The 72089-nt window shown below is 37.5% G+C and overlaps 2 pseudogenes, besides 1 other annotated feature; both read left to right on the forward strand.

Moving 5' to 3' along the window:
• Positions 1520-2021: an enhancer, noted in NCBI's record as "NANOG hESC enhancer chrX:83968054-83968555 (GRCh37/hg19 assembly coordinates)". NCBI's record gives its function as "activates a minimal SCP1, AML or CMV promoter by ChIP-STARR-seq in naive H9 embryonic stem cells {active_cell/tissue: H9 hESC(naive)}" and the evidence as "EXISTENCE:reporter gene assay evidence [ECO:0000049][PMID:30033119]".
• On the forward strand, positions 6221-50782 carry TEX16P (testis expressed 16, pseudogene; annotated as a pseudogene).
• On the forward strand, positions 43543-45151 carry SETP4 (SET pseudogene 4; annotated as a pseudogene).

The raw sequence follows: 72089 nt of genomic DNA on the forward strand, positions 1-72089 counted from the left end.
CCCTCGGGCGTGAGCCTTCCAAGACATTTTTTCTTTTTTTCTACTAGGAGTTTCCCCTCCTGTTCATATCTAGCTATCTACATGCTCTAACACTTTGATATGAATTTTTAATTAATGCTTTTTACTTTAATAGATTTCACACATATTAAAATTTTTATTAGGATACAGCTCTTTAAGTTTTATATATTAAGCAAGAGTCGATTTCAATTCATGATTTTGCATTTTAATCAAGAATGCAACAAAAAAGTTCCATAATTGAACATAAACCTTGCTTGTAGACTATTTGGCAACTATAAATTCATTAACATTCATTTTTCTCTGAAGCGTCCTTTCCAGTATTTTTGTTAATACTGTAATATGACTCATTAACTATGAAAGGTTGAAAACATTGTATTACTGATAGACACGCTGAGAATCACTAGTTCAAATGGTTGTTTGCTTAAAAGACTATATGGCCATAGATACCTAGGTAAATAGAAAAAAGTAAGGAAATAATCATATATATTCATATTCATATATGTATATATGGAAAAGGAATAAATAAATAAGTTTAAGAGAAAGTAATATCATAATAGCATTTATTCTTTGGAGTATAGCTAGAAATACTTTCTTACATTTTCAGATCTTTGGTCATTTTAAGTAGGACTAATCTTCCATATATTATAGTTCAGTTTGACAAAATATATATGAATAAAAGAGATTTTGATAAAGAGTGATGATGACATTAAATGAAGAAGTGTTTAATTTACATCATGTCCAGTCCTCCAACTTACAGGGTTCAAGTTGTTCGGTAAAGCATGTAAACCCAAAAAGGAAAGTTTTAGTTGGTAAGAAACAGGAATGATTTTTATTATTGACTGACTTTGTAGCCTCCTCTCTTTAGATGTGAGCTACACATTTCTACTCTTCTGGAACCAGGGAATCCATCCTTAAGTTGTTCCCTCATTCTCTTGGCATCTCTTAAAAGCAGCTTTTAGGTGTAAGAGGAAAACATCTTAGATGGCTCAGCATTCACAATGTCTTTTAATGTGAAAAGGCTCCTCCATGTGTAGCATTTACAGGTTAATTGGATTATTATTGTTTTCAGTCCAAATGAGAAGATTCACAGAGCATCTTTTTTTATGCAACTTACAAATTCCTTTTTCAGCTAAATCACAATTTTCCATAGGGGAAAACTACCTTTTGACTTTGATAATGTTAAAAATACAAAGAGAAGCCTCTAAAGTCTCAGCAATTCATGCAGACCAATTATTTATCTACATTGAAAAGCCATCTTAAAGTACTAGGAGGGCTTTTTATCTTGCATAAAGGCACAGATTCATGAACTCTGAGTCACAAAAGGCTTTGGAGCTCGTCTAGTTCAGAGGTTGGCAAACTTTTTCCATAAAGGACCAGATTGTAAATATTGTAGGCTTTGCAGGCCAAGAGGCAATGTCCTCAATTCTTGAAGCAACTGTTCTCATTCGTGGACTAATAGGCTTTTTTACATTTTAGTAATAAAAATGTAAAATACATTCTATGCTCTTGGGTCATACAAAAATAGGTGGTGAAATGGATTTGGCCCATTGGGCGTAGTTTGCCAGCCCCTCAAACTAACCCACTCTTTCTTAAACTGGGCTGTATTTACTTGTGCTTGTTAAAAATACCTAGATAATCTGGCTTCTTTACTTGGCATTAAATCGCAGACAAACATTATTATTCTGAAGCTTTCTCAAAGCAAACCTGTAGGGAAATATACAATGTACAATGATGGAGATAGTTTACAGACAAAGGAGGACCATTGAGGATTCAAGTTCCCTAAGTAGTGAGCTTTATTTCCTTTAGAAGGTAAATGGCTCCTTGCCATTTTCTCCTTCCCTCTCCTGTATCTCCCTATTTAAGCCTTAAATTCCTTAAAATTTTGCAAATTGCATGGTATAACTTTCTTTGCATGGAATTGCATCACAGATTAACATTAGTTAGATACATTTTTCCAATAAAAATTACGAGAAAAAACTCTTTATAAATTCTAATATAGGGCATTAATAGAAGCTTTTTTTTAAATTTTTACATTCCACATGAACCTTGGAGTACACTTATTGTCATCTATTGAGCTCTGAGGCCTAAATGCCCCATGAGTCAATTTATTTCAAGACAATGGATAGTTAGAATGCAGCTGTATATTATAGGCATGTGGTCATTGCTCTGATGTCACTTCATCAGGAAATGTTCTGTGTAATGAATTTCATCTAAGTGGCTGCAATAATTTGTTAAGATTATAGAACAACACACACACACACACACACACAGCCCACCACCCCAAAATGACAACTTAACAGTACTATATAAGATGCAGTAAAATGGCAGATACAAAGGAGAGATCAGGATATTAACCTTTGGACAGAGCTTTGCAGCCTTCACTGAAAATCAGTTTAATGTAAAATGCGAACCTGTAAATCAGTTCTTTGAAGAAAAAAATGAGCAACTGCCTAGAAAAAGGGCACACTTTATTATAAATTCATTAGGTGGAGACATTTATTTAAAACTTTATTTGAGTTTAGGTTTCACAGCAATTTTCTCTCTCAATAAGAACTTAGCACTGCACAGAATTCCAGTTCTCAGGAAAATAGTCTTAGAGCTAAAGAGAGATTAGATTTTATAGAGTTTTAATTAATAAATTTATAAATATTGTTTCTCTTTTGATGTTAACTGAAGTTAAATGTTTAGAAAAAAGAATAGTTTATTTCAAAAGTGCAACTTCTGGAAAGTGGTGTTACTAGGAATTTTCTGGTACTTACAGTCTCTGGTACTTTATATCATCTTTGAAATTATTCTAGCTAAAGAAAATATTTATTTTTGTGTTCCAAAAGGCAGACATAAAGCTTTAATATAGCCAAGAGTCCCCAAAGCTTCAGGCAGTATGGCAATCTAAATGACCAGTGTGAATTCCATATTCACTGTATTTTCTGTTATATTTTTCCCCATGGAGTGTTAAAATGCACAGCTGCTGTAGGTTATTCTGTAAAGAGTAGAAACATCTGTATAGTTCCTGAAGAGGCCAAGTGTCCTGATAAATCAAACACATAAAAGAATATTAATTACCAATTTATGAAGGAAGATATTATTTGATTAAGCATAAATTGTGTCCAGTTAAATAAAATTTGCTTGCGTTTTTCCTTGTCCCTTACTTTTTGTCTTGACTTCTAAAATAATGAAAACTAGTGATAGAGAAGTCATGATTGAATAGCTATTTCTATGATTTTGGAATAGTAGTCAGATACCTTCTTAGTATGTACACTTTATAATTTTTTTTTAGGTTCAAGGGTACATATGTAGGTTTGTTATATAGGTAAACTGCATGTCATGAGGGTTTGCTGTACAGAAGACTTCCTCACCCAAGTAATAAGCATAGTACCAGATAGGTAGTTTTTTGATTCTCTCCCTCCTCCCACCCTTCACCCTCAAATAGGCCTCAATGTCTGTTGTTCTCTTTGTGTCCACGTGTTCCTATTGTTAAGCTCCCACATATAAGTGAGAACATGTGGTATTTGGTTTTCTGTTCCTGTTAGTTTGCTAAGCATGATGGCCTCCAGCTTCATCCATGTTGCTTCAAAGGACATAATCTCATTCTTTTTTGACTGTGTAGTTTTTCATAATGTACATATACCACATTTTCTTTATCTACTCTACTTCTGATGGACATTTAAGTTGATACCACATCTTTGCTATTGTGAATAGTGCTAAAATAAACATACACATGCATAGGTCTTTATAGTAGAACAATTTATGTTCCCTTGAATATATACCCAATAATGGGATTGCTGGGTTGAATGGTAATTATTTTAAGTTTTTTGAGGAATTGCCACACTGCTTTTCACAATGGCTGAACTAATTTACATTCCCACCCCCAGTGCATAAGCATTCTCTTTTCTCTGCAACCTTGCCAGTATCTGTTACTTTTTGTAATAATAACCATTTTGTAATAAGAGCCAATGGTATCTCATTGTGGTTTTGATTTTCACTTCCCTAATGTGAGATGGTATCTCATTGTGGTTTTGATTTGCACTTCTCTAACGATTAGTGATGTTGAGCATTTTTTTATATGCTTGTTGGCTGCATGTATGTCTTCTTTTGAAACGTGTCTGTTCGTATCCTTTGTCCACTTTTTAATGGGATTGTTTGTTTTACACGTATTAATTTTTTAAGTGCTATATAGATTCTTTATGTTAGACCTTTGTCAAAGGCATATTTTGCAAAAATTTTCTCCCATTCTGTCAGTTGTCTGTTTACTCTGTTGATAGTTTCTTTTGCTGTGCAGAAACTCTTTAATTAGATCTCATTTATCAATTTTTGTTTTTGTTGCAATTGCTTTTGCTTTTGGCATCTTTGTCATGAAATCTTTGCCAGTATTTATGTCCAGAAAGATATTTCCTAGGTTATCTTCCATGGTTTTTATTGTTTTGTGTTTTGCATTTAAGTCTTTAATCCATCTTGAGTTAACTTTTGTATAAGGTGTAAGGAAGGGGTCCAGTTCCAATCTTCTGCATATGGCTATCCAGTTATCCCAGCACCATTTATTGAATGGGGACTCCTTTCCTCATTGCTTTTCTTTTTTTTTTTTTTTGGGACTTGCAAATGTCATATGATTATAGGTGTGTGGCTTTTATTGCCTGAGTTTTCTATTCTGTTTCATTGGTCTATGCACCTGTTTTTGTACCAGTACAATGCTGTTTTGGTTACTATAGCCTTATAGTGTAGTTTAAAGTCAGGTAATGTGATGCCTCTGGCTTTGTTCTTTTTGCTTAGAACTGCTTTGGCTATTCAGGCTCTTTTTGATTCCATATGAATGTTAGAATAGTTTTTTTTCTAACTCTGTGAAAAATATCGGTACCAAATAAGTGTCTACTATGCCTCCTCTTACATTTGAATATTAATTCTGAAATTTTAGTTTAGAAAAGGTTTTCACTATGACTTTCTATTAAGCACAGGTGCTACTAGTAAAGCAATACTGTCCTCTAAGTGCCTAAGTATACTGTGTTTCATTTTAAATGCAACTGAGAAATTACAACTTTATGATTTGTTTTGCTTTGCAGCCAATAACTATAACTAGTTCAATAACTACAACTAGTTCATCAAGTGAATGTAGATTTCCTCTTCAAGTTGTGTCTCTTCAAAATGAAAGAGTACCTGACAGTTTTGAATATTTTTCTCCAGGAAAGCTCAACACTCCAAGGTAAGCCTCATTGATAATTGAGTCTACAAATCTTATCATGGAGTAAAATATACACATAGTTTACTTTTATTTTATACTACATTTTAACATGATATTCAGCCTCCAGAATAATGATGTATTGATTGGATAAGGACAAGAAAATGGTATATTTGCAAGGAAGTAGCCTAGTCAGGCAATTACTTTCAGATGTGCTGTAAAACAGTTAATGTGAGGCAAGATGTAAGTGAGTGTAAAATCTGTGTACACTGATAGTCTTCCAATTTGTTCACAGGAAGTTTAGTGTTTTATCTTGCTTTCTACAGCCTGAAATATAAAAATATGTACTATATAATGCTTTCCTAAAATAGGATTTTCAACAAAAAAAAGTGTTTGCTAACATTTGATGAATATTTAAACAAGTATTCATTCATGTTTGTCTTTTCTTTAAGTAATGAAGAAGCTGTTACTACGCAACAGGATGAAGGAAATGAATCTGAAACAGAAGTTTCTCACACAAAAGGTTCTGAAATTTTATCTGGTTCTTTGGACTATAAAAGTCTCCAACATCTGACAATAATTAAAAGTCATAGTCCCCTTATGGACTCTGACTCTGAAGGATGTGATTGATTCTGACTCTGATAGAGGCATTGGTTTGGACTCTGACTTAGAACAACACTTGAAAGACTCTGACTCGGTAATATGGGGAATGGACTCAGAAAAACATACTAGAGACTCAGACTGTGAAACACCTGCTAGAAGCAGAAAACTACCAAATAGCTTCAGGCTATGCAGAAAACCCGATGAGAGTTGAACAGTGCCAGGTGGACTCTGACTCTCTGCAACACTGGATGGACTTTGGTTCAGTAAAAATGCTTGGTAGATTCTGACTCTGAAAAATATCTGTATTCTGACAATGAAAGACTGGGGATAGACTCAGACTCTGAAAAATGCCCCATGGCCTCTGCATCTGTGAAACACTTGCTGAAGACAGAGAAATGCCAAATGGCCTCAGATTCTGTAAAACACCTGATGGACTCTGAAAAAATATTGACTGAGACTGAAAAACTCTGGATGGTCTCTGCTTCTTAGAGGTATCTGATGGACTCAGACACAGAGATGGGTGAAACGGTCTCAGCCTCTTTACCTGGGGTACATCTGATGGAGGAAGAAAAATACCAGGAGAAGGCTAGATCTAAAAGATATATGATGGACTTTAGCTCTGAACCATGTGGGATGGACTTAGATTCAGGAAGATATGGGCTAGGCTTAGCAGCTTTCAAATTTCTCATGAATGCTAATACATTCCATTTGAGGACTGACACTGAAGGGCTCTGGATGAATTATGGGTCTGAAAGACGTACAATGGACTCACACTCTGAAAGCCTGGGGATGAGCTCTGATTCTGGAAAACACATGATAAAGTCTGAAAATTGCCAAAGAACCTCTGAATTGGAAAGATGCTGGACAAGACTCAAGTCTGAATCTGAAAGATATCAGATGGACTCTAATAAAATACAGTCAGATTTTGACTATGGTAGATTCTGGGATTGTTCTATAACATAGCAGCATAGGTCTGCAAGACTTTTGAATAGCTCTGGAAGATATCAGGATGGCCCTCTAAAATATTTGGAAAACTTTGAAAGACATCATGTAGACTCTAATTCTAAAAACACACAAATTCTAAAAAATTAAAGACAACAACATTGAGTTTGAAAGTGAAAGACACCTGATGAGGATGCAGAGGGAACAGTGTCTGACACAATTTGCAAATGAGAGACGTCAAATGGATGAAGAGAAGGAAAATCATCTTATGGAGTCTGACAGTGAAAATGAACACAGAATTGCATTTGACTCTGAACCAGGGGAAAGATATCACCTTGACTCAGAATATGAAGGAAAATGCCTTGGTGTTCATAGAAAGGATAATCATCCTCAAGGTAAGCTTACATGTGTGGTCTTTGAAAGCAGTTTGATTTACAAGTTTAATTAGAAATATTATGACACTTCCAAAATGTCAGTAGCTTTGACAAATTTGGGCCTAAGATCATTTTATCAGAAATTCAGAGAATGGGCATCTTAATCCCAGATTTCCAATTTACCTTTAAAAATTAGGAAATTATCTTGCTTTAGTTAAATTTTATCTCCTCAAAAGGGGGAAAATTAATTCTTAGCAAAGATGGTTATTCTGGCCTAAGAAACACAATGATGAATTTAGCTCTCATCATTCTGGAATGGGTGAATACAGATTGCCCATAAACTTTTTCTCATTATTAGTTACTGTGGAAACAGGTAAATATCCAAGCCTAACTCTAAAAAGTTTCAAATTATCTTGCTTCTCTCAAAAAGTTACTATCCAAGCTCCATAATTTTTGATAAATAGTTGGCATTTACCTTGCTGGTCATTTTTATTTTATTACACACAGACTACATTTTCTAATTGAGAATGTTGCTATAACTCAAAGCACCAAAAGAAAACCAAGAACTTTAACCCAAACATTCCTAAGAAATCTTCCCTCTGAAATTATAACAATGAATTCTGTGCCTCAATAAACCCCTGTGATTCATTTCAAAAACAGAACATTTAAAATAAAATATATTTAATGTATGATCAATGTTCTCTGTTTTAATACACTATTTCCACATAATGAGCCTTGAAATTTGTTTTAAGTAACACTGACTCATCCATGAGATCATATATCTTAAATATGGTGGGCTATTGAATCCTATGAAAATAAAATATACTATATGTGTTCGGGCATTTACCCATACAAAGTGTTATCCAGAGGTTGCACTGGTTGTTAGACAAGTTATTTTCTCCTGAGCTGAATACCTGTGAAATATTTTAGTTTAACAGTCAGAGGAAAACAGTCATCTGATTTTTCATATTCTCTGAGAATAACTCTCTGACCTCTAGTTAGAAATAAAATTATATTTGAAAGGATTAGTAATGTGAGAAAATAATTTCTGAGATCCTCTTATGAGGCAGCTTATTGGTGGAGTAGTGATAAAGGTCTGTTGTCTTTTATGAGGAGAAAGAAAATAATATTAAAACAAGTTTTCATTGGATTTGGACTTAGTAACACTAAATTAATTCTCCCCAATCCAATATTATTCTACATGAAGGGTATAAAGATTGGGTATATAAAACAATATATATATAACAATATATATAAAAGGGTATATAAAAACAAGCATCCAGCTTGTTTTTAATATTTTTAAACACCATCTGATAAATATTCAGTGAAATGGAATAACTACTGCTCAGGGCTAGAAAGACTCATGGGACCCAATGGCATTGCTGTTGATGTGCTTTATAAAATGTTGTCAATTGAATGCCTACTATGTGCTCAACATATAATAAATACATAAAAGAAAAATACCTTAAATTTATTTAGCATCTTTCAACCTTTCAAAATCCATTATTTAAAATTAATCTGCTTGCTCTAGCTAGGACTTCTAGTATTATGTTGAATAGTAGTGGTGACAATGGGCATCCTTGTGATGTTCCAGATCTTAGGAAAAGGCTTTCAGTTTTTTCCCATTCAGTATGATACCTGCTTCAGGACTGTTGTATATGACTTTTATTAGTTTGAGGTATGTTCCTTCTATACCCAGTTCTTTGAAGATTTTTATCATGAATGGATGTTGAATTTTATCAAATTTTTTTTTGGCATCAATTGAAATGATCGTTTTTAAATTTTTATTCTGTTGATATGGTGTATCATTGATTTTAATGTATTGTCACATTCAGTTTGCTAGTATTTTGTTGAGAATTTTGCAAAAAATATTCATCAAAGATATTGGCCTGTCATTCTCTTTTATTTTGATGTGTCTTTTTCTGTTTTTGGTATCAGGGTAATAATGGTCTTGTAAAATGAGTTTGGAAGTATTTCCTCCTCCTCTATTTTTTGGAATAGTTTTTGTGGGATTGTTATTAGTTCTTTAAATGTTTGACAAAAATGAGCAGTGAAGCCATTAGGTCCTGAGCTTTTCTTTACTGAGAGAGGTTTATTACAGCTTCAACCTTGTTACTTGTTATTGGTCTGTTTAGGTTTTGGATTTCTTCCTGGTTAAATTTTGATAGGCTGTATCTAGAAATGCGTTCATTTCTTCTAGATTTTTCAATATTGGCATATAGTTAGTTGCTCACAGTAGCCACTAATGATTATTTGAATTTCTATATTATCAGATGTAATGTCTCCTTTTGCATTTCTAATTTTATTTATTTGTATCTTCTCTCTTTTTTCTTAGTCTGGCTAAAGGTTTGTCAATTTTGTTTAACTTTTTTTAAAAAACAACTTTTTGTTTTCTTGATCTTTTGTATTTTTTTCATTTCAATTTTATCCATTGATGCTCTGATCTATATTTTTTTTCTTCCACTAATGTTAGGTTTGGTTTTCTCTTGCCTTCTAAATCTTTAAGATGCATCATTAGATTGTTTCTTTGGAGTTTTTCTCTTTTTTTATATATAGGCATATATAGCTATAAACTTTCATCTTAGTACTGCTTTTTCTGTATCTCATAGGTTTTGGTATCTCATGTTTTCATTATGATTTATTATCAGAAATTTTTCAATTTCCTTTTTGTTTTCTTCATTGGTCATTCAGGAGAATAGTGTTTTCTTGTTTCTTATTTTATTTTTTTCATTCCTTTATTTATTTATTTTTTATTTTTGTGGGTAGATAGTAGGTGTATATGTTTAATTGCCATGTGTCTGTGTAGTTTCCAAAATTCCTCCTGTTACTGATTTCTACTTTTATTCTATTGTGGCTTGGAAAGATGCCTAGTATTATTTCCAATTTTTGTGAATGTCATAACACTTCTTTGGTGACCTGACCTAACATATGTTCCATCCTTGAGAATAGTCCATGTGCTGAGGAAAAGAATGTTTATTCGGCAGCTGTTGGATGAAATGGCCTATAAATATCTATTAGATCCGCTTGGTCTATGGTGCAGATTAAGTCCAATGTTTCTTTGTTGATTTTGTGTCTGGAAGATCTGTCCAATGTTGAAAGTGTGATGTTAAAATATGCAGCTATTATTGTATTGGGGCCTGTCTCTCTCTTTAGCTCTAATATTTCCTTTACATATCTGGGTGCTCCATTATTGGGTGCATATATATTTAAATTGTTGTATTTTCTGGTTGAATTGACTTATCATTATATAGAGACCTTCTTTTGTCTCTTCTTATGTTTTTTGGTTTTGAAATCTATTTTGTCTGATATAAGTGTAGTGATTTCTGCTCTTTTTTTGGTGACCATTGGCATTGGAATATCTTTTTCCATCCCTTTATTTTCAGTTATGTGTCTTTATAGGTGAAGTATGTTTCTTGTTGGTATACTTCTTGTTTTTTTATCTATTCAGCCAGTCTGTTTCTTTTGATTGGAGAGTTTAGTCCATTTATATTCAATGCTACTATTGATAAGTAAAGACTTACTCCTGCCATATTGTTATTTGTTTTATTTTTGTTTTATAATCTTCTCTTCCTTCCTTTATTCCTTGTCTTCCTTTAATGTAGGATATTTTCTTTAGTGATAGGATTTAATGTCTTTCTTTTTGGGTTTTTTTTTTGGTGTGTGTGTGTGTGTGTGTGTGTGTGTGTGTGTGTGTGTGTGTGTACCTTCAGCACTTTAAAATGTCATGCCCCTCTCTCCTGGCCTGTAAGGTTTTCACCGAAATGTCTGCTGCCAGATGTATTGAAGCTTCCTTGTATATTATTTGTTTCTTTTCTCTTGCTGTTTTTAGGATCCTTTCTTTACCCTTGGCTCTTTGGATTTTGATTATTGAATGCCTTGAGGTAGCCTTCTTTGTTTTAAGTCTGCTTGGCATTCTGTAATTTTATTGTACTTGAATATTAATATCTTATTCTAGATTTGAAAAATTCTCTATTATTGTCCCATTGAATAAATTTTCTACTCCTATCTCTTTCTCTATCTCCTCCTTAAGGCCAGTAACTTTTAGATTTGCACTTTTTAGGCTATTTTCTAGAACTTGTATGTGTGCTTTATTGTTTTTTATTCTTTTTTCTTCTGTTTTTTTTTCTGACTGTATATTTTTAAGTAGCCTGTCTTCAAGCTCACTAATTCCTTCTTCTGCTTGATCAATTCTGCTTTTGTAGGGTTCTGATGCATTCTGCACTATGCCAATTGCATTTTTCAGCTCCAGATTTTTTTCTTGATGCTATTTAATTATTTCAATCTCTTTGTTAAATTTATCTGATAGAGTTCTAAATTTATTCTCTGTGTTATCTTGAATTTATTTGAGTTTCCTCAAAAAAACTATTTTGAATTCTCATCTGAAAGGTCACATATCTCTATTTCCTCAGGATTGTTCACTGGTGGCTTACTTAGTTCATTTAGTGAGGTCATGTTTGCATGGATATTGTTGAGGCTAGCAGATGTTCTTTGGTGTCTGAGCATTGAAGAGTTTGATATTTATTTTAGTCCTTGCTATTTGGGCTTGCTTGTTGTAGTCCTTTTTGGGAAGATTTTTCAGATATTTGAAAGGACTTGCATGTTGTGATACAATCTGTACTTGCTTTGGGGACACCTCAGCCCTAGTAACACTGTGATTCTTGCAGACTTGTAGAGGTACTGCCTTAATGCAGTATCTGGGCAAATTCTCTGGATTACCAGGCAGAAACTTTTGTTTTCTTCTCTTACTTTCTCCCAAATATACAGAATCTCTTTCTCTCTCTCTCTCTCTCTCTCTCTCTCTCTCTCTCTCTTCTGAGACACCTGAAGCTGCAGTTGGAGTGACACAAGTATCCCTGTGGCCATCACCACTATGATTGTGCTGGTTCAGACTTTAAGCCAGTAGAGCACTGTGCCTCATCCAAGACATGCTATAACCACTCCTTGGATACTGCCTATGTCACTCAAGGCCCTGATGCTCTGTAATCAGCAGATGACAAGGCCAGCCAGACCTGTGGCCTTCCATTCACAGTGGCAAGTTCCCCCAGGCCCTGGATATGTCCAGAGATGCCCTCTGGAACTCAAGAGACCAGAGTAATAAACCTTAGAAGTCTACCTGGTGTTCACTGAAACCACAAGATGCAGTCATTCTCACTCTTTTCTCCCTTTTCCAAAGGCAGAGGATCACCCTGTAGCCCCTGCTTGCACAGGTCACAGTGTGGGGTACTGCCAGACTACTGCAGATGTTCTCTTCAGGGCCAAGGGCTCTTCAGTCAGCTTATAGTAAATGCTACCTGGCCTGGGAGTCCCTCTTCAGGGCAATGGGCTCACCTCTGGCCCAGGGAAAGTTCAGAAATTCCATCCAGATGTCAAGTCCTGGAATTGGGGACTCCAAGAGCTCACTTGCTTCTCTACTTCCCTGTGGCTGTGCTGGTACCTAAGGTGCAAGACAAAGTCCCCTTCACTTTTGTGTTTGCTTATCTCAAGCGGAAGTTTCACCTCATAGCCACCTCTGCCAGTAATTACCTGAAGCCAACAAGTCTCAGAGGCTCACCCAGGACCCTCAACGTAGTACCTTGTTATCTCTGCTGGTTATTTGGGGCCCAAGGGCTCTTCAGTTAGCAGTTGATGTAGGTTGCCAGGACCGAATTATTTCCTTCAAAGCAGAGGGTCATTTTCTGGCCTTTGATGTGTTTAGAAATGTTGTCTGTGAGCTATGGCCTGAAACGGGGGTCTCATGACTCTGAACAGTGACCTGTCCTGTGGCTGAGCTTAAATCTTAGATGTAAGACAGAGTCCTCCTGAAGAGATGGAAAATTCTTCCCTCTTCTCTCCTCAAGCAGAAAGAAAGGGTCTCTTTTGGAGCTGTGAGCTGTGCATCCTGGGGTTAGGGGAAGGATGATGCCATCACTCCCTCTGCTGCCCCAGCTTGTGTCTCAGTAGGTTTCATGCCCCACCAGTCCACTGTCTCTGGGGCCAGTTCAGCACTAGGAGTCACTTGAAAGTTGCAGTCCTTTTGGTCTAGACTGCCTTTCATGTTTATTTAGAGATACAAAGCACTGTAGCCTGGGGTGGCAAGGTTTGCAGGAGCTCAAGTTTCAACCACTGGGATCACTAATTCCCCTTTGGCTAGGGCTGTTTTATCTACTGCCTTTGTGGGCAGGCATCAGCTGAATGTGGTCCAGTTTTCCTTTCTGCTCTAGCATTACAGTACTGAGTTTGTTGCCTCACAACTGCTGTACTTTCTCTCCCGCAGCACTCGGAGATGCTTTCTGCACCATGCCACTGCTGCAGCTGCCAGTGGTAGGGGGAAATGTGTGGCGACGGCGATTCAAGACTTTTTCTACCTCTTCAGTGCTTGTTTCAGTGAAGTTAACACCAGGTACTGTAAGGGCTCAACTGATTTTTGTTTCTTATGAAGGATTTTTGTTTGTGTAGATAGTTGATAAACAGGTATCTTTGCAGGGGATATGATCGGTGGAGCACTCTATTCTGCCATCTTGGTCAACTCATCTTGGTTTTGATTTGCTTTTATCTGATGATTACTGATGTGAAGCATTTTTTTTTCATTTTTGTTGACTACTCTTAAGTCTTGTTTTTGAGAAGTGTCTGCTCATCTCTTTCACCCATTTTTAATGGGATTATTTGAGTTTTGCTTGTATAATTGTTTCAGTTTCTTTTACATTCTGGATATTAGATCTTTGTCAAATGCATTGTTTGGAAATATTTTATCCCATTCTGTAGGTTTTTTACTCTGTTGATAGTTTCTTTTGCTGTGCAGAAGCACTTCAGTTTAATTTGGTCCCACTTGTCAATTTCTGATTTTCTTGCAATTGCTTTTGATGACTTAGTAATAAATTCTTTTTCAAGACCAATCTCCAGAAGGGTGTTTCCTAGGTTTTCTTCTAGGATTCTTATTGGTTGAGGTGTTACATTTAAATTTTTAATCCATGTTTAGTTAATTTTTGCATACGGTGAAATGTAGGGGTCTAGTTTTATTCTTCTACATATGGCTAGCCAGGTATCCCAGCAATATTTATTGAATAGGGAGTACTTTCCCCATTATTTATTATCGTCAACTTTGCCAAGATTACATAGCTGTAGGTGTGCAGCTTTATTTTGGGGTTCTTTTTTTCCCCCTTTGGACTATGTGTCTGTTTTAGTACCGATACCCTGCTGTGTTGTTTACTGTATCCTTATGGTATAGTTTGAAGTTGGGTAATGTGATGCCTCTGGCTTCATTCCTTTTGCTTAGAATTGCTTTGGCTATTTGGGTCTTTATTGCTTCCACATGAATTTTAAAATTGTTTTTCTATAAAAAATGACATTGATAGTTTGATTGGAATAGCATTGAATCTGTAGATTACTTTGAGCTGTATCGGCATTTTAACAAAACTGACTCTTCTTATTTATGAGCATGGAATGTTTTGCCATTTGTTTGTTTCATCTATAATTTCTTTCAGCAGCAGTGTTTTGTAGCTCTCCTTGTAGAGATCTTTCACCTCCTCAGTTAGATGTATTCCTGTTTTTTTGTTTGTTTGTTTGTTTTGGTTTGTTTTATTTTGTTGAGACGGAGTCTCACTCTGTGGCCCAAACTGGAGTTCAGTGGCATGATCTTGGCTCACTGCAAACTCTGCCTCCTGGGCTCAAATGATTCTCATGCCTCAGCCTCCTGAGTAGCTGGGAATACAGGCCCACACCACCATGCCTGGCTAATTTTTTGTATTTTAGTAGATACGGGGTTTCACCATGTTTCCCAAGGTGGTCTCGAACTCCTGAGTTCAGGCAATCCACCTGCCTTGGCATCCCAAAGTGCTGGGATTACAGGCATGAGCCACCATGCCCGGCAGTTAGATGTATTCCTAGATATTTTATTTATTTGTGGCTATTGTAAATGGGATTGTGTTCCGTATTTGGCTTTTGGCTTGAATGTTACTGGTGTATAAAAATTCTACTGATTTTTATATGTTGATTTTGTATCCGGAAAGTCATTTGCCAGTTCCACAAGCCACTTGGTGGAGTCTTTAGGGTTTTCTAGGTAAAGAATCAATTCATCCATGAGGAGAGATAGCTTGACTTCTTCTTTTCTTATTGGGATGCCATTTATGCTTTTCTCTTGCCTGATTGCTTTGGCTAAGACTTCCAGTACTATGTTGAATAGGAGGAATGAGAGTGGGCTTCCTTGTCTTTTTCCATTTTCAAGGGAATGCTTCTGGTTTTTGCCTATTCAGTATGATGTTGGCTGTATGTTGGTCATAGATAGCTCTTATTATTTTGTAACATGTTCCTTTGATGTCCATGCTGTTGAGTGCCAAGGTTTTTTTTTATCATGAAGGGATATTGTATTTTATCAAAAGCTTTTTTTAATATGTTGAAATGATAATATGGTTTTTGTTTTTAATTGTGTTTATGTAGTGAATTACATTTATTGATGTTCATATGTTGAACCAGTCTTGCATCCTAGAAATAAATTCTACTTGATTGTGCTGAATTAACTTTTTGATATGCTGCTAGATTTAGTTTGCTAGGATTTTATTGAGGATTTTTGTGTTTATGTTCATCAGATGTATTGGTCTGTAGTTTTCTTTTTTCATTGTGCCTTTGCTGGGTTTTAGTAAGAATGATGCTGGCCTCATAGAATGAGTTAGGGAAGAGTCCCTTCTCCTCAAATTTTTGGAATAGTTTCAATAGAATGGGTACCAAATCTTTGTTGTATGTCTGGTGTAATTCAGTTATGAATCCATCTGGTCCAGGGCTTTTTTTGGTTGGTAGGTTTTTCATTATTTATTCTATTTTGGGGCTCAATATTAATTTGATCAGCATTTTAATTTCTTCCTGATTTTATCTTGAGAGATTGTGTGTTTACAGGCATTTATCCATTTCCTCTAGGTTTTCTAATTTGTGTATGTGTTATCTCTGAGGTTCTTTTGTATTTCTGTGAGATTAATTGTAATGTCACCTTTGTTATTTTTGTATGTACTTATTTGAATCTTTTCTCTTTTTTTTTTTTTTTGGTTAATGTAGCTAGTGGTCTATCAATCAATCTTGTTTTCCTTTCAAAAGTCTAACTTTTGGTTTCATTGATTGTTTGGATTTTTGGGTCTCAATTTTATTCAGCTCTGCCCTGATTTTAGTTATTTCTTTACTTCTGCCAGCTTTCAGGTTAATTTGTTCCTGTTTTCCCAGTTCCCTTGTGTGTGATGTTAGACTGTTAATTTGAGATCTTTCTAACTTTTTAAGGTAAGCATTTAATAATATAAATTTTGTCTTGACATGGCTTTTGCTGCATCCTGAGATTTTGGTATATTGTGACTTTGTTTTTATTTATTTCAGAGATTTATTTATGAATTAACTTTATGGTTAACCCAAAATCACTCAGGAGCAAGTTGTTTAATTTCTATGTAATCTTGGGGTATATTCTGTGTACAGAAGAGAGGAATGTAAATTATGTAGTAGATGGGTGGAGTAATCTGTAGATGTCTATTAGTTTCAATTGGCCAAGTGTCACATTTAATTCCAGAATTTATTTGTTAGTATTCTGCTTTAATGATCTGTCTAATGTTTACAGTGGGGTGTTGAAGTCTCCCACTATTATCAGGTGGCTGTCTCAGTCTCTTTATAGGTCTAGAAGTACTTCTTTTTGTGAATCCCAGTGCTCCAATGTTGGGTTCATCTATATTTAGGATAGTTAACTCTTCTTGTTGAATTGAACCATTTATCATCATGTAATGCTCTTCTTTTTCCTTTTTTACTATTGCTGGTTTAAAGTCTGTTTTATCTAAGTATAATGATAACCTCTGCTGTATTTTGTTCTGCATTTGCAATATGACTCTTCAACCCTTTACCTTGGGCCTATGGATTTTGTTACAAGTGAGATGGTTCTCTTGAAGACAGTAAATTAATGGGTCTTGATTTTTCTTATCCAGATTGCCACTCTGTGCTTTTTAAGTGAGACATTTAGACCATTTACATTCAAGGTTATTATTAATATGTGAGGTTTTGTAGCTAGTTCCTCTGTAGTTTCTATTGTGTGGTTGCTTTATAGTGTCTGTGGGCTATGTAATTAGGAGTGTTTTGTGGTGACAGGTATTGTTATTTTGTTTCTATTTTAGAACTCTCAAGGATCTCTTGTATGGCTTGTGTAGTGGTTACAAATTCCCTTAGCACTTGATTGTCTGAAAAATATTTTATATCTCCTTCATTTATGAACTTGAGTTTGGTGGGATAAAAAATTATTGGTTGGAATTTCTTTTCTTTAAAGATACTGAATATAGGCCTCCAATCTCTCCTGGCTTGTAAGGATTTTGCTGAGAAGTCTTCTGTTAGCCTGTTGAGGCTCCCTCCGTATGTCATCTGACCTTTTTCTACAGCTGCCTTTAAGATTTCTTCTTTAGCATATATCTTGGACAGTCTGATGACTATATGCCTTAGTGATGTTCATTTTATATAGTACCATGCAGGTGTTCTCTGTATTTCTTGAATCTGGATGTCTACCTCTCTAGCAAGATTATGGAAATTTTCTTGAATGACTCTAATATGTTTTCCAGGTTGTTTGCTTGTTTTCCTCTCTCAGGAAGGCCAATAATTCCTAAATTTAGTCATATTACATAATCCCATATTTCTTGGAAACTTTGTTCATTTGTAACAATTATTTTTTCTTTATTTTTCTGACTGGGTTAGTTCAAAAGACCAGTCTTCAAGTTCTGAAAGTCTTTTTTCTGTTTGGTGCAGCCTACTGATAAAGCTTCCCATTGTATTTTGAAATTCCTTATGTGAAGGTTTCAATTTTAGAATTTCTTATTGGTTTGTTTTTAAGATGTTTATCCCTTCCTTCATTTCCTGGTTTGCTTTAGATTTTTCTTTGTGCTTATTTTCAACCTTGTTTTCGATCACATTGAACTTCCTTGCAAATTGTGCTATGAATTCTTTAAGCGTCACTTTTGAGTTTCTATTTTGGTTAGACACCATTGCTGGAGGGCTAGTGCGATCCTTTGGTGGCTTCACTATCTTCAGATTTCTCATGGTGCCAGATTTTTTATGCTGGTTCCTTCTCATTTGGAGATGCTGACACTTCTTATTTTTGTAACTATTTTCGTGTGGGTGAATTTTTTTCTTTTTCTTTCCTTTCCTATAATTTTATTTTTTTCTTTCCTTTCCCCTTTCTACCTGTCTCTAGCAGGTGCGACCGTAGAGAATACTGGGTAGTCTTTTGGCTTTGTCTCTATAGTCCTATGCACTTTATTTTAGGCTGTGCAGTTTAACCTACGAGCCAGTAGATGGCACTCATGGGTAAGAGCTAGCTGTGGCCTACATGGCGGGCTGTATACTTGATCTTTGTTTACTGGCAGATGCTCTCTGTTGCCTTGGGCATTGAGCTTATTTAGGGAATATACAGAGGTCTTAGCTTCCTGCTCAGCCCCAGGGGGTTTGTGGCCACAAGGAGTGGGGCCAGACTAGGCAGATCTGCCTACAGGTCCCCCAGTGGCCGACACAAGAACCTCTTCTGAAGGAGAATTTAGTGGGCAGCACTGAGGTGTACCTAGGTGTGAAGTTAGGAAACATCCTCAATGACAAGTTCTCTGCATGAGATTAAGAGGTGGCCTAAACTCCTAATCCATGAGATTGGGTGATCACATGCCTGGATCTCTACACAAGAGGTGTGGGGAAACTCAGGCGGCTGAACAAGGCAAGCAGGTGCTCATCTGCCTGAGTGTGTAGCAGAGGGCCTCACAGCACCAAATCTATGTCCAGGAAGAGTGGGGCAGCTGAGACTGCTCAGCTAGATGAGTGGATGCTCTGAATGCCTGGAGATATGCCTGGGCATAAAGCAGAGAGAGCCTTTATGCACCAGGGTCTCTGCACAGGAAGAGTGGGGAATGTCAGAATGCTGATCCAGGTAAGCAGGTACTCCAAATGCATGGAGATCTGCCTGGTGTGGAGCAGAGAGGATTCCCCTGCACCAAATTCTTTTAATCAGCCAGATGACATCAAGAAAGCTGTTTGCTGATGTACTCTCCCCCAGGTTCTGGGGTGTCCTTCATGACTCAGGTGGATTTCCATTTTTCCATCTTGAATTAAAGCTCTCAGAATAGATCTTTATGCACTATTGTTACCGGAAAGGGGTCCAGATACAAACCCCAAGACTGGGTTCTTGGATCTTGCACAAGAAAGAATTCAGGGTGAATCTGTAAAGTGAAAGCAAGTTTATTAAGAAATAAAGGAATAAAAGAATGACTGTTCCATAGAGCAGCCACAAGGGCTGCTGGTTGCCCATTTTTATGGTTATTTATTTCTTGATTATATGCTAAACAATGGGTGGATTTTTTATGCCTCCCCGTTTTAGACCATAAAGGGTAAATTCCTGAAGTTGCCATGGCATTTGTAAACTGTCATGGCGCTGGTGGGACTGTAACAGTGAGGATGACCAGTGGTCACTCTCGTAGCCATCTTGGTTTTGGTGGGTTTTGGCCAGCTTCTTTACTGCAACGTGTTTTATCAACAAGGTCTTTATGACCTGTATCTTGTGCCGATCTCCTATCTCATCCTGTGACTTAGAATGCCTTAACCATCTGAGAATGCAGCCCAGTAGGTTTCAGCCTCATTTCCCCCAGCCCCTACTCAAGATGGAGTTGCTCTGGTTAATCGCCTCTGACATTATCTTGCTATTTCCAAGTGGCTAAGGAACAACAAAAGCCTCTAATCTGCCAAAAAAAAAAAAAATTCTAGATCTTTTAAAATTTCTTTCCACAATGTCTTGAAATTTTTAGAGTAAATTTAAACTTCCCTTGTTAAATTTGACTCAAATCATTTTATTCTTTCTGATGCTATTCTAAATGGAATTGTTTTCTTAATATAATTTTTTGATTCTCTATTGCATGCATATACAAATGCAATTGATTTTTGAACATTGATCTTGTATCTTGAGCTTTGACAAAATTATATATTAGTACTAATAATTTTTAGTAGATTCATTATGATTTTCTGAATACAATAATATATCATTTGCAAATAAAGTTGCTTTTTTCTTTCCAATTTACATGTTTTTTATTTCTTTTCTTTCCCTAATTTCTCTGGTTAGAAGTTCCATTACAATGTTGAATAGAAATGAGAAAGTAGCCATCATTGTTTCATTTCTTAGGGGAAAAACATCCAGTATTTCACCATTAAACATGATTTATGTTGTGAGTTTTTATAGTCTTCTTTTATCAGAGAGTGTTCTGTTTCTAGTTTGTTAAGTGTCTTTATCATAAAAGAGTGTAGAATGTCATCAGATTTTTTTCCACATGTATTGATATGACCTTGTGGTTTTGTTTTTTATTCTATTAATATAGTGTATTACATTAATTGATTTTTGCATGTTAAACAAACCTTGCATTTTGGGGATAAATCCCAGTCATGATGTATAATCCTCTTAATATGTTGCTGAATTAAGTTTGCTAGTATTGTGTTGAGGATTTTTGCATCTGTTTTCATAAGAGATACTGGTCTATTCTTTTATTGCGATATCTTTATGTGGCTTTGGAATCAGAGTAATTCTGACTTCATAGTATATATTAGAAAGTGTTCTCTTATATTTCATGAGAAGAATTGGTGTTAATTCTTCTTTTAATGTTTGTTAGACTTCACTATTGAAATCATCTGGTCCTGTGCTCTCCTTTTTTTTTTTTTTTTTTTTGAGACAGGGTCTCACTCTGTCACCCAGGCTGGAGTGCAATGTCATGATCTTGGCTCACTGCAACCTCTGCCTCCCAGCCTCAAGCAATCCTCTCACTTCACCCACCTAAGTAGCTTGGACTACAGGTGTATACCACCACACCTAGCTATTTTTTTTATATTTTTTTTGTAGAGATGAGATTTTTCCATTTTGCCCAGGCTGGTCTCCAACACCTGGACTCAAGTGATCCACCCACCTTAGCCTCCCAAAGTGCTGGGATTACAGGTGTGAGCCACCACACCCAGCCTGGATGTTCTTGATTACTGACTCAACCTCTTCAATTATAGGTCTGTTCAAATTCTCTATTTCTTCTTGAGCAAGTTTTGATAGTTTCTTTCTAGCAATTTGTTCATTTCATCTACATTGTCTAGTTCGTTAGTGCACAAGTGTTCATAATGTTTTTCTATAATCCTTTTTATTTCTGTAAGCACTATAGTAATGCCCCATTTTCATTTCTATTTTTAGTAATTTGAGTCTTCTCTCTTTTCCTAGTCAGTCTAGCTAAAGACTTGCCAATTTCGTTGATCTTTTCAAAGAGGAAACTTTTGGTTTCATAGATCCTCTCTATTTTTTTTTTCATTCTCTCTTCAATTTTCTCTCCCCTAATCTTTATTATTTCTTCCATCTTCTAGCTTTGAATTTAACTTGTTCTTTTCCTAATTCTTTGAGGTATAAGGTGATGTTATTGATTTGAAATCTTTCTTTCTATATAATGTATCAACAACTATACATTTTCCTCCGATCACCATTTTTGCTGCATCCCATAGATTTTTGTATGCTGTATTTTCACCTTCTTTTGTCTCAAAATATTTGAAAATTTTTCTTTTAACTTGTCTTTGACTCTTGGTTGTTTAAGAGTGTGTTTTTTAATTTCCACATATTTGTAGATTTTCCATTTTTCTTCCCCTATTGATTTCTTGTTTCTTTCCATTCTAGTTGGAGAACATAGCTTACATTTTTAACCTTTTTAAATATATTTGTTTCTTATGCTCTGTCATATAGACTATACTGGAGAATGTTCCATGTAGATTTAACAATAATTTATTTGTTGTTTAGCGGAGTGTTTTATTGGTGTCTCTTAAGTCTAACTGGTTTTCTATTTATTTTTTGATCTTTCATCTAATTGTTATATCCATTATTGAATATGGGGTATCAAAATGCCCAACTCTCTCTGTTCATTTCTGTCAAGTTTTGATTCATGTATTTCAGTACTTTCTTATTAAATATATGTATACTTATAATTGTACTATCCCCATGGTGGGTTCAATGTTTTACCATTAGAAAATGTGTGTGTTTTAAAGTCCTCTGTGTTTAATATTAGCACAGTCACTTAAACTTTCTGTGGCTGCTGTTTGTATGATTTATATTTTTTCATCCTTTTACATTCAATCATTTTGTATTTTGAAATCTATACTGTGAATTGTCTAGGTGGCATATAGGTGACTCTTATTTTATTATCCCATCTGACAATCTCTGCTTTTGACTGGATTGTTTAATCCATCCACATTTAATGTTATTACTGTTACAGTAAGATTTAAGTATGCCATTTTACTTTTTTATTTCCAATTTGTTTCATGTCTTTTTTCATCCTCTATTTCTTCTTTACTGCTTTCCTTTGCATTAAGTGAATGTTTTCTAATGAAACATTTCATTATTTATCATAACCTTTTTGTAATTTATTTTTATTTCCTTAGTAGTTGCCCTACAGCTTACTATGCACATTTTAACTTATCAGAATGATCTTCAGATTTATGGCAACTTAATTCCAATGAGATATAGAAATGTTACTTCTATAGCACTGTATTATGTTTTTCTCCTTTATGGTATTAGTGTTTTTTATATATGTATATATTGTCTTAATGTTAAAAACCCATTAATACATTGCTATAATTATTATTTTATACAAGTTTATGTCATTTAGAGAATCTGAGATAAGAAAGGAGAACAAAGATATATCCTCTGGAGAGGATGAGCACTGTGTCCTCACATGGCAGAAGGCAGAAGGACAAAAATGGTGCCTTACTAGTTGCCTCCAGCCCTTGTATAAGGTCACTAATCTCATCTATGAGGGGAGAATTTTCATGGCCTAATTACTTCCTAAAGGTCTTACCTCTTATTAATGTTATATTAGGGATTAAGTTTTAATATAAATTTTGGAAGGGACACATTCAAACCATAGCAGCATCCTTAGTTTTGAACTTCACTATTGCAAATAAAGTAAGTTTATTTGGGAAGAGAAAAGGATCTATCTGTTTTATGGCCTGCTTCTTCCACCAGGCAAAATCTCTGAGACAGATCTGGAGCTGGGGTTGGAGACAATGACACACTTGTCTTTGAGCAATACTCCTGCTCTAGGAGCTGAGCGCTCAGTGAATGTGGGGATAGACTTAGGTCTCCTTGACTCACTTCTCCTGTCATGGGACCACTGCCTTATGAGCTGGAGAAAAGGTAATTGGGGCCTCAGTATTCTAAGCATTACCATATCCAATTTAGAGCCTCCATTCCATGAGTGGGGACTGGCAAGAGAAAATGAGCCTCAACTTTTGGCCATACTCTCCCAACACTTAGCCTCAGCAACATGGAGCTGGGGGCAGGATAAGAAGTACTGATGTCCTGCTACTCCAGAGAAAGAAGTCCCCTAACTGAGAGCTCTGGGGAAAGGAAACCCTGTGCTCTTAGCTATTGAGAGGAGTTAGCCAGCTTGCTTTAGGCAGACGGTAAAGGAAGGGTCCTGAGAGAACCTCCGACCCACCCAGGTCATTGCCTAATCCACACATACCGCAAGTGCTTACACTAGATGTTTTGTGCAGATAAGGAAACTTGCACAGGGGGCTTGCCTAAACATGTCCACAGTTACACAGATAAGGGAAGTTATGCAGGAGACTTACCTAAACATGCCAGAAGTGGAAAATTCCATCCCTTGACACATGTGCAGTAAAGAAAATAAATCAATATGGAGTGACTCAGGCTAAAGGCCCACATGTGCACTGGAAGGATGGGGTAGAGCCACCAGGAATTTACACCTTAAGCAAATAAGAAACCCAGCCCCATCAGCTTTTATATAAATGACTTTATATTCAACTGTGAAATGATAACCTGCCTTCAGGATCCCTCTGTTTTCTGAGAGCTTTCCTTTTGCTTAATAAATTCTACGCTGCCCTACTCACTCTCCAATGTCAATGTGCCTGATTCTTCCTGATTATGGGACAAGAACTCAGACCTAGCTGAGCTAAGGAGCAGGAAGACTGCAACACCATGTCTGTCTACAATGTAGTTTCCTCCATCTTCCTGAATTAGGAGGGAGGGATAAAGGAGAACTCTTATATCAAATACCATAGACTGTCTTTCCTCAATGAATTTTGGTAGATTTTCTGAATATGTTTCTTCATTTGTTTTATGCTCTTAGGACCATTTTCAGAGACATTAAATAGTTGATTTTTAAAAATAATTTTTACAGGATTCACTGGAGAGTAGGTCCATGTAGCTCCTCACACTGTCATTCCAGAATTCAATATCCGCAATTACCAGGGTTTTTACTGGAGGCTGGCAATGCAAATACCTTCTGCCTAGCATATACCAAAATCATAGACTTTCAGAAGGAAAGCAGATGTTTAACATAAACCACTTCATTTGTATAAACAGGTTAGGTACAGTGAGCCACTCTTATGAGTTTCGGGAATGTTGGGAATTTTTCCCAAATCTGAGTTTCTAGACAGCAGCCAAGGGTCCATCTTGCAAGACCTTTCTAAGTACAGAACTCTGAGAATGTCTATGTTAACTCTTTTGTGCACAGTCCACCCCACTGGCCCTTAGTCAAGGCATCTTTACACGAAAATTAGTAGTAGGAGGACCCCACACAGCATAATGATACCAAACTGCAGTATTGGTCTCAGTTTATGCCCTTCAGGTTTTCTTAATTTAGCCAGTAAAAACAAAAGCCATTAGCCAGAAAGGTCTACCTTAGAAAGTTGGATTGTGCCCTCAAGTTCCCACATTAACCTTTATTTCTGGCTCTATGCAACAATTGAGACACAGACTAACTCTGGCTAACTTGTAAGCCTTGCAGGCTGACCTGAAAGCCTTGCAGGTTGAAGCAGTGTCATAATAGACAGGATACACACATAAGAAGTACAATCCCAGAAGGCACACATGTTACCCTTAGAAACACACCCCAAACTGAACATACATTCAGGCAATACAGGTTAAAGGATCCCCAGTGAATTCATCAGGACAAAATCACCATGGGGGACCTTTGCTCTAACATTTTCAGTCTAGTCCAATTAATTCAGTTTAGTCCTTGGTTTCAGAAGGATTGCCTAAAGACTGTTCCAAACAGTTTTGCTTGCCAATGACACCAGTTTATCCTACTCAGGACACTGGGAAGTGTTTTTGTGGAAAGTGCAGGAGCTAAGGCCACCCCCTACTGTCTCATAATCAGCATTGTCAGGTATAATCTTAGGCTCAGGAGTCAATTTTACTTCAAAGGGCTCATAGAAGCTTGGAAAGCCAGCATTGGCAGTCTTCAGGAAGAGAGGAAAGCTTCCAAGAACATTTTTGAAAAGCAAAGATCAGTAATGCTCTCCCTGATACCCATGCCTCCTCAGTTGTCAGGGTTTGTTTTTTCTCTGCTGTTACATCAGTGTGTTCCACTCATTGATATTTATATTTCATATTCAATAATCCCCCACATTTACCCAGACCTTTGTCATGATATGTTGTATGCAAAAGAGACATAAACATTTTTATAGAAAAATGTTTTTTATACAACTTAATGAGAAAGAAGTTATGTTCAAGAGTTCAGCAGGACAAAAATCATAATTTTTCAAAATAGTCTCACATAATCTTTCACCCTTTTGATCCTAATCATTAATCTGATGATCTGCCTAGAAAAGATTAATACATTTATTGGAACAGCAGCATTTAACAATAAAGTGTCTATATTTAATGTGATTACCAGAAGAAAGGTGAAGGAAGTCAGGCTGTTAGTACATTGTTGTGAACTGCAACTGATAGAGACAGGAGACAGCCAAGGGTCCCTAATGAAACCCCACCATCAAGCCTAAAATAGCCTGAAGCCTGAAAAACCAGACTGCTGGTCCCAAATGAAGCCTACTCTTTCCTGACTGATTCTCTGTGAATAATGCCCACCTGCTCACTGGGGGAAGGGGATGGAGCCACAGGAATTCATGCCTTGTGCAGCGGGGGAGGAGGCTGGCCTCTTCAGTTCCTGTGTGTTGGCCTGGTGTTCAATCTGTGAGTGGGAGCCTGTTGGCAGGACTCCCTCTCGCTTTGCTGAGAGTTGTTTTTCCTTTTTCCTTTTCACCCAATAAATTCTGCTCTTCACCCTTATATGTGTCCATGAGCATAATCTTTCTTGGTCGTATGACAAGAACCCAGTTGTAGCAGAACTAAAAAGAAAGTTCTGCAACATTTTTGGCATCCAGACGTGGGGCTTAAGGAGGGGTGAGTCAGATGTGAACCAAAAAACTGTTTTTCCTTTTGCTTCTAAGACTTTTTGTTCTCAGACTTCTTCTGAGGGTAAATGGTGCACAACCCTACCCTAACGGGTTTAGGTGAACATGGGATGGATTAGTCAATAGCAGCTCCCCGACTCCCTCCAGGCCAGGGCTGGGGTGCATGGCCCATGATCCAAGGGTGCCCAACGGTAGAAATCAATTAAGTTTCTCTCCCTGTTGGAGGAACACATTTGTATAAGAATAAGGTTCTTCCCCCAGGCATATTTCCGACCCTGCACTTTAAACCTTTTTATCCTTTTCTCTACCCTGTCAGCTGTTAACTTTTAAGTGAGAGGGTTTTTTTTTTTCCTTTTAGAAGATGTTTCACTAAGCCAGGAATGATAAGGATCACAGTTTATGTTATCTGTAAAGTTTTAATTATGAAAAAGGATTTGTGGGGTTGGTCTTAAGCTGTAGCCAATCTGGTGTGCTTTGCATGACTTTCTGTATGGTCAGTAGCAAACTTTGCTCCAGGCCTCCATCTTGTTTTACATCCTTGGGAGCGTGACCTGTAACCATGTGACAATGTTTTGTTTAGCCTCTGCCACTTTACAGTGGTGGCCAGATTCAATCCTGGCTTAGGGAATGAGTATTTTCAAGTTAATATCTATGTGACTTTTGCCATTTTCTGATTCTCTTTGTTAGGGACAAACTGCCCCCAAGAAAGCTTCTTGGTGCTGCCCACCCCTCCCCCTAATGCTCTGCAACTCTTCTCCGTGCCCATCCTTCCCCCAAGGCTCTTTACTTTTCTAAGCCCTTATCTAGGCACCATGGTGAAGCCAGCAGACTTCACTTATCAGACCTTGCTGCAATAAACAAAACCCCAATTACAAACCATCTGGACCACACAGGGGGAGATTGTGGGAAACATAAACAAACTTTACCTACACCCTTCTGTAATAAATGTCACAAGGTAATATGTGGCAAAATTAACCAGCAAACAATCCCAGGGTCTTTCTTCCCTCATGTAAACCCCTCATTTTGTATGCTCAGAGCTGCCTCCTCTGTGATGGAGCAGCTGTCAGGTTAATAAACTTCCTCGCCTGACCTTGGGTCCCTCTCTCATCCTTTCTCTCGGCTGACCTTATATTCTGGTGCCGAAACCCGGGAAGGCAATAGATTCTGGCTGGGACTCACTCTCTCTCTCTCTCTCTCTCTCTCTCTCTCTTCCCCTCCCTCCCCTATCACCCCTCTCCCGGCCAATCTCCTCTTTCCCAAACCTGCCAAAGACCCAGAGAATCTCCTAGACTCTCCCATTGCTGGCAACCTCATCCACCATCAAAGCCTCCACCAGGGTGAGTGAAAAGAGACTGTTGCCATTCCCCAGAACCCTTGACCATCCATCTCTCCACTTCCAAAAGACCCAGCGCTGGGCCAAGGGCTTCCTCCCATCTCTGAGCCTCCAGTTCCTCCATTTCAGGGATGCCTGACTCGGTGGTTACCTCCTTTATTCTGGAGAAGTTCCATGGGAAAGGGGACGCCCTCTCCCACCGTCCTTGTCATCAACAGTCTCTTCTTCCCCTACCCTCCCCTCCTCCATTCACTATAGGAGCCTCTCAATCTACCCCTTCCAAGACCACCCCCCTGGGTGTCTCCTCCGCAATCTCCATGCTCTCAGCCTCCATTCAGAAATCCATTCTAAGAGGTTTATCTTTTTCAATGTACTTAAAGACAAACAACTTTTGCCATCGAAATGGGAAATGGTCTGAGATTCCTTATGTTCAGGCTTTCTTCACTCTCTGTAATCACTCTTCCCTCTGTCAGTCCTGTTCTACTTTCCAAATCCTCTTCACCCACTCCAAACCTGACTTGCCTCCTGCCCCCCTCCCCACAGCCCCAGCTGAAGACTGCTCTTCCTTCGACCCTGCCAATTTTCCCCTTCCCTGAAAGCATCATGATCCTCCACCAGAGCATCATGATCCTCCACCGTATGTCCCCACTCCAGCTCTACCTCTCTCCCCTCCTCTCTCCAACCACCCTGCTTCTGACTCTGAGTCCTCTCTCTCTCCACCCCTCACCTCCTCTCTGGCCCAAGATGCTCAGCAACCAGCTCCCTTGCTTCCTCTCCAGGAAGTAGCAGGAGTCGAGGGGATCATCCATGTCCATGTCCCTTTTTCCCTCTCCGATCTCTCCCAAATTGAGAAATGTCTCAGATCCTTCTCCTCTGATCCCGATACTTATATCAAAGAATTTAAATATCTTACCCAATCTAATGAACTCACTTGGCATGATCTCTACATTATCCTCTTTTATACCCTCCTTCCAGAAGAGAAGAAAAGAGTGTGGCTCACAGCACAGGCACAAGCTGATGATCTTCATTGGCAAGATCCTACTAAGCCTGTAGAAGCCGCTGCTGTTACCTGGGAAAAGCCTTCCTGGGAGTACCAACCCACAAACTCCAGCCAAGCATCCCATAACCATATAATTACTTGCGTCACTGCAGGCATTAACAAAGCTGCCCATAAGGCTGTAAATTTTGAAAATCTTAAAGAAATTTCCCAAAACCAGATGAAAATCTTGCTCAATTCCTTTTCTGCCTTACAGAGGCTTTCCAAAAATATACCCACATTGACCCTGCCTCCCAGGAAGGAACTATTGTTCTTAATACCCATTTTATCTCCCAATCCACACCCAATATTCGGCACAAGCTTCAGAAGCTTGACGACAGCCCTCAAACCCCACAACGAGACCTTCTTAATTTAGCCTTCAAAGTCTTTTAACAATCGTGATGAGGAAAGAAAGGCAAAAACAGGCAGAGTTTCAAACGCTTGCCTCTGCCATCAGGGGCCCTGCAGGCAACAGGGCGCAGCTCCACATGGAAGCCTCCTAGCAATCCACCTCCACCTGGTGCCTGTTTCAAGTGCGGCAGTGAAGGCCACTAGTCCAGACAATGCCCTAACCCAGATAAGCCCACCAGGCTGTGCCCCTCTGCGGAGGACGCCACTGGAAGTCAGACTGTGAGTGGCCCCCACAAGGACTGCCCCCATCCCTTCCTGAACTGGCCAAAACCTCCTACTCAGATCTCATCGGCCTTGCCACTGAAGACTGATGGTGCCCTGGAACGGACGCCCTGGCAACTACCATCTCTTCATCCGAGCCAAGGGTAACCCTGATGGTGGCAGGTAGGCCAGTATGTTTTTTTTTTTCAATACTGGGACAACCTACTCTGCTTTACCTAATTTTTCAGGACCCACCAAGTCCTCCCAGGTCTCTGTTGTAGGAATTGATGGGCAAGTCTCCAAACCCCGAGCCACCCCTCCACTCTTCTGTTCCCTGCACACCTTTTCCTTCACTCACTCTTTCTTAGTCCTGCCCTCATGTCCAACTCTACTCCTAGGCAGAAACATCCTTTCAAAAATCCACACTACTCTCCACCTCCATGGTGACCTACTTAGGAATTCAACTTTCTCCTGGGGCCCGGGCTATGACCCAAACCCAAGTGGCACTAATAGATAAATAATCTGCCCTGCCCTCCTCCAACAGCGAAGTCCTTTCCTTCCTAGGACTAGCAGGCTTCTTTAGAATATAGATTCCCAACTTTGCCCTCCTAGCTCACCCCCTCTATGAAGTGGCAAAAGGCCCTCTCAGTTAATCCCCAAACTCCTCACATAACATACTCCCCAGCTCCGTGAACTCCAAACTGCTCTTGTCACTACACCAGCTCTGTCCTTACCTAGTATCTCCCAACCTTTCATTCTCTATACTGCCGAAAGCCAAGGAATAGCCCTCAGTATCTTAGGGCAGCAGAAAGAAGACCCTCCTTCCTTTGCCCCTGTAGCCTACCTCTCTAAACAATTAGACAACACAGTCAGAGGATGGCCAACCTGTCTTAGAGTGCTAGCAACAGCAGCCACTTTAGGTCCAAAAATAACCAGGAAACTAACATTCAGTCAAAATAACACTGTCTACAGTCCTCATAATCTACAGGATTTCCTCTTCTCCTGAGCATTAGGCTCCCTTCCTCCTTACCGGATTCGATCATTCCATGCCCTCTTTATCGAAAATCCCGAATTCAGTATTGCCAAAAGTGCTCCCCTCAAGCCAGCATCATTACTCCCCGTATCCCCTTCCCCTCCTACTCATTCTTGCACTGACATCCTAGATCACCTGCAGCCACACTTTCCAAGCATTTCCTCTGAGCCTCTCACCGACCCCAATGACCAACTATTTATAGATGCCTCCTCTTCTGGGCCCACTGGCTCTCCCAAAATTGCTAGGTAAGAGGTTGTTTCCCTTGACCAAGTAATTGAAGCTAAGCCCCTACCTCCAGGAACCTCCTCTCAAAAAGCAGAACTCATAGCTCTCACCAGAGTCCTAACCCTTTCTAAAGGCAAATGGATCAACATTTACACAGACTCCAAATATGCATATCACATTCTTCATTCTCACACCATCATCTGGCAAGAGAGGGGATTCCTCACTGCCAAAGGGACGCCTATCACTAACGGCCCCTTATTTACCAACTCCTTCAGGCTGCACATCTCCCAACTGAGGCAGGAGTTATACACTGTCGGGGACATCAAACAGAGACAGAAAGGCCTTTGAGGGAACAGATTAATCTCAAGAGGGAACAGAAAGGCCAACAAGGCAGCAGAGAACAGAATCTCAGGAGGGAACAGAAAGGGAATCTGAAGAGGGAACAGAAAGGCCAATGAGGCAGCAAAAAAGGCCTCCCTTTCTTCCACTCCTGCCTCCCTCCTCCTCATTACCCCTGCAATCCAAGCTCAATACTCTCCCACTGAAAAGGCTTTATTACTACAACAAGGAACCTTCCTCCAGGGGGACAGGATAGTTAAGGACCAGAAGCTAGTCCTTCCCCAGCTCCAAACCGACAAAATCCTGACATCTCTCCACCAATCCTTCCGTGCTGGTGCATGTCCCCTGTATCTCCTCTTCTGCCCATATTTCTTCTCCCCTCACCTATTCACCTCACTAAAAAACATAACTTCAAACTGTCATATATACTCTGTCACCTCCTTTCAAAGAGCCCTCCACTCCCCATCTATTCCTACACACCAGCTAAGAGGAGCACTCCCAGGAGAAGAGTGGCAAATATACTTCAGCCACATGCCTCCTGTCAAAAAAACAAAATTCCTTCTCACTCTTACAAACACCTTCTCTGGGTGGGTGGAGGTATTTCCTACCTCTTCAAAAAAAGCCACAGTAGTATCCCAGATCCTTATCACAAAAATCATCCCTAGGTTTAGTCTCCCTCACTCCATTCGATCAGACAATGGCCCTGGGTTTATCTCCCAAATCACCCAACAGGTCTCCCAGTCCCTCGGCGTCCAGTGACACCTTCATATCCCATATCGACCCCAATCATCAGGAAAAGTCAATAGGGCAAATGGAATCCTTAAAACTCAGTTGACCAAACTCACTCTAGAACTCCAGAGGCCCTGGACTTTCCTCCTACCCGTAGCTCTAGCCTGCATCAGAGCCAGCCCAAAGGCACTCTCTTTCCTCAGCCCATTTAAATTAATGTATAGACGCCCTTTCCTCTTACAAAATAGGCCTCCTTCTAATTCTCAATCAGGGGAATACCTCCAAACACTTTCCCCCATCTGCCATCTCCTCCACAAACAGTCAGACCAGGCCCTCCAAAAACCACATAAAGGCCCTTGACACCTCCCACCTCCTTAACAAAAATTCAGAGTACTGTAATGGCTGACACCTCCCCTATTTATCCCTCTTCTCTTGGCTCCCCTCTCCATACACCATCCCTATACACACCACCCATGACGGTCTCATCCCAACATCCAACAACACTCCCACATGAATCTTAGTAAACAGAAAACGCTTCCTCTTACACTGGGAAAAAAAAAAAAAAAAAAAAAAAGCCTCCCAGCTTAAACCAAACACCCTTTAACAACCACTTATAACAGCAGCCCTAGCTGGGACCCTAAGAGTATGGATGCTTGAGAATAACAAAATAGTACATCTTTTTAGCATACACAACCAGTTCTGTCTACCAAGCCAAGGCATACTTTTCCTATGTATACCTCAACTTATATTTCCCTCCCCTCTAACTGGACAGGCACCTGCACCCTGCTTTTCCTCAGTCCAAAAATCACTGTTGCCCCAGGAGACCAGCCCCTACTAATCCCAGTTAATATCCCTATCTGACACCACCATACTATACAACTCATACCTCTGTTAGTAGCCCTCAGAATAACTACAGGAGTTGGAACTGGGATTGTGGGATTAACCACCTCCGTTTCCTATTACCAATCCCTCTCCAAAGACTTCACGAATAGCTTGGAAGAGATAGCCAAATCCATTACAACTCTCCAATCACAAATAAATTCTTAGCAGCAGTAGTTCTTCAAAACTGCAGAGGCTTAGACCTATTCACAGCCAAAAAAGGAGAACTCTGCCTTTTTCTAGATGAACAGTATTGCTTTTATCTTAACCAATCTGGCGTAATACAAGATACTGTAAAAAGACTAAAGGACCGAGCACAAAAAATTAAAGAAAATGTCCCCTGATGGCCAGCGTGGCCCTCCTGGTCCTTTAGTACCTGGTTTCCATGCCTAAAGCCCCTCCTAGGCCCGGCTGTAACCATTCTTCTTTTTCTAGCATTTGGCCCTTGTCTCCTAGGCCTTCTCACCCAGTTTTTACAGGACCTTATCAGAGCCTTCATCCACGGGACAATACAAGATATGATGCTGCTCCAGGAATACCAACGGCTCCAAAAACGGCAGTCCCTGCTGTCTAGCCTTCCCCCACAACCGTTGCCCCTTCCCAGCAAGAAGCAGCCAGACGACAATGGAGCCCCTCTTCTATTACCTATTAAGAGGTTTGAATGTTGGGGACAAACTGCCCCCAAGAAAGCTTCTTGGTGCTTCCCACCCCTCCCCCTAAGGCATTGAAACTCTTCTCCATGCCCACCCTTCCCCAAGCCTCTTTACATTTCTAAGCCCTTATCTGGGCACCATGGTGAAGCCAACAGATTTCACTTATCAGACCTTGCTGCAATAAACAAACCCCAATTACAAACCATCTGGACCGCACAGGAGGAGGTCATGGGAAACATAAACTTTACGGACACTCTCCTGTAATAAACGTCACAAAGTAATATGTGGCAAAATTAACCAGCAAACAACCCCAGGGTCTTTCTTACCACATATAAACGCCTCATTTTGTAAGCTTAAGGCTGCCTCCTCTGTCTGTGATGGAGCAGCCGTCAGGTTAATAAACTTCCTCGCCTGACCTTGGGTCTCTCTCATCCTTTCTCTCAGCTGACCTTACACTCTTCCTCTCCATGAACAACTTCTAGCTTTTTTTTTTCCTTAAATCTTCCTTTCTCTGGGTTATTTTTAAAGCTTCTAAATTTTGTAAGAACTGCTTAACCCCTCTGAAAATACCTCATACAATGGCAGTTAAATCATAATCTTAATTGAGGCTTGTTGGTTTCACCTATGAAGTTACCTTTAGTGAAGTTTGAAAGCCAGAAATACTGACCACTTGGCATGGCTAAAGTCAGGTAATAAAGAAGTTAAAAGGATTTTCTTAAAGATCACTCAGCTTAATTGCAAGTGGATAGTGGATACCCAAGTTATAGGTACATTTAAAAGGCCTTTATGTTTTTCTTTTCTTATATATATATATATATTTTTTTTTTAGACGGAGTCTTGCTCTGTTGCCAGGCTGGAGTGCAGTGGCCTGATCTCGGCTCCCTGTAGCCTCCGCCTCCCAGGTTCAAGCGATTCTCCTGCCTCACCCTCCCGAATAGCTGGGACTACAGGCACACACCACCATGCCCAGCTAATTTTTGTATTTTTACTAGAGACAGGGTTTCACCATGTTGGCCAGGATGGTCTCAATCTCTTGACCTTGTGATCTGCCCGCTTGGCCTCCCAAAGTGCTGGGATTACAGGCTCGAACCACAGCAACTGGCCACTTGTATCTTCTTTTACTGGAAAAAGTGTTTTTTTCTTAGTTGACTGAATTCTCTTTTCTCTATTTTGTCTTGCCACTCTTAATGCATGCACGAGTGGCCAATAATCCACTTCTTAGGAGATTGGCAAATGAAAAATCTTATGGCTGCTGTGTTTTCTCCTGCCTGTCTGTGTAGTTATGTATGTATTGTGTGATGTCTATAAAAAAAAAAGAGCTCTAATTAATTGGTCTAAAAGACAAGCGCTTGAATCAAATATTTTTTAAAGGGGAGATAAAAGCTGTGGTACCTTTTAGTTCATGTGACTTTAATCTTTGTGAAATAAAAAAACCTTAAAGATTATTGGTGAAATACAGTTGTTGTCAAAATGTAAATAGGTGAACTAAATTATGCAGATCAGACACTAGGTTTACTAAATGTTTTAAGGTTATAAACTGCCTTTTCAGTTTTTGATAATGTTTTAACTTGCTGGCTTCACAATTGGTAAAGCCTGGAAATATATGAAATTAACCACATCCTTAATTATGCAGGAAGGAGTTAAACCTTTGCTGCACCTAGCACATAATTAAACCAATTTACCAGGTTTTACATTAAAGTTAAAATTTGCTAGGAGTTACCATTATAAGATGTAATTGAAACTACTGGAAATAGATTTACATGCAAGGTGTGTGAGAACAGTAAGATGTATTTTTAGTAAAAGATTATAAGAAGGTGTTGAAATGTAAATTCTTGCCTAGGGTTAAAAGATTATTTTGAATTAGATAAGAAAAAGCTGAAGGTTTAAACGAGTTGTGGAAGAATTGTAAAAAAATTAATCTTGCAAAAGAAATTCCATGTGTGAACATATTGACTAAATTTAAAAGGGTATTATATGGTTTTCTGTAAATTGAGCATTGAAATAAAAGCACAACAAAGTATGTTTAAGACACTACTCTGCTCTTTAGCAAAATTTGTATAGGGTTATAAAAGGCTTTTGCTTTTTTAAAATTCTGAGTCATCATTTTGGCAAAATAAATAACTTATGGTAATCTGAAATTCTATTTCATAACATCATGTTTTAAACCTCTAAAATATTTAACAGATCCAGAGGCAGATGATAATGGAAGTTAAAAGGCAAAGCATAGGTGAGCATGACTGATTCCTTCCAATTAAGCCACACTTCCCATTTCAAGGATAAAGGTCACGCTAGCATCCATGGCATAAATGAGGTCTAGGGAATTCAAAGGCTACTGACATCAGGAGAGATAGGGTGTATGTGGGTAAAAGTGGGTTCTCCCACCCCCAAGGCCCCCCATTAACTTGGGTGAAAGCCACTTTCACACCCATGGGTGGCACAGTCACTGGGACTCAGGGATACAAGGACGGAGGAAAGAAAAAGGAATGCCTCACTTTCCCTCCCTCATGTACTCAGGGTATTTGCTAGAAAGAGAAAGGAACCAGGGATGCCTACTCACCTCTTTCTAGATGAATAGCCATTTATCTTCAGTCTGTGCCCTTTTTTAATGCATCCTGAACCCCTGAGACTCCTTTGAAAAAAAGTCTTCTTTTTTTTTTTTCCTCCTCTGTCCTCTCTTCACTGATAGGTAATTGTGTCTCCATACTATGGGACACTCCTCAGATGCATCCTCCAAACTGGAAAGAGTTAATTTCCAAAATCTTACACTGGTTGACTCAGAATTGGGCTGAGGGGATGGGAATACAGAAGATTGACACGCCAGCAAAAAAGGGTAAAAGTGTGTTTTTTTGTTTTTTTGTTTTACCAGTTGGGCTTTTGGCCTTTCTCTCCCCGTGCAAACTGATAAAAGGTCTTGAGATTTTTGAGCTGTCCTAACCACCCCCAACCTTGTTTTGTGTTAATACATGTTTTCTAATAACTTGGTTTGTCTTGTCTCGCCTTCAGGCCGTGAAATTCCAAGTGATCATGCAGCCAAAGACTCAGACAATGGCCCCTTTTACCAGGAGCCCTTAGATAGACTTCTGAGGGAGATCTTACTGCCATTTTCCCAAAACGGTGCCCCCTGTCTGCAGGAAGCAGTTACGATTAGTCTTTGTCCTTATCTTTATCCTTATTCTAACTGCAGTTAGATGTACTTCTTTAGAGGGGGGAATGATAGAGACAGGAGACAGTCAAGGGTTCCCAGGAAAACCCTGCCTTCAAGCTTAAAAAAGCCTGAAGGCTGAAAAACCAGACTCCTGGTCCCAGATGAAGCCCACCCTTTCCTGACTAATTCTCTCTGAATAATACCCACTTGTGCACTTGGGGAAGGGGGTGGCCACATGGGAAGTTCATGCCTTGTGCTGAGGGTAGGAAGCTGACCTCTTCAGTTCCTGTGTGGTGGTCTGGTGTTCAATCTGTGAGGTGGGAGCCTGTTGGCAAGACTCCCATTTGCTTTGCTGAAAGTTGTTTTTCCTTTTTTCTTTTCACCCAATAAATTTCACTCCTCACTCTTCTATGTGTCCACAAACTTAATCTTTCCTGGTCGTGTGACAAGAACCCGGTTTTAGCTGAACTAAGGAGAAAGTTCTGCAACACAACTATTCTAAAAAGATAAACACAAGTCAGTGGCAGTGAGACATCCCCCAGAGGGTTCCAGAGTCAGATCTGTCAGGGGTGGATGGAGCAGTCATCCTTCTTGTAGCGTTCCCTCCTCCAACTTACAAAGAATCACAAGCTAAGAATGTAATTAGTCTCTGTAATGGAAATATAGAGGTTATCAGCATCTTGTTTTGAGATGAACTCATTAAAGGAAAATCCCTTTCCTGTGGGCATTGGTGTGTGACCCAAACAGTTGAGCCATCATCCATGATGTTTTCATAGTTTGTGACTGCACAAACCAGTGCATCTGAAACAGTCCCAGAGTCTGAGTTATTTCCATTGAGTAGAGAGATTTCACCAGATTTTAGTTTCGCACAGCTAGTTCTGGGATTGAAACAGCTAACAGCAGACATAGTGATATTTCATCTTACAGTCAGGTCCAGGCAATAAAGATCTGTAAATTCAGAAATAAATAATAATAAAAAAAAAAGGTAGTGGCTTTCTTTCAGCAGCAGCAAAGCCTAGATACTGTGGAGCCAGATATCCAGCCAAGGACCAACCTTGCAACAGTCTTTTCTAAGGATAGCAGCCTCAGGCCTGCTATGTTAACTGACCCACTGTCTAACCAGCCCCAATGAGATGAGCTGGGTACCTCAAAGGAAATGCAGAAATCACCCGTCTTCTGCACTGATCTCACTGGGAGCTGCAGACTGGATCTGTTCCTATTTGGCCATCTTGCCAGCCACCTCTGAGGAAATACTTAAATAAATGAAGAAGCTAGCCATGCAGATGTCTGGGGTAAGGGCACTCTAGGCCAAGGGAGCAAAATGTCAAAGGCTAGTAATAAAACCGCCTTTGCAAAAATTATAACAGGAAATTATGATAGTGAATGAGATCACACCTGACTGACTCCACCTTGCTTCCAACCTTTAAGCTGTCCTTGTTCATTCCTGGGCATAGGCCAAACTAACTTTGGGAAGGAATTCATTTCATGGTTTGACTCTGAAATAAAATTTATAATAGCCCTTTTCTGAAAAGACACCCTTCTTGCCCAGGACCAGTTTGCCTTGGCAGGACTAACAAGTTAACTACAAGATTAGAAATTATGGTTTAGGAGTCATGCAGCGTCTGACTTCAAGAGTCTGAACCTTCCCAAATTGCTCCTGGGAATAACAACACTATTGTAAAACCTCAGATCAGTGCTTGAGATATTTTACAGACCCTGCACTCAATGGATCTACTGACACCACCCAGATCAGTAATCTGGCTCAACCAGTTCTTCCATCCCACCCAGGAACAGAAGAAAAACTCACTTCGACCCCCTATGATTCGATCTCCTCAATATTCCGCACTGCCCAAGCCCCTACCCTTCAAATTATCTTTAAAAACTCTGGTCTCCAAATTCTCAAGGAGAGTGATTTGCATAATAAAACTCCGGTCTCCCACACAGCTGGCTCTGCATAAATTACTCTTTCTCCATTGCAATTTCCCTGTCTTGATAAATCAGCTCTGTCTAGTCAGCGGGCACTGTGAACCCATTGGGTGATTACACTAATGTGAGAAAATGAGAGGAAAATTATTGGAGATAAAGCTAGTAAATTAATAGAGATTCAGATTATGTAGTGCCTTGTGGCCTATTATAACATTCTTTGGCTTTTACTCAGAGATACAAATGATCGGAAGGTTCTGACAGAGTTATGACATAATTTCACATACATTTTAATAGAATCTCTCTGGATTCGTTTTGAGAATAGACTGTAAGGGGATAAGGGTAGCAGCAAGTAGACTATTTGGAAGGCTATTTCAATAATCCAGGTGAGAAACGGTAAGGGCTTGTATTCAACATGTAGCAGTGAAGGTGGTAAAAAGTGGTCAGATTTTTGTGAAGTGATCAGAAGTGGTCATATGTTTTTAAAGGTAGAAGCAACCGGATTTTCTGAGATTTGGATGTAAGAAAAAAGAAAAGAGAGGACTCAGGATATCAAGTGTTTGGTCCTAGTCAACTACATAAGGAAGCATTTGCCATTTAATTTAATGGGAAAGACTGAAAAGCAAGTTTAAGATCAGGGGGAAACTGGGAGTTCAGATTTGGACATATTAATATTTAGGTATCAACTGAAAAGCTAAGAAGTATCAAGTGGGCAGTAATTCATACAGCTCTAAAGTTCATCAAAGCAGACAGAGCTGCAAAAGCACATTTAAGAAATTGTAAATTAGATAAATAGATAGATAGATAGATAGGTAATTGATAGATACATAGATTGACTGATATGTAGGTATCTCTGAATAAGATCATCAAAAGCTTTATTATAGAAAAGAGAATTCTAAGGACTGATTTATGGGGCAATCCAATAATAAGATGTGAGAGAGATGAGGAAGAACCAGCAAACAAGACTGAGAAGGAGTAGCCAGTGAGATAGTAGGAAAAAATCATGAGAGTTCATGTGGTGTCAAAGCTAACAAATAAAGTGTAGGGAAGTGTAATCAACTGTATTAAGTGCTAATGATAGGTCAAGGAAGATAAAGGATAAGAAATAGCCTTAGATTTAGTAATATTAAGTTGACTGGTGATTTAAAAAAATTAAATAGTATCATGTTGACAAATGTTTGATTGTAGTGAGCTTTAGAATCTGGTAGAGTGCGGTGGAAAATTGATTCTAAATATTTCCACTTCTACTCCTCAAAACCATACAGAGTTTAGTTATGTATAGAAAAAGGGGAAAACACCACAAACTACATATTCTGTGATACTAGGAGATAAAGCCTGTAAAGATGTGTAGTCAAAATTGCCCTGTATTAGAGGAGTCTTCACCAGCTGTGTTGTGATACCATGGTGTTATAACAGGGAAGAATAAAAACAGTGAAGGGGTCTATCAGTGCCAGATCTCAGATATAAACAAAGAAACGTGGAAAACTACTGTGGCTTTTAGCCTTTATCTTCTTCCAGAGTAGTTGCCTGTTAAGGACTCATTCAGAAAAATTGAAGTTATTCAAACATGAGGCAAAGAAAATTCTGCTTACAGTTAGGAAATAAAAGGTTACTAGAGAATTCCCAGGTCAATTTTTATTCCTTACATCCCTTGTTGTATTCCACCTTAACAATAAGATAGCATCATAAATGCATTTTTTAAAATCAATGAATTGACAATGCAATGAAATCCGTATGAAGTAATATCAAATGAGAGAAAACTCCTTCCAAGGTAAGGCAAGACCCCCAAGCAATGTAATCTCTAAAGGCATAGTGGATAAAGGAGTGTATTAATTATCCATTGCCATATAACAAATTACTCCAAACTTAGTGGCTTAAAAAAATAAAGATTTACTACCTCATAATTTCTGTGGATCATGGTAGCTTCTTAGGGTGGTTCTGGCTCCAGGGCCTCTCATGAGGTTGCAGTCAAACTGTCAGTTGGGGTTGAATGGAGGAGGGTATGTTTCCATGTTTACTCATGTTGGGCCTTTTGGTAGTTGGCCTGAATGATTTCACCACATGACAGCTGATTTCCCTCTCCCTGAGGTTGTTTTACAACATAGTAGCTAGATTCCACAAGAGTACATGATTTAAGAGAGAGTGAGAGACAGTACATTCAAGAAAGAAACTGCACTCTTTTTGTAACCCAATCTAGGTGGGGCATACCATCATTTCTGCCACAATTTAGTCACTAGAAACTAGTCACTAATTCCAAGACGCTCTCAAGAGGAGGAAATTAAGTTGCACCCTTTAAAAGGAGGAGTATCAATAATTTGTGGACATACCTTTGAAATTACCACAAATAGTAAACCCAGCAAAATAGTAGATATTTCCAGAATAAAGATAAACCAACTGAAACTTTAGCAGCACATCTGGGCTGGCAAAAGAGATATCAAACAATTTGACCAATTGACATTTGTAGAACACTTTACTCAAGGACAGCAGAATACATATTCCTGTCTAGTACACATAGAAAATTTACCAAGATACCCCATATTCTAGGCCATAAGACATTTCTCAATAAATTTAAGAGGATTCAAGTCATATAAAGTATGTTCTCTGACCAGACTGGGATTAAATTAGAAAACAGTAACAGTAAGATTTCTGGAAACAAAAAATACCCATAGCTGTTCAGAAACTAAATAACATACTTCTAAGTAACACACAGGTCAATTAAAACCCTCTGGGGAATTAGAAAGCATTTGGGCTGCATTAAAATGGAAATACAACTGATCAAAATGTGTCAAATTATGCTAAAGCAGTATGTAGGGGAAAATTTATAGCACCAAACACATATATTGGAACAGAAGAAAGGCCTCAAATAATTGTCCTTTGCTTCCATATTAAGAAACTAGAGAATAGAAATTAATAAAATAGATAACATAAAAACAATAGACAAAATCAATGGAAACAAAGTGGTTCTTCAAGAAGATCAATATCATTGATAGAAAAGATAGAAGGCCCCATATTACCAATACTAGCAAGAAGAGGCATGGCATCACTGCAGGCTCTATTAGATATTAAAAAGAAATGTTTGATGACTTACATGAAAAGGAAAAATTTCTTGAAAGATAAACTTCAAGAAAATCACTCAAGAAGAAATAGATAACCTGATTATTCCTAATTCAATGAAATGTAATTCATTGTACTAACAAAGACAAAAAGAAAGACTAAGTCATTATCTCAATAAAGACAAATGAAGCACTGTACAATATCCAAAATCTATTCTCAAAAAAAATGCTCAACAAATTAAGAATGAGCTAACACACACACACACACACAAACTAGCACTAAGATTATACTTAATGGTAAAAGACTGAATGCTTTCCCCCTAAGATCTGACGTAAGGCTAGAATTTTGCTCTCACAGTCTGTTATCAATATTTTGTTGGAGATTCTATTCAAGATAATAAGGCAAGAAAACTAGGTTATATTAGAAAAGTAGTGAAACTATCTTAATTCACAGACATCATGAATGTCTGCATAGAAAATCTTATGGAATCTCCAACATAGTCTACCAGAACTAAGTGAGCTTGGTAACATTACAGGATACAAAGTTGGTATACAAAAATCAATTGTATCTCCATCTGCTATCAATAAACAGTTTGAAATTAAAATTTCTAAAACATATCATTGGCAATAGGATTAAAAACACATGAAATGTGAGAAATAAATCTAACAAAAGACATACTAGATATGAAAAATAAAAGCTAAAAAAGATTTCTGAGATACATTAAACAAGAACAAAATAAATAAACGCCCATGTTCATGCACAGGAAGTCTTGTTGTTAAGGTTTTCTTCATACTGATGTGTAGATTCAATGCACTTTTGATCAAAATCCAAGAAAATAAGTTGTTGTCCAAGATGTTGACAAACTATTTCTGAAATTTGTATGAGAATGCAAAGGACTTAAAATAATCAAAACAACTTTTAAAAAGAACAACACTCAGCCAGGCGCGGTGGCTCATGCCTGTAATCCCAGCACTTTGAGACGCCTAGATGGGCAGATCGCTTGAGCTCAGGAGGTCAAGACCAGCCTGGGCAACATTGCAAAACCCTGTCTTTACAAAAAATACAAAAAAATAGCGGAGCATGGTGGCACACATATGTATTACTAGCTACTGGGAGGCTGAGGTGGGAGGATCACCTGAGCCCAAGAGGTCAAGGCTGCAATGAGTGAAGATTGCACTACTGCATTCCATCCTGGGCAACAGAGTGAGATTCTGTCTCAAAAAACACAACAGAGTTCCCACAGACACTGTGCCACCACACAGGCACAGCCTCCTCAGCTGTCAACAACCTGCACCAGAGTGCTACATTTGTTACAATCAATGAATCTATACTGACATATAATTACAACCCCAAATCCATAATTTGCATTGAGGTACACTTTACAGGTTTTTAGAAATAAAAATGGCATATATCATATATTTTAGTATCACACAGAATAGTTTCATTCCCCCTAAAATTCCTCTATGTTCTACCTATTTATCTCTTCCTCTCCTCTTTTTCCTAGCAACCACTGATCCTTTCATTGTTTCCATAATTTTGCCTTTTCTAGAATGTCATGTGGTTGGAATCATACAGTAAATAGCCTTTCCAAAGTGGTGTCTTTCTTTCACTTAATAATATGCATTTAAGTTTTCGCCATGGTTTTTCATGGCTTGATAACTCAGTTCTTTTTATTACTGAATAATATTGCATTATGTAGATGTACCACAATTTATTTATACGTTCACCTACTGAAGGACATTTTGGGTGCTTCCAAGTTTTTGCAATTGTGAATAAAGCTGCTATAAACATCTTTGTACAGGTATTTTTGTGTAGCCATATATTTCAGTTCATTTGGGTAAACATAAAAGAGCATAATTGCTGGATCATATGATTAAGAGAATATTTAGTTTTGTAAGAATGTCAATCTATCTTTCAAAGTGGCTGTATCATTTTGTATTCCCAACAGCAATGAAAGAGAGTTCCTATTGCTTCACATTCTTACCAACATTTAACATTGTCAATGTTTTGGATGTTGGCCATTCTAATGCATGCACAGTGCATTTTTTAATCAGATTGTTCATTCTATTACTGTTGTATTTTAAGAGTTCTTTGTGTATTTTAGATATCAGTCCTTCATCAGATGTGTGTTTTGCAAATATTTTCTCTCAGTCTGTGGCTTATCTTCTCAGTCTCTTGAAGACCCATCTTTTACCAAGGGGCAACATCAATTCAGTGAAAAAAAAAGTGTTTAAAAAAAATGATGCTGGTACCATTGGATGTCCAAATGTAAAACAAAAACAAAACAAACAGTCTTCTGCCTGCTTCTGGACGAGCGAGGAGACTTGTGGTCTGGTTCTTGGACTTCCCTAGCAGCGTGGCATCCAAACGCCAATCTCCACTCTCACCTCAAAAGAAGAAATCAAGACCACCTCCTGCTCTGGGACCGGAGGAGACATTGGCCTCTGCAGGCTTGCCAAAGTAGGAAGAAAAAGAACAGCAAGAAGCCATTGAACACATTGATGAAGTACAAAATGAAATAGACAGACTTAATGAATAAGCCAGTGAGGAGATTTTGAAAGTAGAGCAGAAATATAAGAAAATCTGCCAACCATTTTTTCAGAAGGGGTCAGAATTGATAGCCAAAATTCCAAATTTTGGGGTAACAACATTTGTCAACCATCCACAAGTGTCTACACTGCTTGGGGAGGAGGACGAAGAGGCACTGCATTATTTGACCAGAGTTGAAGTGACAGAATTTGAAAATATTAAATCAGGTTAGAGAATAGATTTTTATTTTGATGAAAATCCTTACTTTGAAAATAAAGTTCTCTCCAAATAATTTCATCTGTATGAGAATGATGATCCATCTTCAAAGTCCACTGAAATCAAATGGAAATCTGGAAAGGATTTGATGAAATATTCAAGTCAAACACAGAATAAAGCCAGCAAGAAGAGGCAGCATGAGGAACCAGAGAGCTTCTTTACCTGGTTTACTGACCATTCTGATGCAGGTGCTGATGAGTTAGACGTCAACAAAGACGATATTTGGCCAAACCCATTACAGTACTACTTGGTTCCCCATATGGATGATGAAGAAGGGGAAGGAGGAGATGATGATGATGAAGAAGAGGAGGAAGGATTAGAAGATATTAGTGAAGAAGGGGATGAGGATGAAAGTGAAGAAGATGAAGATGATGATGAAGGGGAGGATGGAGAGGAGGATGAAAGAGAAGATGACTAATAGAACACTGATGGATTTCAAGCTTCCTTTTTCTAAATTTTCTCCAGTCCCTGGGAACAAGTTGCAGTCTTTTTTCACCCCCACCCCTCTTGTTCTCAGTTGCCCTCTTCTTGAGATCTCTTTTCTTTACACTATGTTTCTCAACCTATTTGGGGGAAAATACCTTGTGCAGAATGCAATGGGAAAAGAGTCTCTACCCCTTTCTGTTTGAAATTCATTTTTATCCCTTTCTGTCTGAACAAAAACTGTATGGAATCAACACCACCGAGCTCTGTGGGAAAAAAGAAAAACCTGCTCCCTTCACTCTGCTGGAAGCTGCAGGGTGCTAGGCCCCTGTGTAGTAGTGCATAAAATTCTAGCTTTTTTCCTCCTTTCTCTGTATATTGGGCTCAGAGAGTGCACTGTGTCTCCATGTGAATATGGACGGTTAGCATTTACCAACATGTGTCTGTCTACTTTCTCTTGTTTAAAAAAAGAAAAAAAAGTTATAAAAAACGGGGTTATGGAAGGTCAGCAAAGGGTGTGTTTGAGATGTTTGGGTAGGTTAAGTGGGCATTTTGACAGCATGGCTTCTCCTTTGGCATGTTTAATTGTGATATTTGACAGACATCCTTGCGGTTTAAGATGACACTTTTAAAATAAATTCTCTCCTAATGATGACTTGAGCCCTACTACTAAATGGGAGAATCAGCATAACCTGTAGGATCTTATTTGGAATTGACATTCTCTATTGTAATTTTGTTCCTGTTTATTCTTAAATTTTCTTTTTGTTTCACTGGAAAGGAAAGATGATGCTCAGTTTTAAACGTTAAAAGTGTACAAGTTACTTTGTTACAATAAAACTAAATGTGTACACCAAGAATTTGATGCTTTTCTTTCAGCATAGGTATGCTTACTATGACCTTCCAAGTTTGACTTGTATAACATCACTGTCGAACTTTGTCACCCTAACTTTGTATTTTTTGATATGCACTTTGCAGGATGACCTCAGGCCTATGTGGATTGAGTAATGGGATTTGAATCAATGCGTTAATGTCTCCATAGCTGGGAAACGTGGGTACAATTTGCCATTGGTTTCTGAAAGTATTCACATCATTTGGGATACCAGATTGCTCAATACTTTCTGAGTATATTGTACCCTTGATTTTTAGCTCCAAGTGGCAGTTTATAAAATTGGCCTTTTACCTGGATATAAAATAATAGTGCCTGCCACCACCATCCAACAGACCTGGTGCTCTAGTGCCAAGTTATACATGGGACAGTTGCTGGGATGTCTTCATTTGCTATATAAAATGTGGCCACGAAGATAGGCACTCAGAGTAAGAAGTCTGTGATTGTTGGCAGTAACTGTCCCTGCTCTCTGGTGTAAAGCTCTCAAATATGACTATGTGAATCTGGGTGGGATAATGAACTCAGCTTCATCTGCTCAATGCTATTGTGCAGGGAAGCACCCTAATGCATAAGCTTTTTAATGTTGTAAAATATAGTAGCTGAAATTAAATGCCACTTTTTCAGAGGTGAATTAATGGACAGGTCAGCCCTAGATGTATAGTATGTAATTTCTGCACAGCTCTCTGTTTAGTAAATACATCACTATATACTGATCAGGAATCTTGCTCCAATAAAGGAACATAAAGATTTTGAAAAAACAAAAACAAAACAAACAAAAGAAGAAACTTTAATTATATGCATTTCTTGCATTGTGTACAAAAATAACTGAGTTAGATCTAAATAACAAATTAGTATGATAATAAATATATAAATAGTATATATTAATACATTACTATTTATTTAATAAATCCTAAAACTAAAAAAATTGTTGATGAAAACAGGGCAGAAAAATTTTTGTGACCTTGGGTTAGGCAAAGATTTTTTTTGGATGCAAAAATAGAAGCATTGTATATTTTAATTAATTTTTATTTTTATTTCAATAGATTTGGGTATATAGGCGTTTTTGGTTACGTGGATAAGTTCTCTAGTAGCGATTTCTGAGATCTTAGTGAATCTGTCACCCGAACAGTTTACACTGTCCCCAGTATGTAGTCTTTTCTCCCTCACCCCCTCCCAACCGTCCCCATGAGTCTCCAAAATCCATTATATCATTCTTATGCCTTTGCATCCTCATGGTTTAGCTCCTACAAGTGAAAACGTACGATGTTTGGTTTTATATTTCTTAGTTACTTCATTTAGAATAATGGCCTCCAGTTCCATCCAAGTTGCTGCAAAATACATTATTTCATTCCTTTTTATGGCTGAGTAGTACTCAATGGTGTATGTATATCACATTTAATCCACTCATCAGTTAATGAGTTAATGAGCACTTAGATTGATTCCATATATTTGCAATTGTGAGTTGTGCCATGATAAACATATGCATGCAGGTGTCTTTTTGATATAATGACGTCTCCTTTGAGTAGTTACCCAGTAGTGGGATTGCTGGATCAAATGGTATTTTATTTTCTTGCAGCTATTGTAAAAGTGATTGAGCTTTTGATTTATTCCCAGCTTGGTCATTGTTGGTGTAGAGCAGTGCTACTGATTTGTGTACATTGATTTTGTAACCTGAGACTTTACTGAATTCATTTATCAAATGTAAGAGTCTTTTGGAGGAGTGTTTAGGGTTTGTAGGTATACTGTCATATCATCAGCGAACAGCAATTACTTGACCATTTCTTTTCTAGTTTGGATGCCCAGTTTTTTCTTTCTCTTGCCTGAGTTTTCTGGCGAGGCCTTCCAGTACAATGTTGAGTAGAAGTGGTGAAAGTGGGCATCCTTGTTAAAGCTAAGATATTGATAAATATCATATCTAAATATCCAGAATCATGTGCCAGCAAGTTTTTAATAGCTATGGAAATTGATTCTTGCTATTAAATAAAATATCAAAAAGTTTTCCAATTTTGACATATCAAGCCCAAGAATATTATTATCTTCAAACACAGAAATTTTATAAATTATAGCGATTATATTCCATGAAAGAAAAAAATGTAAGTATTACTAGAGGCAAAATTAACAAGTAATATAGCTCTGTAGTAACCAAGCTATGTAAAACAACCATTTTATTTTGGCCACGTTATTCCAATGAATTCCTATATAGTGAGTTCTCATCTTAAAAGGAAGATCTGTGAATCTGAAGAGTATAAACATATGAGATAAATGTACACATTTCATTTTTTTATGTTTTAGCAAGCTCAAGTTCACACCTACTTGAGGAGAAAATTTAGGATCATGTCTTCCTCTTGAAATATCAGATAATACTGGCAATAACTTACTGAAGGAAATATTTTTTGGCACAGATTTATGTTGTAATGTCAGCGTCAAAGTCAGATTTCATTATAGTCTTACTTATATTTTACTTGTTTCTCTCCAGCATTTTTCATAATTCAACCTGTGAGGTACCTCAGTGATTACAAAATTATGGGATTCAAAGAGGTGTCTCCAACTCTCAGAGACAAACAAGAATCACAGCAAAAGTTAAAGGAAAAATGCAGCAACAACCTTTCCCTAGACCGAAATACTTTCATAGATAACAAGCATCACATAAATGAAAACCACAAAATTTATCTACATAAGAGCCACTATAAGGACTACAGATATACACATAATTTTCAGAGTTCTGGGTCTCAAATGAATCCTATTCATCTCCTAATTGCTGAGAGTTACAACTCTGGCATTCCACCCAAATTCTGTAAGCCCTAGGTCTGCTGTACACTCCAAGACTCATAAAAATAACACATATTCTTTGGACATGGGAGCTCAAATATGTCCCAAATGTTTGATGGAAATCAGTAATTCTCTTTTTCATATATGCCTCATAAATTCTAATGATGATTCAGACCCTGACTATCCTTTACATCTCCAATTTCCCTTAGATTGAAAATATTATCTGAACCCAAATCTGTTAGACACTGCAAGACTTCTCAAAATAGCCCCTTTTCTCGGTCCCTGGATCCTAAGTCTCCTGTGGGCAACCACTGTCCTCTACACCAGGAAGATTCTAAATATTCCTTAGGTTCAACTTCTTATTTACATTGTGAAAGTTGCTCAGCTTTCCAAAATCTCTTAGGCTTTACTATTATCTGTACCTTTTTCATGAAACCCCAAAATACCATGAGCTGCCATAGTACCCCTGGCCCAGGCAATGTCATCAACCCCAGCAACATTTCTGGTCTTAAAAGTGGCGGAAAGTACAATGTAACTTTCAAACCCCAAAATGAGGCCAATCCTAAAAATAAGACTTAACTGATCGGTGCTGGCAATCTCAAAGATAAGACCAATGCCAAAGACAAGTCTTTTCCCAAAGATTAGTTAGACCATGAGAATAAGACAGAATCTGAAGATGAGACAGATGCTGAAGATGAAACAGACACTGAAGATAAAGACAACAACAAAGATAAGAAAGATCCCAAAGATAGGTCTGATACTAATGACACTAATCCTAAAGATAGCAATGCTGAAAATTATGTTGATACCAACAATGGTTCTGATCCCAGTGGTGATGCTGGCTCTGCAAGTGGTGATAATTCCAACAGTGATAGTGACCCTAATAATGGAACTGACCCCAGCAGTAAAACTGACCCTAACATTTGATATGTCACTAACAATGATGCAAACTCCAAATATAGCACTGATCCTGAGGAAAACAAATACATCAACAATTCAGACAATGCTTCTGGCTTAGACAATAGTGTTGATAAGGAAAGTACTGCTGACTCCAACAATGGCACTAATCCAAATCACACCTCTGGGTCCCTAAATAGAACTGGCCAGGACCACACATCTGATTCCAACAATGATGACAGCCCTAGCAATGCCACTGAGCCAGGCAATGACATTTTCCACAACAGTGTCCCTGACTCCAAAAATATTAAAAATGGGTCCTAAGAGCCACAGCCCGAGCAACAATGGCACTGGCCTCAACAACAATTGCCTTGGCCCCAACAATAGCCCTGGCCCCCTAAAAGACCTTGAATCTAAATATAATGCCAGGCTCAATAATACTACTACTCACAACACTGCTATCTGTTCTAATAATGATATCGACCCCAATTACAGTACAGAACTCATTAGTGCTGCTGGATACAACTATGCAGCTGCCCCAAACTATGACACAGACCTTGACTATGTCCTAGGATTTACCCACACAGTGGATTCTAGCTTTGTAGTTCACCCAAACTATATTGCTAGAAACAGTTTTATGTCACCAGCCCTAGCTTTTCAACTAGTGCAGTCAATGCAACTGACATCAACACCACCACTGGTTGTAGTCATGCTATTAGTCCTAGCTATATTGCAGGTGTCAACTGTGCCTCAGACACAAACTATGTCCTTAGATTTACTCATTTCATTGTCTAACTTTGTCAATGATGGCTCTAACTTTGTCATCAACCCCAATTATATGTCATAAATACTCATAAAGCTCATAATTCCACTATTACCATCAATATTAATTTTCCAGAGCCTGAATTAAAAATCCATTCCAGTTTCTCTATTCCTAATATTGTTTATAGAAATTCCCCCAACTTTTGCTGTTGGCACTAACTATACTTCCACTCCTGATAATTTGACCATCTCTAAATTTTCTGATCCATATAAGCTTGGTAGAAATTATACAATTTTTAATGACCACAAATTTGGTGCTCACTTCAAAGTCTCTGCTGACTGCATGGACTCTGCTAGCTTTAAGCATATCACTGACTCCAAAGATGTCCTAGATGCCAAGTAGTCTAACTTTTTAACAGATTTCTCTAGGGTCCAGAATCCCATTGGTATCAAGAATCCTGCTAGTTTATAGTTAGAGCAGTCGTCGGCCAACCTCCCCAACAGCACTTGGGTTTTCCTGTTGAGAGGGGGTACTGAGAGACAGGACTAGCTGGATTTCCTAGGCAGACTAAGAATCCCTAAGCCTAGCTGGGAAGGTGACCACGTCCACCTTTAAATATGGGGCTTGCAACTTAGCTCACACCCGACCAATCAGGTAGTAAAGAGAGCTCACTACAATGCTAAGTAGGCAAAAACAGGGGTAAAGAAATAGCCAATCATCTATCGCCTGAGAGCAGAGCAGGAGGGACAATGATCGGGATATAAACCCAGGTATTCAAGCCAGCAACAGCTACCCTCTTTGGGTCTCCTCCCTTTGTACGGGAGCTCTGTTTTCACTCTATTAAATCTTGCAACTGAAAAAAAAATCCTGCTAGTTTAAACTTCCGTGACAATCCAAATATTCCACTCCCTAGTGTTGATATTATAGTAGAAGCTGAACCACCAGATGTTGTGAAGTTTGCCATACCATCAGGTGCTGTGAATCAGTTTTTAAGGTAAGTTTATATAAGTGTAGATTTTAAATTTCTTCTCATTTCCTATAATTCAGAGTATTAGGTCATTGAACAGAATCTAAAACTTCCTTTTTCACTTGGATATATAAGCTATGGAAGAGAGGTAGCAGGATATTCAGTATTACTTCTCCTTTGACCTTTAAAGCCAGCAACATGGTTTTCCATTTGAAATATCTATCTGCTGTACAGCTGGCGAGTGGCAAAATGGTCTTGGTTTCTCTGTGGCTGGCTGGTTTTCTACTCTATCAAGGGTTGCATAGTTCATAAATGTAAACTTAGCCATAATCTATTGACCTACTTCCTCTTGTCCATACATGGCCTAGTGTTAGTACTTTCCTTCTAGGTGCAGAGAGAGAATAAAGCCAAATGAGCGTTAAATACCATGGACCAAGCCATTTAAAAACAACCATGTCTCAAAAAATATCATTTTATTAAGAAGACTCTCTGAAATAGCCATGATATTTTAATCTCTCACTTAAATTCATAGAATTTGAGTTACTTTGATGACACAATAGGCAGGAGCAAAGAACTCCAAATCTTTTCTACTTTTGACTTAAAACTTTATCTTATTTCTCCTGAAAATAAGTAAAATTATATTTTTGATGAATAATACATCTTTATCAAATTTTTTCTCTAGCACTCTGAATTGCATACACAAATTAAGATTGCTAAGTTTGATAACTATTTTGACAGCAGCAAATATTCTTTTTGATGAAATATTATTAATGTGTTTTCATTGTGGCATAATTAAAATGGTATGCATTGAATTTTAGCCTTTTTATTCTTCATTAGTCAAGGTAAACAAACATATTTAATTTGGATTATAATGTTTGTGTGCATAAATGTGCGACGTGAAATACTTTGTTTTCTATTATAATATATAATTGAATGTATCTATACATTTAGATGAGACACAGATTCTTATAACCAAAATGAAAGTATAAAATTGGTATTTCCATAATATTTTTACTTTAATAGAGAACAATTTTGTGATGTTTCTAAGAGACCTCATCTCCCAAGAAAGAGTCGTGATTACCTAGTATAGTTTTACACCTTCTCCTTTTGTAAACTTAAGGGTAATGTTGGCCGCTTATAAGTAATAAATATAATATTGCCCAGATAAAATCCTTAACATTAGAAAAAAGTGACATGTTTTTCCCAGTAGTTTCTTACAAATGAAACTTTGCAGTAGTATGAAAGTATTTCTTTTCATTTTACATTTATTTTAGGTTCATGGATACATATGCTGGTTTGTTATTATATAAGTAAGCTCATGGCATGGAAGTTTGGTGTACAGATTATTTTATCACCCATGTATGAAGCATAGCACCCAACAGGTATTTCTCTCTGATCCTCTTCCTCCTCTGACCCTCCATCCCCAATTAGGCCCTAGTGTCTGTTTTTCCCCTCTTTGTGTCCATGTGTTCTCATCATTTAGCTCCAACTTGTAAGTGAGAACTTAGGGTATTTGCTTTTCTGTTCCTGCATTAGTTTTCTAAGGATAATGGTCTCCAGGTTCATCCGTATTGTTGCACAGGACATGATCTCATTCTCTTTTTATGATTGTATAGTATTACATGGTGTATATGTACTACATTTTCTTTATCCAGTCTACCATTGATGGTCATTTAGGCTGACTCCATGTCTTTGCTATTGTGAATAGTGCTGCAGTGAACATATGTGTTGATGTGTCTTTCTGGTAGAATAATTTATATTCCTTTGAGTATATACCTAGTAAGAGGATTGATGGGTCAAATGATAATTCTTTTTTTAGGTCTTTGAGTAACCACCACCTTGATTTTCACAATGGTTTAGCCATCTTACACTCCCAAGAGCAGTGTATAACCATTTCCTTTTATCTGCAACCTCACCAGCATCTGTTATTTTTTTATTTTTCAATAGTAACCACTTTGACTGGTGTAAAACGATATCTCACTGTGGATTTAATTTGCACTTCTTTAATGACTAGAGATGTTGAACATTTTTTCATGTGCTTATTGGCTACTTGTATGTCTTCTTTTGAAGAGTGTTCATGCCTTTTGCCCATTTTTTAATGAGGTTGTTTTTTGCATGTAAATTTAAGTTCCTTATAGATGCTGTATATTAGACCTTTATCAGATGTGTAGTTTGCAAATATTTTTCCCATTCTGTAGGTTGTCTGTTTATTGTGTTGGTAGTTTCTTTTGCTGTGCAAAAGCTATTTAGTTTAGTTAGACCTCATTTGTCAATTTTTGCATTTGTTGCAATTGCTCTTGGTATCTTTGTCACAAAACCTTTGTCAGTTCCTATGTCCACAATGGCATTTCCTAGGTTATCTTCCAGAGGTTTTATAATTTTAGGCTTTATATTTAAGTCTTTAATCCATCTTAAGTTGGTTTTTGCATATGGTGTAAGCAATGAGTCCAGTTTCAATCTTCTGCATGTGGCTAGTCAGTTATCTCAGCACCATTTATTGAATAAGTGGTTATTTCCCCATTGCTTGATTTTTGTCAGCTTTGTCAAAGATCAGGTGGCTGTAGATGTGTGCAGCATTGTTTCTTGGCTCTCTATTCTGTTTCCTTGGTCTATGTTTCCGTTTTTGTACCAGTATCATGTTGTTTTGGTTACCATAGCCCTGTAGTATAGTTTGAAATCAAGTAACATGATACATCCAGCTTTGTTTTTTTCACTAAGGATTGCCTTGGCTATTCAAACTTTTTGCTGGTTTCATATGAATTTAACAATAGTTTTTTTCTAGTTTTGTATAGAATGTTATTGATAGTTTGATAGAAATAGCATTGCATCTAAACCATTATAAATTGCTTTAGGCAGTATGGCCATTTTAATGATATTGATTCTTCCTATCCATAAGCATGGAATGTTTTTCCGTTTGTGTGATCTCTGATTTCTTTGAGCAGTGTTTTGTCATTTTCATTGTAAAGATCTTCTGCCTCCCTGGTTAGCTGTATTCCTAGGTTTTTTAATTTCTTTGTGGCAGTTGTGAATGGGATCGCATTTCTGATTTGACTCTCAGCTTGGATGTTGTTGGTTTACAGGAATGCTACTGATTTTTGTATGTTCATTTTGTATCCTGAAACTTTGCTGAACTTGTTTATCAGCTGAAGGAGCTTTTGGGCAGAGACTAGGGGGATTTCTAGATATAGAATCGTGTTATCTGCAAACAGGGATAATTTGACTTCCTGCCTTCCTACTTGGTTGCCTTTTATTTCTTTCTCTTGCCTGATTGCTCTGGACAGAACTTCCAATACTATGTTGAATAGGAGTAGAGAGAGAGGGCACCCTTGTCTTGTGCCAATTTTTAATGGGAATGCTTCCAGCTTTTGCTGATTCAGTATGATGTTGGCTGTAGGTTTTTCATAGATGGACCTCATTTTTTTTGAGGTATATTCCTTCAACTCTTAGATTACTGAAGGTTTTTAACATCAAGGGATGTTTAATTTTATCAAAAGCCTTTTCTGCATGTATTGTGATAATCATCTTGTTTTATTTCTGTTTATGTGGTGAATAACAGTTATTGATTTGCATATGTTGACCCAACCTTGCATCCCAGGGATAAAACCTACTTGACTGTGGTGGATTAGCTTTTTGATGTGCTGCTTGATTTGGTTTACTAGTATTTTGTTGAGGATTTTTGCATCTATTTTCATCAAGGATGTTGGCCTAAATTTTGTTGTTGTTGTGTCTTTGCCAGGTTTTGGTATCAATGATACTGGCCTCATGGAATGGGTTGTTGAGGAGGCCTTTCTCCTCTATGTTTTGGAATATTTTCAGTAGGAATGGTACCAACTCTTCTTTGTACATCTGGTAGAATTCTTCGGTGAATCTTTCTGGTGCTGGGCTTTTTTTTTTTTTGGTTGGTAGGTTATTTATTACTGATTCAATTTTGGAACTCATCCTTGGTCTGTTCAGTGATTCAGTTTCTTCTTGGTTCAGTCTTGGGGGAATATATTCATCTAGGAATTTATCAATTTCTTCTAGATTTTCCAGCTTCTCTGCGTAGAGATGTTTATACTGGTCTCTGATGGTTATTTGTATTTCTTAGAGATGAGTGATAATGTTCCCTTCATCATTTCTAATTGTGTTTATTTGGTTCTCCTTTTCTTCTTTATTAAGTCTAGCTAGCAGTTTATCTATTTTAATTATTCCAAAGAACCAATTCCTGGATCCATTTATCTGTTATATGTTTTTTGTGTCTCAGTCTTCTTCAGTTCAACTCTGGTTTTTATTGTTTCTTGTCTTCTGCTGACTTTGGGATTGGTTTGCTCCTGCTTCATTAGTTCTTCTGGTCATGATGTTAAGTTGTTAATTTGAGATCATTACTTTCTGATGTGGGCGCTTAGTGCTTCATGTTTCCCTCTTAACACTGCCTTAGCTGTGTCCCAGAAATTCTGACATGTTTTCTTTTGTTCTCATTAGTTTCAAATAAATTCTTGACTTTTGTCTTAATTTCATCATTTACCCAAAAGTCATTCAGGAGCAGGTTGTTTAATTTCCATGTGATTTTATGGCTTTGAGGAATTTTCTTTATATTGAAATATATTTTTATTGCACTTTGTTCCAGCAGTGTTGTTATCATTTCAGGTTTTTAAAAAATTTATTGAAGATTGTTTTACAACTGATTATGTGGTCAATTTTAGAGTATGTGCCATGTGGTGAGGAGAAGATTGCATATTCTGTTGTTAATGAATGGAAAGTTCTGTAGATATCTATTAGATTCATTTAGTCAAGTGTTAAGTTCAGGTCCTGAGTATCTTTGTTACTTTTCTGCCTTGATGATCTGTCTAATACTGTCGGTGGGGTGTTGAAGTCTTACACTATTGTTGTGTGGGAATCTAAGTCTTTTGTAGGTCTCTAACAACTTGCTTTATGAATCTGGGTGCTCCTGTGTTGAGTACATAAAAGCAACTAAAATATGTTTTATTTTATTGCGTTGATGTTTCCGGCTGAATGAAAATATAAACGTGATAAATTTTAGATAACTAGTTTTAAATAATGAAGCTTTCATTTTGTATTTCAAATCATAACATGTAAGAACTATGTTTCCTATGTGTGTGTAAAATGTTATGTTGATTTTAGATGAAAATGACCTGCAAAGTAAACTGCTTTCACCAGAAAAACAATCAAATTTTTAAAATAGAAGGTATTGATTCCCCCAAAATAGAATAATAAAAATTAATTTTGAATAGAATATCTAGTCAAATAAATGCTATGCCCTGGGTACATACAACTTTTGACCTTGACTAGGTAACAGAAATATCTGCAACCACTTTCATGATTTTTATTGGAGATTGACAGAACTTCACAATACATTATGAATAACTTAGAAACAATGCTCTACATATGCCTTCACTAGCAAAGCATTTTCTGGATGAATGGACAATTGCTTTCCCATAGAGCTTTGGTATTTCCATATTTTCCTACTTTCTTATATCCATGTCCATATGTCAATCACAAGCAACTATAATTGAGAGAACAGGGGTGCTTTCACACTTAAATAATTTTAAAAGTTAGAAAATCTCACTTTAAAATAAATAAATTTTTTTTCCAACCATAAGTGAACCAAAACAATCAACTTAATGTCAGAATATATTCATTTTAAAGTGGTCTACCCAGTGTGTAATTTCCTTTCTCCTCATACAGCCATGGGAATAGATGAATAAGTTTAGTTATTTTAATATTAATCGAAATAAATCTTAGTAATGCTCAACCTTTAGGTGGGTTAAATATAGCACCCACATACTCCAGATAATCAAAGCAACGTCCAGCCAAATAGCTTCTTAATTAAATATATTTACATACAGATAAACAATTTTTCCATTCCTAGCTTTTTAGGAGTATGCTGCATTTTCTTAAGTGGAAAATATGGTTTCTAAGAATTTTTAATCTAAGATACTGCAACACCGTCTTCTACCCAAAGATACAGAGTACTTGCCAAAGGTTTGTTAATTATTAAACTACTTTACTAGGGCTATCTGTGAACCAGACCTTTCCATAAAGTCACTCTTTTATATATCGGTTTGATCATATTTCTTCATAATACTAGAGTGCTTCCATTGTCTTCCATTGCTGAATTCATTGTCAGATAAAATAGGGTCCTGAAAGTGTTAAACTGAAATACAGTAAATTAAGTTGGAATCTCCTTTTAGGGTAAATTAGTCAAATATCTCAAATTGAATGTAATTAATAAATACATATTGAGCAATTCAAAAATTTCCCACTGCTAACAATGTGACCTGTCAATTGTTCTCTGCATAATTAGGGAGAAAACAATTGTTAATCTGATAAAAGTCTGATGTCTTTAATGGAATCTAGACTTCTTCCTGCATCTACACTATATGTAGTTTTCTGAGCAAACCTACAAAGACAGTCGAAATGAGAACCAATTGTTCCAAGCTCAAAGTAAAGACCATCTTTGTTACATCCCCTACTGTAAAAAATATGTGGCAGTGACTTTCTCTCCGCAGGAATTTCAGAATCATATATCTTCCCTGATGGCTCAAGATTCCTTGGCCCAGCCCTTTCAAATACAGCAACAGGATTAGTGATGCATCATATTCAGGCAGGAAGAGAAAACCAGACCAAACCAAATTGAGTCCAAAAATTGTTAAAGACTAAATTAGGAGAATTTTAATATTATCTGTCATCATAAATCTCAAATAATTGACTAAAGAAGCTGTTTATTCCCCCAAAGGGAATTTACTTAAAATTTTAAATTTCAGAAATATTTGCTGCAGTGACACTAGTATGGATATGGTGCATTCAACAGATGCAGGATCTGTGTAATCTGTCATGTTTTTCAGGTTTGAAAGAAACTGAGGTTGCTGTGTTGGAATGTATTGCATTTTCTACACTTAAAGGGACAAGTAGTGCTCTACATTTTTCAAAGTTTTAAATTCTGTGTCTGAAAGTATTGGGTGTCAAATATAATAAGTGTAAAATTATTAAGCAAGCATGTATGAAGTTTCTGTTTTGGCCTCTCATAAGTCATGTCAGCCAATCCCCTTCTAAAGATACCCAGATTTATTAAGTGAACTGTTTATTGGATGAAGATTGTTGATCCAGTGTGTTAGAGTTCCTCAATTAAATAAAGAATGGGTATAAGATTGTAACAGTACAAAGGCAGTATATTGGAGGCAAAGTCAAAGGAAATAATGTTATATGGCGAATGAGGGAAACTGTGGAATAATAAACATAATTGCTGCAATCTTTATTTTTACTATATTATCAAATCTCAATATGTTCTGGCTAGTCTACGTCCATTTGTAGTAGAATTGTTTTTCATCTACATTATACTTAGCATATCCTTACCTGCCTCATCTCATCACACAAGCATGGATCCATGCACCTATGTGCACAATTGCGGACTTGGACTTTCGTAAGTTGCAAATACCAAAAATATAAGCACTCTATGTTAACAAACCCTCATTTATTCACTAAATGCTCATCTCTTTCCCATTCTGAGGTCACTCTGTGTCCCTAATATTCTTGCATCATTCAGAAAGTAACCAAGCTGTTCTGAGCCAACTGACCTCCCTCATTGCTGACTCTGAAACAGCCTCCTGGTATATCCCTACCACCTCCTTTTTACCCTCTAACAGAAAGCCTATAAAAACACACACATGCACGCACACACCCCACAGAGATAATGTCCTCTGCTTTGGGTTTACATTGGAGACTATAGCCAACTGGACTTTTACAGTGATTTTAATAAGAAAATAATTTTTAATACAAATAACTGAATTATAAATGAATTTCTGTTGTGCAGCTCTTTTATAAGTTGAGAACAATCCTTATTTGTTCACACTTGTTATCTTGACTTGTCATACCTCCAGACAGGTAGCAGACAAAGCCTTGGCCCTGATTAATGAAAAGAATACCTTGAGATGAAAAAGACAAAGGCACAACCAAGAAGGTTTTGAGGATATGAGCAAATAATTTTGAAAAGTTGCAGAGATCCCTGAGAAATATTTATTGTATATACATTCACACGTTCCCTTCCCTTTACATGGCCAGGTCTTTATTGTCTATTGGGGCCATCAATGTTCCTCCAAACTACCATGTAGTAATTGCCCCATCCATCTTATTTGTTTCTAGCAGACTCTGGAATTGGGAAAAGGATACACTGTTAAACCTTGCTAACCTAAAATAATTACTAACATATAATATGTCCTTATCAAGAAACTTTAAAGATGAGTGGCCCTTTCTTTAATAGTCATTATTCTGCTTATTATTACTTAATATTTGTTGAAGGAAGTCACACAACAGTAGTATTCACACCTTAAAGTTGCCCAACACGTTTAAAATGAATACAATAAGTGCTGCATATGTAAAACTTTATGCCTTCCTTAGCGTTGTCAATAAAACTCCTTAAAACTGAAGTAATTACAGCTTTCACAAGACTGTATAAATTATCATATTCTGCAACTACAATATGTTGAATATCCATTGATGATTTGGTTATTAGGTTATCTTTTAAAATAAAGATTTGATTTCAATGTTACATAGCCTTTCAACTGTCTCTATGCCTCTATAATCTCTCTTCACTTCAATTCATCCTCCTGGAATAATATTCACCCAATACTCTTTCATTACATATTCCTCAGATACTGACTTTTACTATTTGATCAGGTCCAATCTCCTCACCCTGATGGTCAAAGAAAATTTGGCTATGACCTAACAACATTATTTTATTAGACATTATTCTCTTATGAATTCCTCTGTTGTCTGATCTGCTACCTCCCAGTTCCATGCCTACAATGTTCATCAACTTCCCTGTGCCTTTCCTAAGACTGCCTGTCCTGTGAAAATAAAAAAAGCATGCTGCCTCGTCACATCTTAACCAAAGGCCTATAGGCCATAGATTAGAGGCATTGTAAAACTCCTTTGAGTTTATTGATTTTAGCCCCTTTATTGTAGTGAGACCCAGAGAAATTGATTTACTTGTTAAAATTCCTGCATTTAATATGCTTTAGAATCTGGTGCATGGACAAGAGGCCAAGTTGCCTGATGCTCAGTCTAGTGCTCTTTCACTGTATTTCATTTTGCTTTCTTAAAGCTCACACTACATATCGTCTCTTTATCTAGCCTATACTGATCTCTTTTGTAAATTCTCATTGTACTTATAATTACCATACCATATTGCACTTATAAATATCATAGAGTTTAGCACTTGTGTGGCACTAACATATTTTGAGGTCCTACTATATGCAAGGCACTGTGGTTGCCACCTCACGTACATTTGCTCATTAGTTACAGGAACCCAAGGAGGTAGGCTTTGTATCCCTTTTTTGCTGAAGATCTAAGGCTGAGAGAAACAAATTTTCCCAAATAAGTGATAGAACTTGGAATTAAATACATATCTTTTTGTTTCAAAGTATATGATGTAATTTTCTTCAAGAGTTTCAAGATGTTCATCTTGCCTCTCTTCAAATAGACTGTAAGTATTAGGTTCCTATCTATATAGAGAAGACCATGGATTAATGCCCCTTTAAGTTATGGTAGAGCTAATAGGTCTGATTACTGGAGGGGATGTATCAGAGGCAAAAGAGAAATGGGCCAGGCTCAGGGGCTTGCGCCTGCAATCCCAGCACTTTGGGAGGCCAAGATGGGCGGATCACGAGGTCAGGAGATTGAGACCATCCTGACCAACATGATGAAACCCTGTCTCTACTAAAATACAAAAAATTAGCGTGTGGTGGTGCACGACTGTAGTTCCAGCTACACAGGAGGCTGAGGCAGGGGAATCACTTGAACCTGGTAGGCGGAGGTTGCAGTGAGCTGAGATCGCACCACTGCACTCCAGCCTGGACAACAGAGCAAGACTCCGTCTCAAAATAAATAAATAAATAAAATAAATAAAAAGAGAGATAAATCACATCTTTCATAATATATCACTTCTGCTTAGTTAATTTGAGTTATATCAGTCTTTGTTTAGAGTTCTTCAAGGCAAACTGCTATGTCAATGTGTTTGAATAATGTATCACCAAACATTAAGTGAAAAATACCAAAAGGACTATTAGAGCCATGGGACATAGTTTTTTCTTGGATATTGAGAACTTTCCTGATTTATTTCAAAAAAAATATTTCAGGAAGACCAAGGGAAAAAAAAAACTCTTAAAACTTATTTTGCACAATGGACTGGATTTTTTTAAAAATCTGTATATTCTTTATGTGCTTTGCTACTAAAAACTTCAAACATTGCTTTGTAGAAATTTGCAATTAAAACAGATTCATTAAAAGGAAAGTTATTTTTAGGTAATTTATGACTACGCAGAAAATGCTCAGAAATCAATGAAGGTTAATTACACCATAGTAGTTGTTTTTGTTCTATGTAAAAATGTAATTTGTCACCTTTTTTTCCCCCTGAGGCAGAGTCTCACTGTCGCCAAGGCTGGAGTGCAGTTGCACCATCTCTGCTCACTGCTACCTCTGCCTCCTGGGTTCAAGCTATTCTCGTGCCTCAGCCTCCCGACTAGCTAGGACTACAGGTGTGAACCAACGTACCCGGCTAATTTGTGTATTTTTAGTAGAGAAGAGGTTTTGCTGTTTTGGCCAGGCTGGTCTTGAACTCCTGGCCTCAAGAGATCCGCCCACTCCAGCCTCCCAAAGTTCTGGGATTACAGGCGTGAGCTGTTGCCCTGGCTAATTTGTTACTTTCTTCTTGAGGTTTTTCTTCTTTAACTTAACATAAAGGAACAAAATGGCAGAGTTCTGGAAGTCAAAGAAATAGAATTTCTGTTATGAGCATTTTCTCTGAGCTATATTACTTTCTGGAACCCATCATTGCTATACAAATGTTCTGGTTTTATGTTATTTACAATTATTGTATCTTTAGCTTTGAACATATTTTTCTTTTTTGTTCCTTATTTCTATGAGGAATGAAGCTACTATTACCTATGATGATTTTAAAATATCATTGTGAGGATCAAATATTGTGATAATGCTTCATGGAACTGCCAAACCCATATAAAAACAAGAAATTCTTAACATTGTGCTATTTATTTTTCCTTCTTCATCTGGGGTATATTAAAGATCAAGGCTTATTGGAGATGAATTTGTGACATCACCACCTAGGTATCATGCAGGAATCTAAATGAAAGTAACTAAATGAAATAAAAAGAATGTGAATTCTGTATGTTGGACTGTTTAAACATAAAAACATAGCTACTTCAAATCTGACATGCTTCCCTAAGTTTTAACTTGATGCTTATTGAGGTTATATTTTCTGTCCTTATACAAGAAAATAAAATAATTTCTTCAGACAGCATAATATACATTACATATGTTTTAACCTAGGTGAAAATATTAAGTTGTTCTTTTAAATAACGTGTTGAAAAACCACTGTTGCTCATTCTGGGAACCCTTTTTTTTTTTTTTTTTATTATACTCTAAGTTTTAGGGTACATGTGCACATTGTGCAGGTTAGTTACATATGTATACATGTGCCATGCTGGTGCGCTGCACCACTAACGTGTCATCTAGCATTAGGTATATCTCCCAATGCTATCCCTCCCCCCTCCCCCGACTCTGGGAACCTTTTTATAAATCTGAGGCTCAAGGAATTCCATTGCTGTTATTAAAAAAAAAAAAAAAAGCCAAAACTTATTTTCTGGGTAGTATCAGTAAACACTCATTTTCTGTATTAAAATAAATAGATAAATGAATAATTTCTGAGCTTGAGTAATTTAACCTTTCTGGGCCTCACTTTCTATATCTGTAAAATTAAGGTTTTCTAAATTCTTGTTCAACTCTAATAGTTCATGATTTTGTAAATCTATGGTCCATCAAAATATGACTCTATCAAGGAGCCCTAAAGTGTGTAGGAAAAGTAAGGCAGTATATCTCTTATGCAAATAGAAAACCTGAGACATTTTGATTTTGTTAAAGAATTTTGTGCGAACTTGTGGTGGGGTCAATGGGACGTAAGACCTTTCAGAAAAATCATCCATATGGAAAAAAAGAACTAAAAACTAGTGGAAAAACTGTGAGGTTAACAGCAGTTGAGAGAAATTCCTTCAATGTGAAAGGTAAAATTTGCAGAGATAGAGCAGGCTGGTGGGGAGAGGGGAGCAATTAAAATCAGTATGATCCTAGTGCCAAATTAGTACTGATCTAAATATAAACTTTGATCAAAGCTGAACTACCTTTTACTTGTGTTCATTGCCTGCTATTTTTCAATAAGGGGACACTATATTCACTTTGTGCCTAATGGAGCTATTAGGATTTTCATAAAACCCTTTACTAAGAAGGGGGTATATACAATAACAAAAGTCAAATATAAACAAGAAATGAGGGAGTGTGTATGGATAATTATATATTGTTTACCAAAATGACATGAATAAAAAGACCAACAGGCAAGCCCCTTTACCCTTTTGTAGAATTCACCAGCCCGTGAGTACAAATGTAGCTTGATACAAGAAATAAGACCTAGTGTTTGATAGATCAGTAGAGTGACTATAGTTTATAATAATCTATTGTGTGTTTCAAAATACCTAAAAGAGAAGAATTTGGATGTTTTGAGCATAAATAAAATATAACTATTTAAGGTAATGGATATCCCAGTTACACTAATTTGATCTTTACATATTATATGAATGTATTAAATTATCACATGTACCCCTAGCATATGTACATCTATTATGTATCAATCAAATTTTTAAAAATTAAAAGAAAAATATAGAATTAAGCAACCCAAACGTCCAGAGGTTAAGTCCTGTAAGAATTCTAGCAAAACTTTTGGTTTAGATATGAACTACCCCAAGCCTCTGGAACATTTCATTTAGACTTAGTTAAAAATGGATCATGCTAAACTGTATACACTCTCACACACACACAGAAACACATGAAAATGTGAATTTTAGCAATTATTACCAAGAAAAAATGAATTTTTGTGTGGAGACCCTGGCTGTGAATGTATAAATCAATGGCCCTTGATACCATCACCAAAAGAAATACCAATATTCTACTTGAATATTTTCGGTCAGCAGAAAACACCTTGTTCCTTATTTTTACTACAGCTTTATCAGCGCAAGTTTCTTCAACATCTTCAGAATAATTCATCTACTAAAGATGTACTATCTTTTCTTTCTCCCAAATTCCTTTCAATATCATATTGATTTCTTTTCAACACTTTGGCTTTTTTTTAGGAAGAAACTTAATCTGAGAGATCAACTTTGTTTTTTCCCAAGAACCATAGACCAAACTTGAATATTCAAGATGCAAAGCATAAAAATTATTTTGTTCTTAGTCAGTTAACTAGTAAACAAGTAAACAGTAGCATAAATACTGGTGAAAAGTATTAAATCATTTAGATTTTAGCATCAATCCATAGCATTTAACTGAGTGCCTAGAGTGCCTTCTTGGTGTTCAGTTTTGTGTCAAGGAGGCAGCATTATGTAATGATTAAGAGCATTGGCTCTGAAAACAGATTGAGTTCAAAATCTGACTCTACTTCATATTATTTGTATGACCTTATACAAATCACTTTTTATCTGTGTGACTTAGTTTTTCTGATCTGTATGGAAGAAATGTGATCATATATGTAAGGCAGTTAGAACAGTGGCTGGCACTGTTAGCTCCCAATAAGTTATTAGGTATCCTTCTACTTAGGGTGAAAATGGAGATTAAACCATGGTCCATACCCAAATAAACTTAGTCTACCTAAGAAGACATGACATACATAAATGATACAAGGCCAGAGAATATATATTAACTATATATATATATATATACTATTAACAGAAACATTATTAAAGCCATTGGGAGTCAAGAATATAGAAGATAAATGTGGACTGGACTTTTATCTAAACCTCATGGAGAAAATGAATAACAGTCTGAATATCTAGAGAGGAATGGGGAAATAGCATAGATTGCATAGTGGCAGGAATTAACATAGCTTGTATTAAAGAAGCTTGATTGCCTAAAAAGGGAAGATACTGGTGAAGTTACCAACAACAAAAGCAGACATAAAGATGGGATCAAATTATGGAGAATTTTAAATGCCAGTCTAAAGAATTAATATTATTGTACCTTTTTTCTTGAAGCATAGTTATACTCTGTGTTGTCGCTATTTGTGCATATGGTTTATCTGCCTTACTTGAGTATAAGCTCCTAGATAGAAGGAACCATACTAATTTCATTTCTTGATTCCCGTGTATCCCTCTGACTGTGCTCCACCACATACACACACACACAAACACAAACTCACCATAGTGCCTAGCACTGTGTCATGTAGTAGGTGTTGAATATGCACTGAATGTGTAAAAGAATGAGTTAGTTGACATACAAGTGATCCGTTGATCAATATGGAGTCACTGAGTTATTTAATTAAGGCTATGGATTCAGGTAAGTACTATTTCAGAAATATTTACCTCATGTTATTTTACAGGCTTGGTAGGAGAGGGTGATTCTAAAGGTAGGCAAACTAGGAGGTGGCAGGTTGTCAGTATATACTTGGCAATTAAAACTATACCTAGAATTGCATCAGCAAATGTGCAGTTATGAAAAACAGCAATGTATTTATTCATTTATTTGGCCTTTTATTGAGACAAGGAGAGGATAGTTTGTGTAGTATAGGATTTAGAACACTGATAAGTTAAGTGGGAATCACCCAGTGCTCCCTGAGAGGCTTTTGAAAATACTATGGTAAAGATAAATGCATAAAGAAGTGCCTTTCATTTAAAACATCGCCTTTGACTAGGATGGTTGCCAGAAATGTGTATGTGTTTGTGTTTTTTCTCATATGATAGTAGCATGAAGCTGACTTCCCTTTTACCGCTAGGCTTGAAAAGTTTCAAAAGTCTTTTTTTTTTTTTAAATCCTCACCCAAGAAACCATGAAGTTCAAGTCTTTTCCAAAATTGGTTAAATGTATTATTTAATTCTTTATCTCAATTCACAGATAAAGATACATATAACAACTATGTGTTACCCTCTCTTGCATCGCAGCTTTCAAAGAGTTTCCTATGGTCTCCTTACTACCAAGGAGGTTGTCAGGGAAAAAGAAAAACAAAGAAAGAACATTCTGGCACTCCTCAAAACAGACAGATGTTGGCTCTAAAAGCTCCTCAGATATCACTCTCTGGATTATTTACAGACACACACCCGCCATGACCCTCCAACATGGTAGCCTAACTGGCAGCTGAGCTGCAGGAAGCACCACTCAAATCATACCCACTGACTCTCAAAGAGGAATTTCTCTGTACAGGTCACCAGAAATTCATAGAACACTAAGCTGTGACCATACAGATCCTTGAAGTCTAATAATAGGTCATGAGTGTTGCATGAACATGGTCCTTGTCCTTTAGGGAAAACAGCCAAAATTGTAATGGAAAAATATTGATCAGTTCATAAGTAGATATAACTATACTGACAAACGCATTTTGGGGATGTGAAATAACAAGAGACAATCCATGTATAGATAATGTAAGTCTATAGAGTTTGGTAAGCTCTCATTTGATGATTTCCTGAAAATCCTCATGAAAGCTATAGATGTGAAATCATCAGGGCTGCTCAAACACCTATGTCACTGCTATCCTCAGGGGTAGGACTCAATAACATCTGTGTCATCAAATGATTAAAGAAGGTTTGCATTGCTTTATTGAAATTATTTTTAGCCGATCACGATGGCCCACGCCTGTAATCCCAACCCTGTAAGAGGCCCAGCTAGATCACTTAAGGCCAGGAGTTTGAGATCAGCCTGGCCAACATGGCGAAACTCCATCTCTACTAAAAACACAAAAATTAGCCAGGCATGGTGGCACATGCCTGTAGTCCTAGCTACTCCCTGAGGCAGGAGAATCGTTTGAGCCAGGAGGCAGTGGTTGCAGTGAGCTGAGATCGTGCCACTGCACTTCAGCCTGGGTGACAGAGACTCCATCTCAAAAAATAAAAAAAAGTACTTTGGCAAGTTAGCAAAAAAGAACTATGTTTAGCAAGCAAGTCTTTTCATGCTTTTCAAATAATACCCTGTGATAAGATGCCCTATTCTGCCTTCATATGAAGCAAACCAAAACTAAAATATGTATCTTAAAGGATAGTTAATTGTGCCTGAAAACTACTGCTTTGAGTGGCTATTGCCGGGAGAATAAAATTGCCAGAGAGCTCTTATCTTTAGGTCATGTATCTTTTTTTTTTTTTTTTTTTTTTATACTTTTGAGTTCTAGGTTACATGTGCACAACGTGCAGGTTTGTTACATATGTATACATGTGCCATGTTGGTGTGCTGCACCCATTAACTCGTCATTTACATTAGGTATATCTCCTAATGTTTTCCCTCCTCCCTCCCCCCACCCCACAACAGGCCCCGGTGTGTGATGTTCCCCTTCCTGTGTCCAAGTGTCCTCATTGTTCAATTCCCACCTATGAGTGAGAACATGCAGAGTTTGGTTTTTTGTTCTTGTGATAGTTTGCTGAGAATGATGGTTTCCAGCTTCATCCATGTCCCTACAAAGGAAATGAACTCATCCTTTTTTATGGCTGTATAGTATTCCATGGTGTATATGTGCCACATTTTCTTAATCCAGTCTGTCATTGAAGTGGGGGAAGGATATGAATAATAGGTCATGTATCTTAAATGAAGTTCAAAGAAGACACTGAAGATCCTGTAATATTTGCTGTACCAAGAGCTTTGAAATTATTTAAGATTTGCAGAAAGAGGAGTGTGATACCAAGAGGAGTGAGGCAAACAGTGTTTATAGGAAAGAAACTAATATTGGTAAACATGATGGATGGAACAAATCTCAAGCTACCAAAGTTAACATGGAGGCTGCTGGACTCTAGTACCTAGGATGAGCTGATGAGAACCAAGATTATAATGACAATGGATTAAGTTCCTTGGTGCATGTGCCATGACAAAAGCCTTCAGTAGAGTGGGTTAACCTAAACCTGCACTTGGAGGGAATGGGTTTGTATGTTCAGTAAAACTCTAAACACCACTTGACTTGTGACACTTGTTTACACTTGTTTCATGATTGACTATGTATTATTACACATGGCTCACTTATCTTTGAAATCAGAAGCAATGTCATGGGTGAAATATTCCTTATCAGCCAACCAGAAGTTATTGAATAGGCATCATCTTATCCCCTGGAAATAGAAAGGAGAATATTACATTATAATTTTGGAAAGAATCTTGGAAAACTCCTCAGAAAAGTTAAACTATTTTCTCATTTTCTTTGAAATCATTTCTTTCTCATTCCTGCTATTGAAACAGGAAAATTTCCCTTGTTCCCCTCACAGGGTGTACAATGGGAGTGTGGCTCACTTCTTCAGTGCCCTGCTGCTCAAACCTCCAGGGGAGCATACGGACTGGCAGGCTGTGGGGCTCCAATCCCACGGCAGTGTCTAAGGGTGAATATTTACAGCTCCTGAAGCCCCAGTGGGCGTGTGTTACAGGGTGTTCTTTTAGTTTGCCGCCTATAGGTAGCTTGTGTTAGCTCAATTAGACCCCTTTCCTTATCACAAGGACAGAGGGATTTCTGTAACCTGGGGTTTCTTGCCTTGATGTACCCAAAGAATTGGATCACACGTGATCTTAGAGAATGAGTGCAAGGTTTTATTGAGTAGAAATAACTCTCTTCTGGGGGAGCCAGAAGGGAGATGGTCTTCCCCTGGACTCTGGCAGCTCAGGCGGCCCAGGCTCTCCTCCGACTGCGTCAGTTCTGCCAGTCGATGGCTTGTTGGTGTGCTCTTCTGTCAGCGTGCTCCTCTCGATGACAAGTGTCTTGTGTCTCCTTCTGCTGTTGTGCTCCTCTCGACGTCTGGCTGCCTGTGTGTCTGCCTGCTAGGATCTCGGGTTTTGGACTTTTTTTTTTTTTTTTGAGTTGGATTCTCACACTGTGGCCTGGGCTGAAGTGCAATGGCATGATCTCGGCTCACTGCAACCTTTTTCTCCCAGGTTCAAGTGATTCTCCTACCTCAGCCTCCCAAGTAGCTGAGATTACAGGCATCCGCCACCACGCCCAGCTAATTTTTCATATTTTTAGTAGAGACAAGGTTTCACTATGTTGGCCGGGCTGGTCTCAAACTCTTGAACTCATGATCCACCTGCCTCGGACTCCCAAAGTACTGGGGTTACAGGCATAAGCCATCACACCCAGCCGGGTCTCAGGTTTTTATAGGCCCAGGATGGGGGCATGGCGGGGCCAAGGTGGTCTTGGAAAATGTAACATTTGAGTGAGAAAGCAGGAGTGCCTGGCCTCACCTTGGTCTGGCTCTAGCCAGGGACCCACCTTTCTCTATCCAGCACTTCCCTTCCCCACTTCCATATCATTTAAAAGGACCATGCTCTTCTCTTCCCAGCACTCCCGTATCACTATGGGCTAAATGCTAATATCAAAGTTGACCCTCCAATTAATATATAGTAAAAATCTTCAAAGCACACTTTTCAGGATGTTCTCCTCTTTCTTGAACCCAGGTTTACATGCTGGTAAGTAAATATCATGTAAAGAAAAAATAATTAGGGTCTAAAGGGAGAATATGGCCGTGTCAAAATAGCAGAATTTAATTTACTTACATACACCCACACAAACACACATAGTCCTATCTGATCAAAATGCTAGTTTTAAACTAATGTAGTATGGAAGTTTAAAATTACATGACAAATTTTCCATATGTTAAAAGAATTCTCTACATTTTAGAATGCTTTAACATTTCGAAATTTCTTCTCTCTTCATAAAATTTGTAAATCCCCATGACAAGAAAAGAATGAAGCTTTTACTATACCCATTTTATAGATTCCATAACATACCAAGAGATAAGTGCCTCTTGCCAGTTAGTAAGACATGGAACAGTTTCTAAACTCAAGTCTCTCTTTCCCAATCTACTTCTCTGTCTCTTATACTTTGCTGCTACATCAATCAATAAATAAACAGGTCTTATTTGTGCACTCACAGCAGCTTTGTCTTGAAGTCTGAGGTTAAAAGGATGTTGAGTCGTCTGCCTGTTTTGTGAATGTTCTCCAATATACCAACTGATACACTCACAGGTTTCTTCTCAAAAGGTAGCAAAGACCACCAGGTGGGAGTGACTCATCTTGTCTCTTGCCCTTTTTCCCATGCACTTGGTCATGCATTGTACTATTCCAGTTTCAAATTGCTATAAAGAACTGCCTGAGACTGGGTAATTTATAAAGACCTCACAGTTCCATATGACTGAGAGGCTTCAGGAAACTTACAATCATGGCTGAAGGTGAGGGGGAAGCAAGGACCTTCTTCATGTGGTGGCAAGAGAGAGAAGTGCTAGCAAGAGCAGGGAAAGCTGCCTTATTAAACCATCAGATCTTGTGAGCACTTACTCACTATCACAAGAATAGCATGGGAGAAATTGCCCCCGTGATCCTATCACCTCTCACTGAGTTCCTCCCTTGACAAATGGGGATTATGGTGATTACGATTCCAGATGAGATTTGGGTAGGGACAGAGCCAAACCATATTATGCATCAACTTTTATTCCTTTTTTGGTTCATTGTCTATAGCTAATTGTAATTATTACAAGAGGTTTTGAAATGAAAACGCTTCGTTAATTATCATGGAGTGCAAAATAGTTAACTTGACTGAATGTACTTCTCAGTTTTTGGTGTTTGACTTTAATACCCTCAAAATAAATAGGCAGATAAAAATAAAAATCAGCTACCATTTTATTGTGAATGAATTATGACAGTTAAATAGATGGAGCAATAGTGTAATTTCACTCAACAATTCATGTTCAGGATTTCTGGACACCTACACTAAATATTTTGTCTCATCTTCGAGAGATTTTAGTTTCTAGCATGCCGAAAGGGGTCTTGTTTAAGGTCTTCTACAAAGAACATAAAGGAAAAATATATAGTGAGGTTCTGATAGAATGAAACTATACTTTTTGTTTAGGTCTTTATTGGCTTATTAATAATATAATAAGGGATTTTAAAACACTTTACAGTTTATAAGGCATTTGTACACCAAATGTTTGATTTAATCCTCACAATTATTTGGAAAGTGGATAACATTTATTCACTTTAACAGCTAAGGGCATTGAAGCTCAGAGGAATCGAATGTCTTAACCAAATTGAGAAAGCTGTTAAGTACCAGATCTTCTGATTGCACATAAAGAGCACTCTACTCTAGATGAGGACTGTTTTTCAGGATACCTTGATGTCTGTACCCCCGAATGAGCTTCTACATCTTATGTGAAATTTACAGGTCAACAGTCTGTTTCTAACATTGCTTTAAGCCAGTGGTTCTTAAACTATAATGTGCATAACAATTCCTGATAACTTTTTTAAACTGTATATTCTTGGCTCCCACTCCCACTTCCCAAATGTTTTGACCCAGTAAGTCCGTATTTGGACAAAGATTATGCATGTTAACAAGCACCAGATGATTCTGATGTAGGTGGCCCACAGTTTGAGAAGCACTAATAACAGAGAATATCATTGGTGAAACCCTTGGTCTGATTTTGGTATTTTTCCTCCTGCTCTGTTCCAATAACAACAGCAAAAAACACCATGCCTTCAAAATAATGAAAACAAAGCAGATTCTTAATTTAGTTTTGATTTGCTGGGTTTTCTTCCCTCGGAATATTTCATTTTTTTACTGCTCAATATCTGAGCTTAATAGGATAATTTGAGAACATGAAGTTCCTCACTATCTGTAAACCAGAAAGTAATTTTGTTTATGAGGTTTTCCATTTTAGTTCAACCCAAAAGTCTATGGAAAATACCTCATTAAGAGACATTAGGCACAGGATAGATTTTCTAAATCTATTATTACAAATATAAATTTACAAATATGTATATAAATTTACTAAGAATTTAGCATAGGAAATAAAAGTTTCTCTGCCAGTTATGCACTCTAAAATATCTGAAGCAGTGGCATTCAGAGGATGTCTGTCATAATTTTATTATACATATAAAATTGTTCATCTATGAATCATTTGAATATGTTGATTGCTGACAGAATTTGAAAATATAGTATTTACCTATTTAAAGATATTGCCTTAAGTTTTATATAGAATGGCCTCCTATTATTCAAGCTGTCCTGTTTTCTCATAGAAAAAAAATTTAAAGGCAGTGCTCATGAACATAATTTAATGGTAAGTGTTTTAACACAAACTTTCTCTCAAGTGATCTAAAAACATGTAAGTAGCTGGCGTGAATAGGAAAATAAAAGGATGTTTATCGGAGGAGAATAGTAATATAGCCACATGGTGATTTTAAAAGTACAAGATAAGATATGTTTGCTTGAAATGTCAGGGTAATCAGTAGAACAATAAAAATCATCTGTATACTTTCCAAACTATGATGGG

This window comes from Homo sapiens, chromosome X, assembly GCF_000001405.40.
Source record: "Homo sapiens chromosome X, GRCh38.p14 Primary Assembly".
In the NCBI taxonomy this organism is placed as follows: domain Eukaryota; kingdom Metazoa; phylum Chordata; class Mammalia; order Primates; family Hominidae; genus Homo; species Homo sapiens.